The sequence below is a fragment of the Hemitrygon akajei genome, chromosome 22, assembly GCF_048418815.1.
Source record: "Hemitrygon akajei chromosome 22, sHemAka1.3, whole genome shotgun sequence".
In the NCBI taxonomy this organism is placed as follows: domain Eukaryota; kingdom Metazoa; phylum Chordata; class Chondrichthyes; order Myliobatiformes; family Dasyatidae; genus Hemitrygon; species Hemitrygon akajei.
Window position 1 is genome coordinate 9,651,142 of NC_133145.1, and position 67,030 is coordinate 9,718,171.

Sequence of the window (67,030 nt, forward strand, 5' to 3'; positions counted from 1 at the left end):
AATCATCAAATATTCCCGTTTAGGACTGAGATCCACAGTCACAGCCATGGGTACTTCAGTAAGCAGTACTGTATTGTTTTAAGATGTTTAAAAAAATCTACTGATGCTCAAAATCAACCAACATTTGAGGCAGACTCGGGTTGCAAGTGCAGTAACCCTTTTAGGAAGCGGAAGTGGGGATATCACAAATACAATTGAATTGCTGAGGGTTAAGCCTCTGCTCCCAACTATACTGCTGGCGAATATATAGTCTGGAAAATAAAACTGAAGCCCTCAGAGCAAGATTGCTGTATCGGAGAGACATCAGGGACTGCTGTGTACTTTGATTCGTGGAAACGTGGTTATCCCCTGCCATGGTGCACAAACATAGGGGTTCTGACTCAGTCCTGCTCACCCAGCCTGGAACACTTAGTGGACCAGCTTGAAGAAGTCTCTGAACAACCACCACCAACATATCACCTGCGGAACCAAAGGAGCCAATACACTTGACCACTTTAAAATGAAAGAGAGTATTGGTAGTTCGGGAGCACACACCAGTCTTTATTGAGGGATCAGCAATAGAAACGGTGAGCAATTTCAAGTTCCTGGGTGTCAACATCTCTAAGGATCTATTCTGGGCCCAACATATTGTGGCAGTTACAAATAAGGCATGACAGCAGCTTAGGAGTTTGAGAATTGGTATGTCAGCAAAGACACCAGCAAATTTCTACAGAGGTACCACAGAGGGCATTGTAACTGGTTATATCACTATCTGGTACAGAGGGGCCACTGCACAGGATCGGAAAAAGCTGCAGAAATGTGTAAACTCTGCCAGCTCCATCATGGGCACTAGCAGTCCCAGCAGCCAGGACACCTTCAGTAGGCAATGCCTCAAAAAGGTGGTATGCATCATTAAGGACCCTTATCACCCAGGACTTCTCCTCTTCTCAATGCTACCTTCAAGGAGGTACAGGAGCCTGAAGACACACAAGGGCAGCTTCTTCCCCTCGACCATCAGATTTCTGAATGGACAATGAATCCATAAACACTACTTCAGCATTTTTCCTCCCTTTATGCACTACTTATTTAATTTAATTTTCTTTTTTATATGTATTTATTACAATTTACAGTTTTATTATTATGCATTGCAATGTACTGCTTTGGCAAAACAACAAGTTTCATGACATATGCCAGTGAGATTAAACCTGATTCTGTTTCTGTTTAATCAGGACTTCAAAGGTTATGGGAAGAAGGCAGGAGAATGGGATTAAGAGGGATAATAAATCATGCATGATGAAATGGCGAGTGGACTTGATCAGATGAATGGCCTAATTTTGCTCTTATGTCTTAAGTTATATTTCCCTCATTCCCTGTATGGTTGTGTGCCTTATTAAAAGCCTCTTAAATGCACTATCATTATATACTTCACTACCACCATCTCTGGTAGCATCTATCATTCACTATATTAAAAAAGGGCTTGCTCCCACACTTCTCCTTTAAACTTTCACCCTCTTAACCTAAAACAACATTTCTACTCTGGGGAAAATATATTATGATTGTTTAACTTAACTATGGCTTTCATACTTTTATAAAGTTCTATCATGTATCCCCCCCCGGTCTTTGATGCTCCCCAGAAAGCAATTTAAGTTTTTCCAATCTTTGCTTATAGCTCATATTCTCTACTCCAGGTAGCAACCTGGTAAACCTCTTCTACACCCTATCCAATGCCTTCACATCCTTCTGATAATGAGGTGACCAGAATTTGCAGTACTGCAAATGCAGCCTAACCAAAGTTTTGTATTACTGCAACATGAATTTCTGACTGTCATACTCAATGCCCCAAGTGATGATGCATTGCATACCTCTTCTTTATCACTCTGTTCACTTGTGTTACCACTTTCAGGGAGCTTTGGACTTGGACTTCAAGATCCCTGTGTCAATCAGTACTGCTATGGGTCCTGCAATCAAGAATTCTTGTTCTTCGCAGACATCCACAGAAACAGAAGTGTCCCAAAGAATAACAGTGAAAACGTTAGAATCCCGAAGCCACCCCTACTCCCTCTCCCATGCACAAGCAGCTGCAAAGCAATGACCCTCCACTACTTACTTAAGCAAAAAAATGCATCAATACCCTTCATCCACCAAACAATAGCAAAACCCCCAAGAAAGACAACGATCTGCAGCACAACAAAACCTAATCATTCACCTGACAACTTGATGTACTACAGGCTCTCTCTCTCCCCCTAATAAACAGACAGACAGGTGTCACCCTTTCACAATGAGAGGGGAGAACAAGAAAGGCAAACATCTTTCTGATTACACTGTAAAAGTCTGCCGCGTCACTTTTTCCCCAAATTCTTTGACATGAGAGTTAGCAACAAACTCTCCCCCACTAATGAGAGAAAGACAGAGAGTGCGTGATTCGCCAAGTACAGAGCCCCCGACAGTTGAACCTCTGTTCCCAATGTTCTATTTTCTCCTGCGACACTTCGGTCAGTGGCACCAGCATGGAATCAGCTCATCCTCGAGCCGCAAAACCTTGGAACTCTGAAGGCGCATTTGTCTTCTAGGCTGCATCCTTGCGATATCAAAAAATGGCAGGACGGTGAGCTCCAGGACTGGATCCCATCACTGCAAAGAACCAAAAAAGTTTGAGTGTAGTGCTAGGTCAGGGTCTTTGACAGAACACCATCCATCTTGAAAAGGAAAAAGTGAGACATTATAGGTAGAAATAGAGCAGTTTCCGCAGATGAGCTCGAAGGGGTCATTGTCGGGCACCATCGTAGCTCCGACAAAGGTATATTTGAACTCCCAAATTGCAATAGCTCACATATGTCTGGATTAAAATTAATCTACCATTTTCTGCTTGTATCTGTAACTGATATGTATATCCTGATCTATACTCAGTGGCCTCTTTATTAGGTACATCTGTAGACCTGTTTGTTAACATAACTATCGAATCAGCCAATCATGTGGCAGCAACCCAATGCAGAAAAGTATCTAGACATGGTCAAGAGATTCATTTGCTCTTCAGACCAGATATCAGAATGGGGAAGAAATTATCACCAGCATCAGGTGATATCACCAGCATGTGAAATTTGTTAACTTAGCAGCAGCAGTTCAATATAATACATAATCTAGCAGAGAGAAAAAAAAACAAGTAAGTCAATTACAGTATACATAAATTGAATAGATAAAAAACATGCAAAAAAACAGAAATACTGTATATTAAAAAAATGAGGTAGTGTCCAAGGATACAATGTCCATTTAGGAATCAGATGGCGGAGGGGAAGAAGCTGTTCCTGAATCACTGAGTGTGTACCTTCAGGCTTCTGTACCTCCTACCTGATGGTAACAGTGAGAAAAGGATGCTGGGTCCTTAATAATGGATGCTGCCTTTCTGAGTCACCGCTCCCTAAAGATGCGCTGGGTACTTTGTAGTCTAGTGCCCAAGATGGAGCTGACTAGATTTACAACCCTCTGCAGCTTCTTTCAGTTCTGTGCAGTAGCCTCCCCCCCCAGGGTACAACTATAGATATTTTTGAATGTATTTGTTGATGTGCCAAATCTCTTCAAACTCCTAATGAAGTATAGCCACTGTCTTGCCTTCTTTATAACTATCGATATATTGGGACGAGGTTAGATCCTCAGAGATCTTAACACCCAGGAATTTGAAACTGCTCACTCTCTCTACTTCTATGAGGATTGGTATGTGTTCCTTCGTCTTACCCTCCCTGAAGTCCACAATCAGCTCTTTCATTTTACTGACGTTGAGTGCCAGGTCGTTGCTGTGGCACCACTTCACTAGTTGGCATATCTCACTCCTGTACACCCTCTCATCACACCTGAGATTCTACCAACAATGGTTGTATTGTCAGCAAATTTATAGATGGTATTTGAGCTATGTCTAGCCACACAGTCATGTGCATATAGAGAGTAGAGCAACGGGCTAAGCACACACCCCTGAGGTGCGCCAATGTTGATCGTCAGCGAGGAGGATATATTATCACCAATCCACACAGATTTTGCTCTTCCAGTTAGGAAGTTGAGGACCCAATTACAGAGGGAGGTACAGAGGCCCAGGTTCTGCAACTTCTCAATCAGGATTGTGGAAATGATGGTATTAAATGCTGAGCTATAGTCGATGAACAGCATCCTGGCATAGGTGTTTGTGTTGTCCAGGTGGTCAGTCTAAAGCTGTGTGTAGAGCCATTGAGATTGCATCTGCCATTGACCTATTGTGGCGATGGACAAATTGCAATGGGTCCAGGTCCTTGCTGAGGCAAGAGTTCGGTCTAGTCATGACCAACCTCTGAAAGTATTTCATCATTGTCGATGTGAGTGCTACCGGGTAATAGTCATTAAGGCAGCCCACATTATTCTTCTTAGGCACTGGTATAATTGTTGCCTTTTTGAAGCAAGTGGGAACTTCTGTCAGTAGCAGTGAGAGGTTGAAAATGTCTTTGAATACTCCCGCCAGTTAGTTGGCACCGGTTTTCAGAGCCTTACCAGGTACTCCATCGGGACCACCCACCTTACGAGGGTTCACTCTCTTTAAATTAGACAGCCTAACTTCAGCCTCTGAGATGGAGATCATAGGGTCATCAGGTGCAGCAGGGATCTTCACAGTTGTAGTTGTGTTCTCCCTTTCAAAGTGGGCATAGAAGGCGTTGAGTTCATCTGGTAGTGAAGCATCGCTGCCATTCATGCTATTGGATTTCCCTTTGTAGAAAGTAACATCTTGCAGACCCCACCAGAGTTCGCTGTTATCCGATGTCACCTCCAACCTCATTCCAAACTGTCTCTTCGCCCTTGAAATAGCCCTCCACAAATCATACCTGATTTTCTGGTACAGGCCTGGGTTGCCAGACTTGAATGCCACAGATCTAGCCTTCAGCAGACAATATACCTCCTGGTTCATCCATGGCTTTTGGTTTGGGAATGTACAGTAAGTCTTTGTAGGCACACACTCATCCACACAGGTTTTAATGAAGTCGGTAACAACTGCAGCATACTCATCCAAGTTTGAAGATGAATCCCTGGATACAGTCCAATCCACCAGTTCAAAGCAGTCCTGTGGGCACTCCTGTGTTTTCCTTGTCCATACCTTCTTGGTCCTCACTACTGGTACTGCAGTCTTCAGTCTCTGCCTATACTCAATGAGTAGAAGTACAGCCAGGTGATCAGACTTCCCGGAGTGAGGGCGTTCTTGATGGTGGTGTAGCAATGGTCCAGTGTGTTCTTTCCTCTGGTATTGCAAGTATCATCTGTTGATGGTAGTTGCTCAGTAATTTTTTTCAGATTGGCTGGTTATGATCTCCCAAAATGATGGTGAAGGCATTAGGGTGCGCTGTTTTAATGCATATTAGTAGTAGAACAAAAGGAGTAAATCAGATTGAAAGACATTTCAGCTGTAGTTATTAAAATTCAATGTCAAAAAAGCTTTTTGCTGGTATAGTTAATTGGAGTATGCAGACTATTTGGAGATTTGAAGCTTTGTGAGGCATTTAATTGGCAAATCCTGACAATGAATGACAAATGATTTTTTAAGTATCCAAGACCTGCTGAAAAGGATTGCAATAGTGCACATTTGCTTTGAAGGTTGCAGTCCTCATGAATTTCGATTTTCTTTTTAATTATAGTGTTCCAGTGAGGCAATGCTCATGTTAAGCAGATATTCTACTTATAATAAACATAGGAACAAGAGTACGCATTTCTTCAAAAGCCATCTGTCTTTTCAGTTGATCGTTATTCACCTGTCTACGTAATGTGAAATCAGGCCGCAGCAATAATATTTATATCTGATGAAATAGATTTGTTCTCACCTTTTTGCTTACTGGTTTACACATACAGTGAAGGACAGATGAGAATCTAAATAGTCCTGATAAGCACCATTTTGATTTATTCTTCACACAATTCTATCTATGGGAATTTGTCAACATCACATAATTCTGGTGAATTAGTGATTATTTTTCATAGGGAAAATGCAATGTATACTACCACATAGAACAGGCCTTTTGGCTCATAATGCCTGAACTGACCATGATGCCATTTTAAACTTGATCCCATCTGCCTGCACGTGGTCTATTTCTCCGACCGTTGTCTGTTCATGTACTTGGTCAAATGCCTCTTAAATATTGCTATCGTATCTGCTTCCACCATCTCACCTGGCTGTATGTTCCACTGTGTATAAAAACTTGCCTCATAAATCTCCTTTAAATTTACTCTCTCTGACCTTAAATCTATGAACTCTAGCAATGACAATGTTGTGACAATGAACCGGAACATGGTTGAAATTATTAGCATTTTGTGTCCCCATTTTGTGTTTTTCAACAGGGCAACAGCAGCAAAGACTAGAACAAATTTTGCAGAAACTTGAACATATTCGTAATCCATTCTGAATTTGTTCTACCCCTATGCAGCAGCATTAGCCTTTCATGATGATAACAACCATCACAACCAATATTTGTGCAATAATAAAAATTCAAAACTCTGCTTGCTCTGCACTGTATTGTATATAGCAGTGCTTTGAAGCATGATTTTAGTGGGAAGGGTCACTGTGTTTGTGATTGCTATCTTGAAATAACTGAGGTAAATAAAAGTCTTCAATATTTGCACCACAAAAAACTCTTAGTTCTTATTATCTTTTCATTGAAATCAAGCAGTCTGAAGACTCAGGGCTCATCTTGATACAACTGTGACATTTTCAAGCAGATAGCCTCACTTTCATGCCTGTCTCTAGACTGAAATTAATGGAGGATCAAAGAACTACAGAACTAATTTTAAATGTAAAACTTTGTAGTTTGGGGTCCAGGTTGCTTTTGTGACATGATTGCAGTGTGCAAAAGGCAAGGCACCACTTCCACCTACAGTAAATTTCTTTCCCATTCTGATATTTAGTCTGAACAACCACTGCACCTTGTGATCATATACTGAATTGCTGCCACATAATTGTCTGATTAGATACTGTACTGACATTAAGGAGCAGGTGTACATGTGTACTTTCAGCCCAACACTCAAAGTTTTAACCACCACCCTGTTTCTGCACAGAGCAATGTACATGTTCCATAGGCATTAATAAAGAAAATGCAAATCTGTCTTTGGTTACATGAGCTAAAACTGTAAAAGGGCATAAGGCCATGATTTACTCCCCTCTAGATTAGGTTCCATGACTTAAATGGAAATGAATATGCAAGAACAAAGTATCACCAATGTCCGATGTTCCTGCACAGTGATTAAAAACAAATTATTCCCCCCTGTAGGAAAAATAAATTGGGACCTGACTGTGACTCAGATCTCCAAGCCTTTAACATTCAGGAGTGGAAAAAAGGCAGATATTAAGGTATACTACATGGTAACATGTTTGGGTTGTGTATTCTAGTATTGAAAGAGGATAATTTATGATGTCACTGTTGTTTCAATTCCGGGAAATAGTTCTCAGACTAGGTACACCCTTCACTCCCAGATAGCTAGCAGTTTGCACGATACTATTATAGCTCAGGGAGTCGGGAGTTTAATCCCAATATCCTCTGAAAGGAGTCTGTATATCCCCCTTGTGGAATGTGTGTGTTTCCTCCAAGTGCTCTGATTTTCTCCCACAGTCCAAAGACAAACCAGTTAGTGGGTTAATTGGTCATTGTAAATTGCCCTATGATTAGGCTAGGGTTGAGTTGGTGGGTTGGTGGGCAGCACAGTTCAAAGGGCTGGAACCCTTTCATGCTGTATCTCTGTATAAATAAAATAAAGAAAAATATATCAGAGAAAATAAACAATAAGTAGAGCTAATATCACAGATGGACGACTGCCGCAGAAGGAGAAATCAAATTAGCTTAAGTTGTAGAATTCAATATTGTGTCCAGAAGACTGCAACAAGCCCAAACAGAAGATGTTGTGCATCTTCTGAAGCCTGCAGTCTATCCAAGATGGCAGTGTGCCCAGTCATAGCGGCCTCTCCGGGTCTAACAAATCTGCAATTGTTTGTCTTATACGTCCTTCTTATGATCACAAAACCTGCTGGACATTAACGATACAAAAAACTGTGTGTCTATATCACTAACAAATCTGATAGCAGGAGAGTTGCATAATCTCAGGTTATTGTGGGGACCAAGCCTTTCAACAATGGAGTTTCCTGCTATAGCCGCCCAAGAGATGAGCGAGAAGACAGAAACACTGTAAGCAAGCTGGAATCCATGCTAGATTGAAGGCAAAATACTGTAGACCAGCTCTCCCATCAATACTCCCCATTGGCCCCCCATTCCTGATGAAGGGTCTCCGCCCGAAACGTTGGCTACTCTTTTCTCACGGATGCTGCCTGACCTGCTGAGTTCTTCCAGCGTTGTGTTCATATTCTTTGATCCACAGCATCTGCAGTTGTATTTTTGTGCTCCCATCAATACTGCTTTCCAGTGTTTGATCCTGGGGAAAAAAATGGATTACCTACATCTGTGACAGACCCAGTGCAAGATGAGGGACTGCTACATGCTTATCCTTACAGAAACGTAGCTCTATGACACCACTCCAAACACAGCCACCCAGCTAGAGGAACTTATTTCATGCTGATAAAAATGTCATGACCTCCTGTAGAGACCTTCAGAGGAGGGTTGTGTCTCTACACTAACAAGAACTGATGTGTGAATCAGTTGTGCGATGTGTGATGTAGTAGCACCCACTGTTCATCATTGGTAGAGTTCTTCAAGGTGAAGTGCAGGCTTTACTTCTTACCAAGGGAGCTCACTACCATTGTGATTATGGCTATATTTACCCCCATTGTGCTCATGCTGGGGAAGCTCTGAGTGAACTCTACAACATCTGCAAACCACACACCTCAATGATTTCTTTATTGTTGCTGGGGACTTCAATTATGCAAATTTAAAGAACAGTCCTACATAAATTTTATCAACATGTGGACTTTACTATTAGAGAGAGAACACATAAACTTGGTTTACATTAATATTCATAAGGATTACAAGGCTGCCTCTTCCTCCCTCACCTTGGGTACCCTGATCACTTATCTGTTATGCTAATCCCTGTATAGACCACTGCTAAAATGTGTCAAACCAATTCACTAGTAAATCAGGGTCTGGCCAGTAGGAGTAATGGACTGGAACACATTCAGTGAAGTAGCTACAGACCTCAGTAAAGGTTTGACAAGTTCCCACATTGGTGATGGGTTCATACAATCCAGGACTATTTGGCAAATTAGATCCAAAATTGGTTGAGTGACAGGAGGAAAAGAAATAGTGCAAGCTTCTTTTTGTGACTGGAAGCCTGTGACCAACAGTGTACTTGAATTGAAGAGTAACAAAAGTTGGTGGTGGTGCCGATGATGAGGAAGGTAGCCTTTAGCTGTACAACAATATTTATCAGTTGGTAAAATGAGCAGAAAAATGGCACTTACAATTTAATCCCATAAAATGTGAGGTAATTCACTTGAGTGGACTAACAGGCCTTGGTATATATATATATATATATATATATATATATATATATATGTACACACACACACTGAATGATAGTACTCCAAGGAAGTAGTGAAGAGCAGAGTAGCATAGTTGTACATGAACAAGGATCCCTGAAGGTAGCAGCACTGGGATACTTGTGCTCCTTAGCCATGGCATAGAAATCATAAGAGCAGGAAGGTTATAGAACGACTATACAAATCATTTGTTAAACCATATCTAGAGTACTTGATGCACTATCAATAACTCCAAAAGACTGGAAGTAGAGTAAATACTGAAAGGATTTTATTAGCAGTAAAATGGACCACGTCCATGCTGGGTGTCTGCCCTGGACAGTGGGAGGAGCAGTGACACAATCGCCTTTATCCAGGGGTCTGTGGGAGGAGCCACAGGAGCAGTCAGCAGAGGGGCATGTCCAGACAGATATACATGGTTTCCCACGGTACTGTTGCATTTCTCGTTGTCACACTACAGGAAAAACCTGAGGGGGTGCAGATAAGATTTACCAGGTTTTTTCCTGGAAAGTTAGGTGTCTGAAATGTGCTGCTACAAGTGTTGCTGGAAGCAGATACAACAACAACATTTAAGAGGCATTTAAACAAGTACTTGAACAAGTTATATTGTTCAATATTCTGTAAGGTTTATGATTGTTTCAGAATGTCATGAAATATATACATAAACTATCTTCAAAATGTCACATTTTCCAAGGAAGGTCTTAAATATGTGTTGCTTTAAAGTTGAAATTGCTTTCTTTTCATCTATTAGAATAACTGCTGAAAACCCATGTATATAAATTCAAGGCCACTTATTTTAGGCAAGAAGATAAGTCCTTAGGTCCAGTTAACACTGAGCCTCACTTCCGAAGATGGTACAAGCTGTGAAAAGCAACAGGCAGTTTGTCTGTGAAGCATAATCAGGCCTTGGTGTGTCTATTATCATATGCAAAGTACTAAGACTATTTCAAGAATTAGTACCATATACTTATTTATTCTGTAGTTCTTAAATTGTATGATGCAAATGCTTTCCATCAGCTATAACAGAGATTACTAGACAGTAGTATTTACAAAAACACTAACGTCCATAAAGTCAAAGTCCACAGCTTCAGAGTCAGGAAAAAACATAGGAGCACTTTGGCAGCAATACAATGGTTTGTATTTATGAGGAGGACAATGTATGTATGTATTCAATGCCTCAAAGCTCCTTCAATCCTTTCTTTAACAATCCAGCCTTTCTGTTTTACAGCCTGGCAAATACTTTGAAGGTCAATCAAACTAGGATGTGCATGAATCACAAGGCTCTTGAATTTTCAGTTAACAAGGCGCAATGTAGAGATGAATACTAAGCTTTGCTTGCACTCCAGATCACCAGAAAGTCCATTAAAATAAGAAACTCATCACAGAGATTATGGAAGCTTAATCTTTAATAACTTTAATATGCATTGTACAGTATGCAATGAAGACAAAGAGAATTGTGGGAATTTTAATATAAAATTTAGTAAGTAATGAATTCAGCAATGTTTTATGTACAATCAGTACAAATGATCAGGTTTCATTTGTACTGATTTTACAAAGGCTCTTCACCTGCTGATCATAACATGGGGTAGATATCAACTTTTTGTCACTCAAATCAAATAGGTACTACAGTATAAAAGTATGAAGAGAATATAGAGAAGGGCTATAGTTGACTTCATCTCTGGAAAGGAAATTGGGCAGGTGCAGAAGTGCCAGTTGGGGAACACTTTGGAAACAGTGACAACAGTTCTGCAAGTTTCAAGATACACTTGAAAAGGGACAGGAAATGTCCTCAAACTGAGATCATAAATTAGGAGAAAGTCTGATTTCAAGACAGCAAAAGAGAACCTGACAATAGTTGACAGGGATCAGGTGGTGATAAATCAGCATGTAGAAGGGAGACTGAAAATCTAGCTGACTGGTGCCATAACAACAACCTCTTACTCGATGTCAGCAAGACCAAAGAACTGGTTATTGACTTCAGTAAGAGGAATCCAGGGGTCCATAAGCCTGTCCTCATCTGAGGATCAGAGGTGGAAGGATCAGCAACTTTAAATACCTTTGTACAAACAAGCTGGAAGAACTCAGCAGGTCGGGCAGCATCCGTGGAAAGGAGCAGTCAACGATTCAGGCCTAGCCCCATTGTCAGGACTAAAGAAGGTGGGGGGAGGGCGGAATGTGCCAGGCGAAAAACCAATCAGAGGAAAGATCAAGGGGTGGGGGAGGGGAAGCAGGGAGGGATAGGTAGGAGAGGTGAAGAAGGAATTTAAGGGGAAAGCACTATGGGTAGTAGAAGAAGGCAGAATCATGAGAGAGGTGATAGGCAGCTAGAAGAGGAGGCAGAGTGAAAGTGGGATGGGGGAAGGGAGAGGGAGGGAATTACCAGAAGTTGGAGAATTCCATGTTCATACCAAAGGGCTGGAGGCTACCCAGATTACCCAGAGGTGTTGCTCCTCCAACCTGAGTTTGGCCTCATCATGGCAGTAAGAGGAGGGAATGCGAAGCAGAGTTGAAGTGAGTGGCAACCGGGAGATCCTGTCTGCTGTGGCGGACGGAATGGAGGTGCTCGACGAAGCGGTCCCCCAATCTGCGTCGGGTCTCGCCGATGTAGAGGAGGCCGCACCGGGAGTACCGGATGCAATAGATTACCCCAACAGACTCACAAGTGAAGTGTTGCCTCGCCTGGAAGGACTGTTTGGGGCCCTGAATGGTGGTAAGAGAGGAGGTGTAGGGACAGGTGTAGCACTTACGCTTGCAGGGAAAAGTGCCAGGTGGGAGATCTGTGGGGAGGGACGTGTGGACCAGGCAGTCGCAGAGGGCACGATCCCTGTGAAAAACAGAGAGGGAAAGATGTCCTTAGTGGTGGGGTCCTGTTGAAGGTGGCGGAAGTTGTGGAGGATAATATGCTGGATCCGGAGGCTGGTGGGGTGGTAGGTGAGGACAAGGGGAACATGGTCCCTGTTGTGGTGATGGGAGGATCGGGTGAGGGCCAAAGTGCAGGAAATGGAGGAGATGCGGGTGAGGGCATCATTGATGACGGCAGAAGGGAAACCACGATTCTAAAAGAAAGAGGACATTTGGGATGTCCTGGAATGGAAAGCCTCATCCTTGGAGCAGATGCGTCGGAGACGGAGGAACTGGGAATAGGGAATAGCATTTTTACATTTGGCAGGGTGGGAAGAGGTATAATCAAGGTAGTTATGGGAGTCAGTGGGTTTATAGAAGATGTCAGTGGACAGTCTGTCTCCAGACATGGAGACTGAGAGATCGAGAAAGTGGAGAGAAGTGTCCGAGATGGACCAAGTGAATTTGAGGGCTGGGTGAAAGTTAGAGGCAAAGTCGATGAAATTGATGAGCTCAGCATGGGTGCAGGAAGCAGCACCAATGTAGTCGTCAATGTATCGAAGGAAAAGTTGGAGAGCAGTACTAGTACAGATTTGGAGCATCGTCTGTTCCACATAACCCACGAAGAGGCAGGCATAGCTGGGGCACATGCGAGTGCCCATAGCTACACCCTTGGTTGAAGAAAGTGGGAAGAGCCAAAAGAGAAATTATTAAGTGTGAGTACCAGTTCTTCCAACCTGAGGAGTGTGGTGGTGTTGTGGAACTGGTGAGGTCTATTGTCCAGAAAGTAACGGAGGGCTTTGAGGCCTTCTTGATGGGGAATTGAAGTGTATAAGGATTGGACATCCATTGTGAAAATGAAGCAGTCGGGACCGGGGAACTGGAAGTTATTGAAGAGGTGGAAGGCATGGGATGTATCCCAGATGTAGGTAGGGAGGGACTGAACTATGGGTGACAAAATGGAGTCCAGGTAGGCAGATACAAGTTCGGTGGGGCAGGAGCAGGCCGAAACTATGGGTCTGCCGGGACAGTCAGGCTTATGGATCTTGGGGAGGAGGTAAAACTGAGCAGTGCAGGGTGTGGGAATTATGAGTTTTTTGGCTGAGGATGGAAGGTCTCCGGAGTTGATAAGGGCAGTGATGGTACGGGAGAGAATGGTTTGATGTTTTTTGGTGAGGTCCTGTTCCAGGGGTAAGTAAGAGGAGGTATCAGAGAGCTGCCGTTTGGCCTCAGTGAGGTAGAGGTCCATCCGCCAGATTTGTGTTTAAATTCCTTTGTGTTATTTCGGAGAACCTATCCTGGGCAATTATGAAGAAAGCACAGCATGCCTCTACTTCCTTAGGAGTTTGTGAAGACTCAGCATGGCATCTAAAACTCTGACAAACGTCTATAGATGTGTGGTCGATAGTATAGTTACTGGCTGCGTCACAGCCTGGTATGGAGACACCAAAGCCCTTAAACAGAAAATCCTACAAAATGTAGTGGACATGACCCAATCCATCATGGGTAAAGCCCTCCCCACCACTGGGCACATCTACACGAGGTATCACAGGAAAGCAGCATCCATCATCAGGAACCCCATCACACAGGTTACGATCTCTTTTTACTGCTGCCATCAGGACTCACACCATAAGGTTCAGAAACAGTTATTACACCTAAGTCATCAGGCTCTTGAACCAAATGGAATAAACTTCACTCAACCTCACGTATTCCATCATTGAAGTGTTCCCACAACCAATGGACTCACTTTCAAGGACTCTTCATCTCACATTCTTGATATTTATTGCTTATATTTTATTATTATTTCTTTCCTTTTGTATTTGCACAGTTTGTTGACATTTTGCAGACTGGTTGAACACCTGAATTGGTGTGGTCTTTCAATGATTCTATCACGGTTATTATTTTATTATGGATTTATTGAGAACATGAGATGAAGAGTCTTAGGTTTCTATATGGTAACATTTATGTACTTTGATAATAAATTTACTTTGAACTTTGAAATATCCATGGCAGTTAAGGTTATAGAGAATCTCAAGTCTTTATATAAATATATTAGCAACAGGCCAGCAAAGGAAATAGTATAACTCCCTCGCGACCAAAGGGGTAATCCACGTGCAGAGCCATGGGCCATGGATGAAGTCTTAAACATTTCTCATCTGTACTCAACACGAGAAGGATATGGAAGCCAGTGGATTCAAAGAGGGATATGTTTGTTGGAACATGCAGGCAGTAAGAAATTGGAGGTGTTGTACATCTTGGAAAGTACAAGGGTAGGTAAATCCCCAGGATTGTATGAGATCTATCCCAGAATGCTGTAGAAAACAAGGAAGAAGATAGCCTGGGCCTGATGGAGATTTTCACATCCTCATTAGCCACAGCTGAATTACCAGAAGACTTTAAAATAGTTGTTGTTCCTTTATATATGAAGAGCAACAGGGATAAACCAGATAACTACAGAATGACAAGCCTTATGTCTGTGGTAGTGAAATGATTGGGAACATCAAAAGGGACATGAGCTATGAACTTTAAGAAAGCATGGATTGATTAGGAATCATTGACATTGCTTTTAGAGGTGGAAATCCTTTTTCACTAATAGAATTATGTTTTTTAAGGAAGCAACAAAGAGAATTGATGAATACAGGATGAAATACGTTTTCTATGTGAACTTCAGTAAAACATTTAACAACGGTTCCCATGGTAGACTGGTCCAGAAGGTTAGGGCACATGGAATTTATGATGAACCAAATCCAAAATATAGTGAACACAGATCAGGTGGAAAGCTGAGCAAAGTGGTGGCAGATGGAATTTAATTCAGAGTGTGAGACAATGCACTTTGAGAGGTCAAATTCTGATAAGACATATACAGTTAAAAGCAGGGACCTCAATGGGGTTGACGTACAGCAGGATCACTGGGTGCAAGTCCATAAATCCTGATAGTGAAGTCCATAGATGGATGGAATAATGAAAAAGGCATTTGGTATGCTTGTCTTCGGAGGCCAAGGTGATGAATTAAGATCACGTTGCAATTGTAGAAAACATTGGTCAGACCACAGTAGGAGAGTATTAAGTGCAGAAAGGATAGGGTAGCAATCAGAATAAGAATCAGCTTTATTATCACTTACACATGTTGTGAAATTTGTTTTGTGGCAAAAATACAAAAATGAGTATTTCACGTCAGTCTTCACTGTGGAAATGAACTAAATGTGTATTTAGCGTCAATCTTCACTGCAGAAGACACTAATGGTATGCCTGATGTTGTAGTGTGTGAAAGAAGTGGATGCTGAAAAACCTAAAGGTACACAAGTCACCTAGACCAGAGGAACTGCACCTAAGGGTTCTGAAAGAGGTAGCGTTAGAGATTGTGGTGGCATTAGAAAAGACCTTTCAAAAATCATTGGACTCTGGCATGATGCCAGAGGACTGAAAAATTGCCGATGTTACTCCACTCTTTAAGAAAGGAGGAAGGCAGCAGAAAGAAAATTATAGACCAGTTAGCCTGATCTCAGTGGCTTGTTAAGGATGAGGTGATGGAGTACTTGGTGACACAGGGCAAGGTAGTACAAAGTCAACATGGTTTCCTTCAGGGAAAATCCTGCCTAACAAACCTGTTGGAATTCTTTGAGGAGATTACAAGTAGGATAGATTAAGGAATGCAGTGGATGTATATTTGGACTTTCAGAAGACCTTTGACAAGGTGCCACACATGAGGCTGCTTACCAAGTTAAGAGCCTATTGTCTTACAGGGAAATTACTGACATTGGTAGAGCATTGGTTGATTGGTAGGAGGCAGTGAGTAGGAATAAAAGGATCCTGGTTGGCTGCCAGTGACTAGTGCTGTTTCACAGAGGTCGGTTTTGGGACCACTTCTTTTTATGCTGTATATTAATTGTTACGTATTCAGACAACAATAAATATATATGAGTTAGGCAAGGGTTTTTATAACAAATAACACGTTTATTAAACACTGAAAACAAACCCCCCAAAAGTAAACAAACACTAGTGTAACCGGAAAACAGCTGCTGTGCGGCAGATTCACAGTTCTTAAAGTGATGCAGCTCTAACAGTTCTTAAAGCGGTATTGAAAAAAAACAGTTCTTTAAAGCGGTATGCCGAAACTTCAAAAGCTCACAGTCCATTTAAAAGGAGAGACTTTTTAAGGCGATTTAAATTCTCTTCCACGTCGTTGTCCTTCGATCCCCGGTGTCGAACTTTCCCACGAAGAATTTTATGAAATATAACGGCTTAAAGGCACTGACCTTCCTTCCACACTATTCTCAAATCCTTTCTGGTCAAACCCAGGGATTAACAGCAAGAATAGTCAATGGAATCCTTCTGAATGAGGATCAAATAAGGTCGAAACCCATCCACCGTCGAAAATCGATTCTCCTCGATCTTTAACTTCCGAACTCCGATATTCACTCTCCACTAGCAGTATTGTAAGAAACTGCTGGCAATGACCTTTTAAACTTTAGGCATTATATAAAACTTCATTTCTCAACTAAACTGCGTCATAACATTAAATCACGCAGTGACATGAAGTCAGCTTGGCAAACCCAGCCACGAACTGCCCCACCCCACAGGGTGGGTCTTCCTTTTATAACCTGTAAAAAAAACCTGTCACATGACCTCTACTGGTGGGAAAATGACGTCACTCCACCATCACAAGACCATTACCTCAAGTCCAGTATAGCTTCAACCCCAGTCACGTGACAAAGGTACCACTGTCACGTGTCATGGGTACGTAACACCTCCCTCCAAAAAAAAACATTTTTGGTCTGACAAGAACAAAAATTTTAACAATTACTTACAAGAAAAACAAAGGTATAAATTATATAACATACACAATATACAATACAGTAAGAGTGTTACAATAAAAAAAAACACTCCAAAAAAAAATTACATTGTACATTCAACATCGAGATAGACAATCAGCAACCACATTATCTTTACCTTTAATATGAGTTATCACAATATTGTACTCTTGTAACATCAAACTCCAATTTAATAATCTTCTGTTTTTGTTTTTCATCTTACTCAGAAAAACTAACGGATTATGATCAGTGTAAACAATAAGTGGTTTTTGAGTTGTACCAACATATACCTCAAAATATTCCAAAGCTAAAACAAGAGATAACAATTCTTTCTCTATTGTTGAATAGTTTCTTTGATGCTTATTAAATTTCTTAGAAAAGTAAGCTACTGGATGATCAACCTCATCACCCTCATTCCTTTGCATTAATACTGCTCCCGCAGCCTCATCACTAGCATCTACAGCTAATGAAAAAGGTTTTTCAAAGTCAGGTGCCTTAAGCACAGGTTGTTGACATATCATTGTTTTCAATTTTTCAAATGCTTCCTGACAAGGCACTGTCCACACAAACTTCACATCCTTCTGCAGAAGGTTAGTTAATGGAAGGGCGACATTAGCAAAATTCTTACAAAATTTTCGATAATATCCTACCATTCCCAAAAATCTTCTGAGAGTTTTTTTCCCCGTCAGAGTGGGAATCTCTAAAATTGCCTGAACTTTTGCCTGAACAGGAGCTACCTTACCTTGACCTACAACATAACCAAGGTAAGTCACAGTGGCATGTCCAAATTCACTCTTAGCTAAATTAATAGTCAAGTTAGCTTTTGAAAGCCTTTCAAACAATTTCTCCACCGCAATTATGTGTGCTTCCCAAGTATCATTTCCTGTCACTAAATCATCAATGTAAGCATCAGTATCTTTCAATCCCTGAATCACAGAGTTAATCATCCTCTGGAAAGTACCTGGGGCATTCTTCATCCCAAATGGAAGATCATTATACTCATATAACCCAGATGGAGTTACAAATGCAGAAATCTCTCTACCTCTGTCCGTTAATGGAACACACCAATACCCTTTCAATAAATCAATCTTTGTAAGGAACTTTGCTTTTCCAACCTTATCTACACAATCATCTACTCTAGGAATTGGATAGGCATCTGTTTTCGTTACAGCATTCACCTTCCTATAGTCCATACAAAACCTAATACTACCATCAGGTTTTGGCACCATAACACATGGCGAACTCCAATTCGAGTTAGAATGTCTAATAATATCATTCTCTAACATGTATTCAATTTCTTTCTCAGCAAGTTCACATTTTTCCATGTTCATCCTATATGGATGTTGTTTAATAGGTTTGGCATCTCCAACATCTACATCATGTGAAGCTATAGTAGTCCTTCTCGGAACATCTGGAAACAAATCCTTATATTTAAAAATCAATTCCTTCATCTGTTGTTTCTGCTCTAGCTGTAAATGTGCTAATTTCTCATCCATATTTTCCAGAATGGTCGAATTAGATAACCTAACAGAAACAATGTTAGATTTAGAATGAAAGTCAGATGAATCATCTATCATGTTCCCAGTTAAATCAAACTCATTCTCACTAACCACAACAGTCACAGTATCAGATTGTTTCTCAAAATATGGTTTAATCATATTTACGTGGCAAAGTTGTGTTGACCTTCTACGATCTGGAGTTTTTATTACGTAATCCACATCATTGATTCTAGACACAATTTCATAAGGACCATGAAATCTAGCTTGTAAAGGATTTGTCTGCACTGGGAAAAGAACCAACACCTTATCTCCAGGCTTAAACATCCTCATCCTAGCTTCTTTATCATACCAAGTTTTCATTTTCTACTGAGCCAACTTTAAATTTTCCTTGACTAAACTACAAGCTTTATGTAACCTGTCCTTAAATTTCAAAACATAGTCCAACAAATTAGTATGCACTTCCTTACTAATCCACTGTTCTTTCAATAAAGCTAAAGGTCCTCTAACTCTATGCCCAAACACAAGTTCAAATGGACTAAAACCTAAAGATTTCTGTACCGATTCCCTTACTGCAAATAAAAGTAAGTTTATACTCTCATCCCAGTCACTTTCATTTTCCACACAATATGTCCTAATCATATTCTTGAGGGTAGAATGAAACCTCTCCAAGGCACCTTGTGATTCTGGATGGTATGCAGATGAAGTGATTTGCTTAGCTCCCAATTTATAAACTATCTGTTGAAACAATCCAGACATAAAATTACTGCCTTGATCAGTTTGTATTTCCTTAGGCAATCCAAAATAAGTAAAGAATTTTATAAGAGCCTTCGTCACAGTTTTAGCTTTTATATTCCTAAGTGGTACTGCCTCTGGAAACCTAGATGAAGTACACATGATAGTCAACAAATACTGATAACCAGTTTTTGTCTTTGGTAATGGACCAACACAATCTACAATAACTTTAGAAAACGGTTCACCATATGCTGGAATAGGTTGTAATGGAGCTACTGGTGTAACCTGATTTGGTTTACCCACAATTTGACAAGTATGGCACGTTTTACAAAACATCGCCACATCTTTTCTTAGACCAGGCCAGTAAAAATGTTTTAAAATCTTGTCCACAGTTTTCCTTACCCCTTGATGTCCACCTAAAGGCACACTATGAGCTAAAGTCAAAATCTCATTTCGATAAACTTTAGGAACAACTACCTGATAAACAACATTCCATTCCTCACTTGCAGGAATTGTAGGCGACCTCCACTTCCTCATCAACACTCCTTTTTCCAAATAATATCCTACTGACACCTTCTCAATTTCACTACCTAGTAAAGCTTGTTCCCTTAATTTTATAATCTCAGGATCTCTATTCTGCTCTGCTATCATCTCCTTCCGAGACAGAGATAAATCTTCATAGTCAGACTTACTCCCAGAATCTTGTTCAAACAATGAAGGTAAGAAAGTCTCTGACACATCCTCAAAACTCGAATCCCGAGTTGAACAGTCATGAGTAACAACCTCATTCTGCACATCAATATTTTTAGCCATAGCTCTAGTCACAACACAGGAAGAATCTGTGTTAGAATTCATCTCTGGTTTCTCTGACTCCATTGTCAAATGCACTTCAGGAAAAACTTGTCCACCTGCCAAGTCATTACCTAACAATAAAGAAATACCCTTCACAGGTAAGCTATGCTGTAATCCTACTTTAACAAATCCTGTAACTAACCCTGATTTTAAATTTACTTTATGTAAATGTACAGGCATAAAATCACTTCCAACACCTCTTATGTAATTCACCTCACCAGTATCACTCTCTTCATTAAACTTCAACACACTATCTAACATCAGTGATTGAGAAGCTCCAGTATCCCTAAGGATTTTTATTGGCACCAGAGTAGATCCTTCTTTCAAGGATACAAACCCTTCAGTTATAAAATGATCATATCCCTTTCTAACTTGGTCAGACTCTAACAAATCCTCATTTGTGTTTACCAAACCCTGTAACTTTACAGGTGCTTCAGTATGTTGCACACAAGCATCTGGAACTGCTTCTTTCTCTTTCTTTTTCAATTTGAAACAGTTAGCTATTACATGGCCAGGCTTCTTACAATAGTTACAAATAAGACCAAACTGTCTTTCCTTCACAGGTTTTCCTTCCTCCTTACCTTTCTCATTAACCTCTGATTTAATTTCTGATTTACCTTGAGTCTCCATATTATTTTTCCTCTTAAAAATTCTGTCCTGAGGAAATTTATTCTTATGGATTAAAACATACTCATCAGCTAATCTAGCACAGTCCTGCAATTTATCAGTATCCCTCTCATTTAAGTAGGTCCTTACTTCAACAGGAATGTTTCTTTTAAATTCCTCCATCAAAATTAGCTCTTTCAATGTATCATAGTCCTCATTTACATTTTTAGAAGAAACCCATCTCTCAAAACACATAGCTTTTTCATAGGCAAATTCCACATAAGTCTTTTCCACAGACTTTTTCAAACTTCTGAATCTTTCCCTATATGCTTCTGGGACTAATTCGTATGCTTTGAGAATATTCGTTTTCACAATATCATAATCTAATGCTTGCGCAGCAGTTAAAGCTGTGTAAACCTGCTGTGCTTTGCCTTTAATTACACTCTGTAACAACACTGACCATTTATCTTTCGGCCAGTCTGACATCCGAGCAATAGTTTCAAAATGTTGAAAATATCTTTCCACTTCTGTTTCACTAAATGGAGGGACCAATTTAATTTCTTGACTAGCAACAAACGGTTTTTTAGAATCAGAAGACTGATTCCCAGACCTTAATTTCGCCATTGCATATTCAAAATCTCTCTGCTTCTGTTCAGCTTCCAATTTACACCTCTCTAACATCATTTGTTCGATTTGCAACTGCATCTCCAGATTACTTATTGGAAACGATTCTAAAATCGATTCATCAAAATCACCCGAAGCCACAAAATGTGATGCGATTTTTCTCTGTATTACAGCTTTTGATGTAGTCTTCAAAATACCTTTAAGTTGCAATCTACGAGCTATCTCAGATACATCAGTTTTTTTCGCCTTCGCTAACAAATCCGCGGCTGGCGAATCCAGAAACTCATCAATATTCATCGTTGCCGAATACCACTCACAAGCCAATCAAACAAAAGAATCGAGCAGTCCCCGTTACCAAAACACCGATTCAAAAGTTAACAAGCATTTAAACTCAAACGATCCAATCCGGACGCAGCCCCCATATTTATGTTACGTATTCAGGCAACAATAAATATATATCAGTTAGGCAAGGGTTTTTATAACAAATAACACGTTTATCAAACACTGAAAACAAACCCCCCAAAAGTAAACAAACACTAGCGTAACTGGAAAACAGCTGCTGTGCGGCAGATTCACAGTTCTTAATAGCGTTGCAGTTCAAACAGTTCTTAAAGCGGTATTGAAAAAAAACAGTTCTTTAAAGTGGTATGCCGAAAGTTCAAAAGCTCACAGTCCATTTAAAAGGAGAGACTTTTTAAGGCGATTTAAATTCTCTTCCACGTCGTTGTCCTTCGATCCCCGGCGTCGAACTTTCCCACGAAGAATTTTATGAAATATAACGGCTTAAAGGCACTGACCTTCCTTCCACACTATTCTCAAATCCTTTCTGGTCAAACCCAGGGATTAACAGCAAGAATAGTCAACGGAATCCTTCTGAATGAGGATCAAATAAGGTCGAAACCCATCCACCGTCGAAAATCGATTCTCCTCGATCTTTAACTTCCGAACTCCGATATTCACTCTCCACTAGCAGTATTGTAAGAAACTGCTGGCAATGACCTTTTAAACTTTAGGCATTATATAAAACTTCATTTCTCAACTAAACTGCGTCATAACATTAAATCATGCAGTGACATGAAGTCAGCTTGGCAAACCCAGCCACGAACTGCCCCACCCCACAGGGTGGGTCTTCCTTTTATAACCTGTAAAAAAAACCTGTCACATGACCTCTACTGGCGGGAAAATGACGTCACTCCACCATCACAAGACCATTACCTCAAGTCCAGTATAGCTTCAACCCTAGTCACGTGACAAGGGTACCACTGTCACGTGTCACGGGTACGTAACATAATGATTTAGATGATGGAATAAAAGGTTTGGTTGCCAAGTTTGCAGGTGATACAGATTGGTGGAGGGGCAGGCAGTGCTGAGGAAACAGGTAGGATGCAGAAGGACTTAGGCAGATTAGGAGAAAGGGCAAGAAAGTGGCAAATGAAATACAATGTTGGAAGATGCATGGTCCTGCATTTTTGGTAGTAGGAATAAATGTGCAGACTATTTTCTAAATGGGGAGAATATCCAGGAATCTGGGGGGATGTCACGTGATGACGTACGATCGAGACGTGGAAATCCATCTCTCCCGTAAAAAAACAGTAAAATAATGTTTAAGTTAAGAAAAGTTAGTAAATACTTTTTAAAAATTACTTATAAACTACTCAGGATTGTCTTAAGATATGTCTCCTAAACAGAAGCAGAAGAAAACTACTACTTTGAAGACAACACAAGTTGGAAAAGAATCAAGGCCGGCCGCCATGAAAGAGCCTCGGGCTCAAGTGCATTTTACCTCCGGCGATACAGAACAGGAATCTGCGGCAACATCAACCGTTTCCAAAAAAAAGAGCAACAGGAATTGTGCATGCGTGAAGGAAGGGGCTTGCGCAAACACGAGCAACCCAAACTACAAATCCCAGCTATGATCGGAACTGAAAGTGAAAGTGAATATGAGGTGAAATCAAATTCTCTGGATAAATCAGAGGAAGATGAAGAGACAAACAAAGAAGAGCAACAGGAAGAGGTTGGAGGTGATATTGGAGACATACAAAAATCTTTGGTGCAAATAATGCATGAATTAAAAGCATTAAAAGTAATAAAAAATATTAAAAATATGAAGATCATGTTTGATAAAATGATGAAAAGACAGGACAAAATGGACAAGAAAATTAAAAACTTGGAAGAAACAATGGGAGACACCATTGATAGAGTGAATAAAATGGAAGATAATATTTCTGCCTGGACATCAGAAAGAACACGGTTGGAAAAAGTGGATGTACTTGAAAATTTTAGCAGACGAAAAAATATTAAGATTGTTGGACTTAAAGAAGGTATAGAGGGAGAGGATCCAATAAATTTTTTTCAAAAATGGATTCCGGAAATTTTGTAAATGGAAGAAGGAACCCAGTTAATTGAAATTGAAAGGGCTCACAGAGCCTTAAGATCAAGATCTCAAGTTGATCAAAACCCACGATCAATCTTGATAAAATGCTTAAGATATCAAGATAAAGAAAAGATCCTGAAGGCGGCTGCCCAACATGCCAGAAAGAGAAATGGGCCATTGATGATAGAAGGGATGACAGTTCTTTTCTATCCTGATATAAGTTATGACCTTTTGAAGAGAAAGAAGGAACTTAACCTAGCGAAAAAAGTTTTATGGGAAAAGGGGTATAAATTAATATTGCGCTATCCGGCAACCCTGATAATTTTTTTGGACGACGGAAAAAGAAGATCTTTTACTGATTATCGGGATGCGGAAGAATTTGCACAAGAACTCCCAAATATTTGCTAACCACAGCCAAAGATTTAAAAGTGAAACGGATTAAAGATGAAGACAGGGACAGTGAATGGAGTTGATGGATGTTTAAGGACAGAAGAATATTTAAATATATTCTTAATTATATGATATAGGGGGAGAAAGGTAAACATTTGAGAAATATTAATCGAGAGTAGTGATATTATTTTTTCTTCTCTTATATATACCTTTTTATGTTACGGGGGAGCTGGGGGAACTTCGGATTAATTGCTACGGGATTCACGTGTGTAATCATGGCAATTGCCATGACCCATACAATGGAGGGGGGTAGTGTGTTTTTTTTTATTCACAACATTAGTAGGGGGGTATTTTGTTATTTTTTTCTTTACAATCTGTTTTTCCTTAATCTTTCTTTCTTTGCCTGTACAATCGGGGGGGGGGGGGGGAGACACATAGCAACATGGAGAATTTTTAAAAAAGATTCCCCAAGGTACTACGAAAGTTGAAAAGTTAGGTATTACTATAGACTGTTAAAAATAATGACTAATTCACTGAATTTTTAAAGTTTTAATGTTAATGGGTTTAATGGACTGGTGAAAAGAAAAAGAATTTTAACATACATTAAGAAAATTAAAATAGATGTAGCTTTTAGCTGCATTCCACTTGAAAAAATTACTTATAATTTAAGAGATAAATATGAAATATTTTTGAAAATTTGGAGCCCTTATTTACAAAAGATAGGATTAAATATATAGGTGCTCCAAAGATAAAATTATTGGTTATTTGGGGAAAGAAATAAATATATATACTAAAGCTATTATGAACTCCATGGAGCATGTGGGGATCTTCCGATATCCAGGCATTCTTTCTTTCTTTCTTTTTTTTCTCCTCTTTCTACAGGGATATGTTGGGGGGAGGGGTTAAGGGGAGGGGGGAAGGGTTGATCATTTTTTCCCCTTCTGTAACCATTTGAAAATTCAATTAAAAAAAATTTATTAAAAAAAAAGAAAATCCAGGAATCTGAGATGCAGAGGGAATTGTGAATCCTTTTGCAGAACACCCTAAAGGTTAACTTACAGGTTGAGTTGGTGGTGAGGAAGGCAAATGCCATGTTAGCATTCATTTCAAGAGATCTAGAATACAAGAGCAAGGATGTGATGCTGAGTCTTTATAAGGCACTGGTGAGGCCTCACCTTGAGTATTGTGAGCAGCTTTGGGCACCTCTTCTTAGAAACGATGTGCTGGAGTTGGAGAGGGTCCAGAGGAGATTCACAAGGATGATTCCAAGAGTGAAAGGGTTATCATACGAGGAACATTTGATGGCTCTGGGTCTGTACTCGCTGGAATTCAGAACGATGAGGCATATCTCACTGAAACCTTTCGAATGCTGAAAGGCCTAGACAGAGTAGATGTGGAAAGTATGTTTCCCATGGTGGGAGAGACTAGGACATGAGGGCACAGCCTCAGGATAGAGGGGCACCCTATCAAAACAGAGATGCGAAGAAATTTCTTTAGCCAAAGGGTGGTGAATTTGTGGAATTTGTTGCCACATGTAGCTGTGGAGGCCAGGTCACTGGGTTTATTTAAGTCAGAGATTGATAGCTTCTTAATTGGACATGGCGTCAAAGGTTACGGGGAGAAGCGTGGGAACAGGGTTTGAGGAGGTGACAAAAAAAGGATCAGCATGACTGAATGGCGGAGCAGATTCGATGGGCCAGATGGCCTGATTCTGCTCCTGTGTCTTATGTTCTTAAGGTCAAAACAAAAATTACTATAAGTTACAACACAAAATAAATTGTGCAAAAGAAGAACACTGAAATAGTGTTCATGGACTGTTCAGACATCCGATGGTGGATGGGAAGGTGGTGTTCCAATATCATTGGGTATGTACCTTCAGGCTCCTGTAACTCCTTCCTAATACTAATGGAAAGAAGGCATGATGCTAATGGCGAGGGTCCTTAATGATGGATGCAGTCTTTTTCCTTTGTACTACCTCAATGCACTTATATAATGAAATAATCTGTACAGATTAGGCCAGGAGTGAGGCTGAGGAAGGGAAATAAGGATCAGCCATGATTGAATGGTGGAGCAGACTCCATGGGCCAAATGGCCTAATTCTGCTCCTATGTCTTATGGTCTTAAAACCAGGCATTACTTCTGGTGCTCTCTCTCAATACAGGAGCCCCTCAGGGCTGCGTACTGAGTCCCCTCCTTTACTCCCTGTTTACCTATGACTGTATCGCCACCCACAGCTTCAATCTGCTAATTAAATTTGCCAACAACAATACATTGATTGGCCTTATCTCAAACAACAACGAGGTGGCCTACAGGGAAGAAGTCATCTCTCTGACACAGTGGTGTCAGGAAAACAATCGCTCCCTCAAAGTTGCAAAAACAAAGGAGCTGGTTGTGGATTACAGGGCTAACCCCTATTGACATCAATTAATCTGGGGTTGAGCTTTAAGTTCTTTGGCATTCACATGACCGAGGACCTCACGTGGTCTGTACAGCTGTGTGGTGAAAAGGCACAACAGCACCTCTTTCACCTCAGATGGTTGAGGAAAATTGGTATGGGCCCCCAAATCCTAATAACTTTCTACAGGGACACAATTGAGAGCATCCAAACTTCAAACGTAGGACTCTGCAGACAGTAGTGCGGACAGCCCAGGGCATCTGTAGTTGCGAACTTCTCCTGATTCAGGACACTTACAAGGACAGGTGTGTAACAAGGGCTCGTAGGATCATTGAAAACCCAAGCCATCCCAACCATAATGTATTATAGCTGCTACCATCTAGGAAACAGTACCACAGCATAAAAGCCAGGACCAACAGGCTCCAGGACAGCTTCTTCCACCAGGCCATCAGACTGATGAACTCACACAGATTTGAGTGTACTTTATATTACATTGACTGTTCCATTTATTATAAATTACTATGATTGCACATTGCACATTTAAATGGAGACGTAATGCAAAGATTTTTACTCCTCGTGTATGTGAAGGATGTAAGAAATAAAGTCAATTCAATTCACACAAGATGCCCGAACTGCTGAGAGTTTCTTTCATACTTCTGCAAGTAGTGGGTATATAGAACAAGCTGCCAGATGGTGGAGGCAGCTACACTGACATTTAAAAGACATTTGTACAGGGACGTGGACAGGAAAGGTTCAGAGGGTTTTAGGACCAACTCAGGCAAATAATCAGCATTGGAAGGAGGAACATCACAAATCTAAGATTTGCTGATGACATTGATGGATTTGCAGGAAAAGAGGATGAACTGGCCAACCTGGTCAGCTATCTTATCAGAGCCTCCAAAGTTTGGAATGGAAATAAGTGCCGAGAAAACCAAGCTCATGGCAAAAGCCAACGGTGCCATCACAACAGACATCTCAGTCCATGGTCAGAAACTTGACACAGTGCAGCAGTTCAAATACCTGGGGGCAATCATCAGTGATGAAGGATCAAGACCAGAAGTCCTGGCAAGAACTGCAGAGACAATGACTGCACTATCCAAACTCAAGACAATATGGAGGGACAGCAACATCACCATGAAGTACAAGATCAGACTCCTGCGTGCATTGGTATTCTCCATCTTCCTGTACACATGTGAGACATGGACCCTACAGCAGAACTACAGAGGAAGATACAGGAATTGGAAATGAGATGCTATCGCAACATCTTGGGCATCTCATACTTGGACCGAATCACAAGCGAGCAGGTCCTCAAGACCATCCAGCACCACAGTGGCCCTCCTGAAGACCTTCTCACAACGGTGAAGAAAAGAAAGCTGAGATGGTATGGCCACGTAACAAGATCCAGTGCCCTTGCAAAGACCGTTCTACAAGGAACTGTAGAAGGGAAAAGGAGAGGCAGACAGAGGAAAAGATGGACGGACATTAAAGAATGTACAGGGAAAACATTTGCAGTGTCCCAGGCTCTGGCACACAACCGTGACAGATGGAACAGACTAGTGCAAAGCTTGTCATGACGGCACCCAGACAACTCCACCAGGAGTTAAGCAGACATTCCACCTCTCCTGGAAGTCTCCTGCATATTGATAGCAGCTCCCTGATGCCCACAAATTATATGTAATATAGCGGGAGAGGGAGAGGGAATAAGTTTTTGCAGGGTGGGATGTCTGAGTTAAGGGTGCAAGGCAAGGCATCTTGGCTAGCATGTACGAGTAGGGCTGAAGTCAAGTCAAGTCACTTTTTATTGTCATTTTTATTGCTGGTACAGTACACACTAAAAACCAGACAACTTGCTACATGAAACAGTACAAAAACTACACTGAACTACGTAAAAATAGACAAAAAAAAAAACGACACTAGACTACAGACCTACCCAGGACTGCATAAAGTGCACAAACAGTGCAGGCATTACAATAAATATTAAACAAGACAATAGGCGCAGTAAGTTGGTGTCAGTCTAGGCCAGGCATGGGCAAACTACGGCCCGGGGGCCATATGCGGCCCGTTAAGCTTTTTAATCCAGCCCACAGAACTTGATGAAATTATATTAATAAACCTTGTTAACGTTTTTTTCCCCGCAATTCTGGCGTTTTCGCCACAACAAAACTAAATCCAGACTTTGATGCGCTGGCTAAAAAGGGAGACCAACAACACTGTTCCCACTGAAATTAAAAGTAAGTTTCTTCGTTGTGTTATGTAAAAAATGCATTTGAAAATACTTTTTTCAATAAGCCTTACATGTTACATGTCATTTCTGTTAAGTGATGGACGTGAGTAGTGCGCAGGTGCACGTACGTTCTCAAAATAAAAAATGCGCTCCAGATCAAATAACGCGCTCCGCATACTGGCGCGCTGTCACTGTTCTGTCCTTGTGCTGGTCGTTGTTGAGTTTTGGCACAGGGGACAATTGAATAAGAAGGAGCAGGACAAGTAGACCTGCATCTCCTACCGTTTTTGAAATAAAGACAGTCAGGAGGAGAGTGATGATGATAATATCTTGAAGGATAACAGAATTTTCAGTGCTTTAAAATAATAACTGTTACTATTAAAAAAAGCTGTATTTTATTCATTTAATTTTCAGTGTTTTAAAAGTCATTTCAATAAATAGCTAAATACCATGGGACTTCAAAGACAGATATTTTGTTGTAATGCATTTGTTCATTTTCAATTGAAATTAAAGCACATGTTTCTACATATCCCATGATATTTTATTTTCTCTTATGAGGTGTATTACCAAAACACTCCGTCCATCTGCTCCTGGTCCTGTCAAATTTTAGAACCCTTTGTGGCCCACAAGTCAAAAAGTTTGCCCACCCCTGGTCTAGGCTCTGGGTATTGAGGAGTCTGATGGCTTGTGGGAAGAAACTGTTACATAGTCTGGTCATGAGAGCCTGAATGCTTCTGAGTCTTTTCCCAGATGGCAGGAGGGAGAAGAGATTGTATGAGGGGTGCATGGGGTCCTTCATAATGCTGTTTGCTTTGCGGATGCAGCGTGTAGTGTAAATGTCCGTGATGGCGGGAAGAGAGACCCCGATGATCTTCTCAGCTGACCTCACAATCCGCTGCAGGGTCTTGTGATCCGAGATGGTGCAATTTCTGAACCAGGCAGTGATGCAGCTGCTCAGGATGCTCTCAGTACAATGTGATGAGGAGGTGGGAGATGGGACTTTCCTCAGCCTTCGCAGGGACTGTTTCCGTCTTGTATGACTCTAGGAATCTGTAAGTTGTCCGAAAACATCTCCTAAAGCTTGAGGATATAGGTCGTGCCCTGGGATTCATCTAAACTCACCAATTCCTTGATACTTAGTTCTTTTATTTCCGCAACCTTGCGAGAGATAAGTATATTTGCAAGGGTTAATATGCATCATTCCTGAAGAGATACGTAAAGAAAAGCACTTTGTATTGCTCACATTTTCATTTCCAAATGGAGAATCCAAAGAAAAGCATATCATATAAAACCGCGCTCTCAGACCGTCATCAGGACGGCGCATGCGTACCCAAGGGCTTTACTCGGCGTGGCGCGCGTGCGCGCCGGCGGGAGTGTTGCGCGTGCGCAGTGCCGGGCCGAGTGCCGAATGCGAGGCGTCGGACGTCGGGATGCGGCTGAACAAGGATGTTGTGCTGCGGGGTCAGCTGGCCGTGCTCGTGCCCTACAACGCGCGGCACGTCCCCAGGTGGGAAAGGGACAATTAACGCGCGCTTAGGTGTCAATGCGTGCTCGTGGCCTGCAGAGTCAGTTTGCGTTCATGGCCTTAGGCGTGCACGTTCTCGCCTGGTAGGGTTAGGGGGTCGTGATCTGCACAATTATTGGGGTTAGTACGTGCTCACTGTGACCCTCGGGGTCGTGAGGGCGGTGCACACTCATGGCTTATGTTAGAGCCCAAGAAAGCAGGAGCACGAGCAGGAATAGGGCACTGTCATTCAGTATGATCACGTCTGATATACCCCAAGCTGCGATTCCTCTTCCTCAGTTTCCTAATCACCTTCGACCTCTTTAACAGAAAGACATAATAATAATAATAATAATAAATAAGCAATAAATATCAAGAACATGAGTTGAAGAGTCCTTGAAAGTAGTGGGGCCATTTTAATGATGGGGCAAGTGAACCTGATGGTTGAGGGATAATAACTGTTCCTGAACTTCGTGGTGTGAGTCCTGAGAAAGAGTATCTAATTCTTGTGGCAGCCGTGAACACTACCTCATTTTTAACACTACTGACATTTTAAAAATTTCTATTTTTGCACAACTTATTTTACTATTTACTATAATTCACCGTTTTTTTCTATTTTTATACTGCTGCTGCCAAGTCAACAAAGTTCATGACATTCGCTAGTGATACTAAGCCTGATTCTAATTTGGTCCTGGGTGGTGGGGTGGGTTGGGGGTCCCTGATGATAGATATCGCTTTCCTGTGACGCTTCGTGACTGAAGACCAAAGAATGATCCTTGAGGCACTCCACTAATTGCTTCTTTCCAGTTCTTACCTAGAGTTCAAATATCCCAGGGTATTTCATACTCTGTTAATCATTGAGAAGTTTGATGGTTGTCATTCCTAAACCAACCTGCACAGCCTTAACCCTACTTCAGCATGGAGCACAACAACCACTTCTTGCACTATATTGTTCCTAATTGTGTTTTGCACAGTCTTCTTTTACTATCTTGAACAATTTATGTTCTGTCTGTTGTCTGACTCAATGTGCTTGTAATACTGGTGTAAACAAATTTTTCATTGTACCTGTACCTCACTGTACTTATGCACACGACCATGAACTCGACTTGACTCAGATTGATGTTGTTCTTTGCCATGACACCTCACTCGGTACCTGACAGCTTTTACAATTATTGGGTGATTTCCTGTGATTATTTCACCTGAACAACAAGGATGATATGAACAATCCTAAGGTTTCCTTCCACAGAAGTGCTACTTGCCCATAAGATTAAAATAACTAGGTACCCTCTACTTGGGCCTACTGCATACTAGTATAACTGTGAAAACAAGGGTGAACTTGGTGAAGAAAGTGTCAGAACATACCGAAGGAGCACTGACAGAATACTCTGTATTGTAACATTGGTCCCTGTTTATTCAGCTGCAGATTAGTGTTTATCTCATGTTCTGCAGCCACCATAAGAAATACATCAATGTTCAGTTTAATTTAGACAAGGACATTTAGGTGCACCTCAACAAAGGAACTTGCAGAGACTCACTAGACTGGTTACAAGAACAATGAGTTTTCCGTATGAGGCTTTTCCATATAGACTTTGGGACTGTATTCTGAAGAGTTTTGGAGGATGAGGAGAAATTTTATCGAAAAACTAGAGTTTGACAGACTAGATTAAGAAATTCATGAAGTTGTACACCATGGAAACAGATCCTTTGGCCTAACTAGTCAATGCCAGCCAAGATGCCTATTCAGACTAATCCCATTTGACTGTATTTGAGCCTTATCACTCTAAATCTTTACTATCCATGTACCTGTATTTGAAATATTGTTAATTGGATCTGACAGTTAAGGTGGCAACTGCTATGATGTCAGCTGCCCATTCACAGTGAGTACCAGACTGATGTATAGTTATCACACAAGGCAAGTGCAAATTTATTCCATTTAATTATTTAAAATGGTTTTCTATTTCAATCATGTTGTTTGTTAGAATTACTGTTCTGTGGGAAAAATTTTTTCAAGAATCTTTGAATGACTTGAAAATTGGAATGTAAGGTAGACATTCAATTTGTTCATTGTAAGCTTGGAGATATAGCACAAATGAAGACACATCTTGTCAAATCCACCACAACAGCTTTTTAAAACCATACTGGCAAAAGTGTCTGGTTTGAGCACCTGGACATCATCCATTTGGAAGGGACTGTGAATCAGGCCCAATGCTGAAAACAAAGGTACTGTAGGTGCCCCAGTTCCTTCACACATCCTAAAAACTTGCAGCGTGGTAAGTTACTTGGCCATTGTAAATTGCCCCTGATGTATAGAGGTCTGGTAGATTTGGGGATATTTTGATGAGAATGGGAGATAAACGAAAAGTAGCTTAATGTAGGATATGTGTAGAAATGGGTGGCTGATAGTTGTCACGGATGCAGTGAACCAAGGGTTTGTTACATTCTCTGTGCTATTAACTGTAAAATAACTCATCACTGATCTTGCAACAGAGATTTCTGGCTTCGGCCCCTTTTGGAGATGGTGGATATTGTGGCCACCTTCTCCTCAAATGGAAGATGATAGATAACCCAAAGTACAATGGAAGGACCCATCACATTAATCTGCTCAAATAGATCTTTAGCATGGCATGCCACTTTGACATCGTAGGAAGCTGTGGACTCAAATGAGAGTGTGAGGCTTTTTGTGCCATATGAAAGATGATCAATATTCATGCCACACAGACATTTAGATTGTGGGATGAGCTGGGTTGTTTTAATTTGGCCATTATGGACTTGTCGGGCCAAACAGACTCCTTCCATTCAGTGACTGTTATGTGGTTCTTTATTTGCTTGCAGAGACCACAAAACTTAATGAGATGCAAGACCCTTTGTCCAACTGTCTCTCTCTTCCACCTTCCACTCTTCCCAAATTTGGAATAGCAGCAACAGTATCAGGTGCTGCATTTTGTGTTGGTTTTGGTGCAGGTTTTTGTGTTGTATATTCTCATCTTCAAACTCTGCAATAAAAACTGGTGTAATTTTTCAGCTAGAACCAAGTACTCAGAATTTCTGCAGAGATGCTTGGTGACCATGACTTTGGAAAATAGCTCTTCATATCAGAAAATTTGGCTAAATCTTGGTTAGAGTTGTAATTGGACAATAACCTTGACTTTAATTGTATAAATTGCGTGCTGGCAAATTCGTCTGGTCTTACTTTCCTCTTGTGTATTTCTATGACTTTGGGGGAGAGTTGTTAAATAAGCTGCTGATTCCCTGTTGCATATTGCATTATTGCACATAGTAGATTGGGAGGAGAGAGTTTTATTCAAGTGCACCAAATATTTTTTCACTGTTATTTGTAATTGATTACACACATGGCTTTCTATTTATGATTTACAGTACATTTAATTGGTTGCAGATATCACCAGTGGATGAAATCAGAAGAGTTACTGAAACTCACAGCTTCAGAGTCTCTTACCCTGGAACAGGAGTATCAGATGCAGAGAAGCTGGCAGGAGGATGATGATAGTAAGGATTTGCTAATTTGTTGGTTTCTTGGATTGGCTTCATTCAGTCATTTGATTTTTATTTTACTGATATTTGTGCAGAACACTACTAAATTTGTTCTGGTTCATCAGTCTGAGGAGTAATGATGCTGAAGAACTGGTATGTTTCTCTTTCATAAACTTCTCCATACTTGTACATGATAGCTGCTGCCAAGGCCCACATTTCTATGAGCCACTTCCTTGAGTCATTACAATCCTTGTGTGGTTACTCTTATTTCTCTGGATGTTAAGGGAATTGAGGGACATGAGAATAAGTTGAGTTAGACGATCAACCATGATTTGAACAGGTTTGAAGGCTGAATGGCTTACTCCTGCTCTTATTTCCTACATTCCTAGTTTAGGTAGATGCAGCATTCTAACCCAACAATGATAAAGGAATATAAGTCTTTTAACAGAAGTTGAAAGGAGTGGTGTTACTGTGCATGCACTGCAGCTAGCTTTCTAGGCAGTAGATGTCATGGGATTGGGAAGTGCTGTCAATATCCTATGAAGGATCTAAAGTCCTAATCCACCAGGCTGAGTCTAAGAATGTGGTGCTTGGGATGTTAGTCATGCAAGCTGCTTTGTCATGGTTAATGTGGAGCTTTTGGAGAATCATTGGAACTGCACTCATCCAGTCAAGTGGAGAATATTCCATTGTGCTCCAGACTTGGGGCTTGTAATTATAAAAATGCTGTGGGGAATCAGATGGTCCCTTTCCTCAGGATATCCTGTCAGTGATTTGCCTGCTGTAGAAGTTATTCACCTGCCTTACCAGGTAACGTATCTGGTCAGTGATGACCTCCAAGATGGTGATGCATTCAATGCTTGTCCCTTGAATGTCAAAGGGAAATTATTAGATTTTTGCGTGGCACTTTACATAAGTGGAATTAATAAAGCAGCTATACATGGTTTGGCCCAGGGTAAGTATTAGGCACGTCAGGTCAGTTTCAAACAATACGCTCTTTTTGTCCCAAACCAGGAAGATTCAGTATTTTCTCATTGCGATGTTTTCCTGATTGCTACATGTCCCAACTTGGATCAGTTTTTAAGTGAAGAGTTTGATAGATACCCTAAGGAAGTCCCATACATCACTTTGGGGTTGATTAGAATTTTGGCTGCAGAGATGAGAGCCAGGTCTATAATTCAATGCACAAGCCGTCCTTAATTGGTCAGTGCAGATGAAATGACCCAGGGTAAAATATGTATTTTAAGAAATATATCAATCATTTGTGTCAAATATTGTTTCCACCTATTTTCATCATGTTAACCGTGGGCTACCACCTGCATTAGGTCTTACCTAGAAATTTGCAGTTTTCATAGAGTGAAGTGCAAATGCATATGTAAGACTCTGGTTTAATTGTTGCTTGGGTTTTTCTTTTCCGTGCATGTAGTGCCTCGGGTGGCAGCTTTGCCATTCCTTTAGCATTTTTGTCTGTTTTTACAAAGCCAAGTTGCTAGCTGGATGCCCAACCCAGCATGAATGGAAAGCATGCAAGGAGCTGGCTGGATTCAAAAACCGGGACCACTCACCTCGAAGTCCGGTGCAGATGCCACTATATCACCGACTGGCCAACCCCAGTTTAAGACCACGCTTTATTTTATTACTACAGTTATGCTCCTGGGCATTTTATTTTCTGCAGATTTCTTCAAAATGCAAATCTATATAAAAAGGACAGGGAGGGAGGCAAAAGATGTGGGGGCTTGGCACTGTTAATCAGAGATAGTGTCATGGCCATAGAAAAGGAGGAAGACATGGAGGTATTGTCTAGGTAGTCTCTGTGAGTGGAAGTTAGGAACAGAAAGGGGTCAATAACTCTACTGGGTGTTTTTTATAGACCACCCAATAGTAACAGGGACATTGAAGAGCAGATACGGAGACAGATTCTAGAAAGGTGTAAGAATAACAGGGTTGTTGTGGTGGGAGATTTTAATTTCCCAAATATTGATTGGCATTTCCCTAAAGTGAGGGATTTAGATGGGATGGAGTTTGTTAAGTGTGTTCAGGAAGGTTTCTTGACACAATATGTAGATAAGCTGACAAGAGAAGAGGCTGTACTTGATCTGGTATTGGGAAATGAACCTGCTCAGGTGTCAGATCTCTCAGTGGGAGAGCATTTTGGAGATAGTGATCATGACTCTATCTCCTTTACCATAGCATTGGAGAGGGATAGAAACAGGCTAGTTAGACGGGCTAGTGTTTAATTGGAGTAAGGGGAAATATGAGGCTATCAGGCAGGAACTTGGAAGCATAAATTGGAAACAGATGTTCTCAAGGAAAAATACGGAAGAAATGTGGCAAATGTTCAGGGGATATTTGTGTGGAGTTCTGCAAAGGTACATTCCAATGAGACGGAAAGGATGGTAGGGTACAAGAACTGTGGCTCTTGTAAATCTAGTCAAGAAGAAAAGAAGAGCTCACAAAAGACACAAAAACCTAGGTAATGATAGAGAGCTAGCAATTATGGTTAGCAGGAAGGAGCTCAAAAAAGTAATTCGGAGAGCCAGAAAGGGCCATGAGAAGGCCTTGGCTGACAAGATTAAGGAAAACCCAAAGGCATTCTACAAGAATGTGAAGAGCAAGAGGATAAGACGTGAGAGAATAGGATCAATCAAGTGTGACAGTGGAAAAGTGTGTATGGGACTAGAGGAGATAGCAGAGGTACTTAATGTGTACTTTGCTTCAGTATTCACAACAGAAAAGGATCTTGGCAATTGTAGGGATGACTTACAGAGGACTGAAAAGCTTGAGCATGTAGACGTTAAGAAAGAGAATGTGCAGGAGCTTTAGGAAAATGTCAATTTGGATGAGTCATCGGGACCAGACGAGATGTACCCAGGCTACTGTGAGAGGCGATGGAGGAAATTGCAGAGCCTCTGATGATGATCTTTGTATCATCAATGGGGACGGGAGAGGTTCCAGAGGATTGCAGAGTTGCAGATGTTTTTCCATTGTTTGAGAAAGGGAGTAGAGATAGCCCAGGAAATTATAGACCAGTGAGTCTTACTTCAGTGGTTGGTAAGTTGATGGAAAAGACCCTGAGAGGCAGGTTTTATAAACATCTCGAGAGGCATAATATGATTAGGAATAGTCAGCATGGCTTTGACAAAGGCAGGTTATACCTTAGGGGCCTGATTGAATTTTTTGAGGATGTGACTAAACACATTGATGATGGTAGAGCAGTAGGTGTAGCTTATATGGATTTCAGCAAGGAATTTGATTAGGTACCCATGCAAGGCTTATTGAGAAAGTAAGGAGGCATGGGATCCAAGGGGACATTGCTTTGTGGATCCAGAACTGGCTTTCCCACAGAAGGCAAAGAGTGGTTGTACATGGGTCATGTTCTGCATGGAGGTCAGTCTCCAGTGGTGTACCTCAGGGATTTGTTCTGGGACCCTTACTCTTAGTGATTTTTATAAAAGACCTGGATGAAGAAGTAGAGCAATGGGTTCATAAATTTTCTGATGGCACAAAGGTTGGAGGTGTTGTGGGTAGTGTGGAGTGCTGTCAGAGGTTACAGCAGGACAGTGATAGGGTGCAAAAATCGGCTGAGAAGTGGCAGATGGAGTTCACCTCATATAAGTGTGAGGTGGTTCATTTTGGTAGGTCAAATATGATGACAGAATATAGTATTAATGGTAAGACTCTTGGCAGTGTGGAGGACCAGAGGGATCTTGGGGTCTGAGTCCATAGGACACTCAAGGCTGCTGCGCAGGTTAAGAAAGCATACGGTGCATTGGGATTGAGTTTAGGAGCTGAGAGGTAATGTTGCAGCTATATCATGAGCTATATATGTTGCAGCCTGGTCAGACTTCACTTGTAGCACTGTGCTCAGTTCTGGTCACCTCACTACAGAGAGGATCTGGAAGCCATATAAAGGGTGCAGAGGAGATTTACAGGGATGTTGCCTGGATTGGGGAGCATGCCTTATGAGAATAGGTTGAGTGAACTTGGCCTTTTCTCCTTGGAGCAATGGAGGATGAGAGGTGACTTGATAGAGGTGTATAAGATGATGGGAGGCATTGATTGTGTGGATAGTCAGAGGCTTTTTCCCAGGGCTGAAATGGCTAGGACCAGAGTTTTAAGGTGCTTGGAAGTAGGTAAGTTTTTTACGCAGAGAGTGGTGAGTGCGTGGAATGGGCTGCTAGTGATGGTGGTGGAGGCGGATACGATAGGGTCTTTTAAGAGACTCCTGGATAAGTACCTGGAGCTCAGAAAAATAGAGGGCTATGGGTAACCCTAGGTAATTTCTCAGGTAACGTCCTGTTCGGCACAGCTTTGCGAGCCGAAGGGCCTGTATTGTGCTGTAGTTTTTTCTATGTTTTCAAATTATATTATACAATCGAGAATTTCATTTTTGCTGTTAAATTAAAAGTTCAGGTTAGTCTTCTTGTAATTAGCCAAGAGGATTTGTCTTGTTAACAATTTGGCCAATTTGATGCCCAGGAAAAGAATAGGTAGCCAATTTTTTTTGAGAGAAAGTGCAGGAGAAAGGCAGAGGGAAGGCATGGAGAATGAACATAGTGAAGGAACATGGTAAAACGCTTACAGAGCCAAATTTGGATAGACAAATACCAAAGTGACGACTATGGTCTCATAGAGAATGTGCAGACCTTTCAGTTAGCCAACTAGCACACGACACTGGAGAAAGTCCCATGCCTTTTTCCTTGTTGCATAGGTATTTTGTTTCTTATTTGGACTGGGTGTTTTTTTTTTCAGCACAGAACAGCACAGCGAAAACAAAGTGAAGAAAACTGGATTGATTATGCAACAATGAGCTCCAACGACTATGTGCATGATATAGACTGATATATAAGTGATGGGTCCTTTTGAAATATTAAGTTAATACAATTTCAATCTTAAATTTGTACAGGTCTGAGCTAAATTATTGCTTCCTGACGAACAGTAAGTATGCATGAACAAGAGAAAATCTGCAGATGCTGGAAATCAGAGCAACACACACAAAATGCTGGAAGAACTCAACAGGCCAGGCAGCATTAATGGAAAAAAAAACACAGTCGACATTTTGGGCCAAAACCCTTCAGTGGGACTGGAGAAAAAAAGCTGACGAGTAGATTTGAAAGGTGGGGAGAAGGGAGAGAGAAACACCTGGTGATAGGTGAATCTTGGCGGGGGAGGGATAAAGCAAAGAACTGGGAGGTTTGAATCTGGGGATCTTTCATCCACCGCCACCAACCTTATAGTTCCCGCACCCCACACCTCCGTTTCTACCTCCTACCCATTTCAGCTTGTTCCTGCCCCACTGAACTCATATCTGCATACCTCAACTCTGTTTTATCCCTCCTGGTTCAGTCCCTTCCCACCTACATCCATGACACCTCACACACTCTTGATTTTTTTCAATGATTTCAAGTTACCTGGCCCGCATCATCTTATTTTCACTATGGATGTCCAGTCCCTTTCCATATCCATCCCACACGAGGAAGGCCTCAAAGCTCTCCGCTTCTTTCTGGACACCAGACCCAACCAGTTCCCTTCCACCACCACTCTCCTCCACCTAGCAGAACTTGTCCTCACTCTAAAATATTTCTCCTTTGGCCCCTCCCACTTCCTTCAAACAAAAAGGGTAGCCATAGGTTACAGCTACGCCTGTGTGCTTGTTGGCTATGTGGAACAGTCTTATGTTCCAAGCCTGCACTGGTGACCCTCTCACACTTTTCCTATGCTACATCAACAATTGCATTGGTGCTGTTTCCTGTACCTGTGCTGAACTCGTCAGTTTAATCCACTTTGCCTCCAACTTCCACCCTGCCTGGTCCATTCACCTGGTCCACTTTCCTTTCTCAATCTTACTGTCTCAATCTCCGGAGACAGCTTATCCACTGATGTCTATAAAAAAAACAGAGTCTCACAGCTACCTGGACTATGCCTTGTTCCACCCTGCTACTTGTAAAAACGCCATCGCCTTCTCTCAATTCCTCTGTCTCCACCGCATCTGCTCTGAGGATGAGGCCTTTCATTCTAGATCGAAGGAGATGTCCTCCTTTTTCAAAGAGACTTCCTTTCCTCCACCATCAATGCTGCCCTCAACTACAACTCTTCCATTTCACGCACATCTGCTCTTATCCCCATCCTCCCACCACCCTACTAGGATAGGGTTCCTCTTGTGCTCACCCCGCTAGCTTCCGCATCCGGCATGTAATTCTCCAAAACTTCTACCACCTCTAACTGGATCCCACCACCAGACACATCTTCCCCTCGTCCCCCCAACTTCCTGCTTTCTGCAGGGATCGCTCCCTACGAGACTCCCTTGTCCATTCATCCTTCCTCACTGATCTCCTTCCTGGCACTTATCCTTGCAAGCACTTGCCCCTACACCTCATTCCTCACTGCCATTCAGGGCCCCAAACAGTCCTTCCAGTTGAGATCCCCTGTGGATCTGTTGGGTCATATACTGTGTTCGGTCCTCCCGGTATGACTTCTTGTATATCACTTCGTCAAGCATCTACACTGCGTCTGCCAGAACAAGTGGGATTCCCAGTGGCCACCTATTTTAATTCCACTTCCCACTCCCATTCCGATATGTCCATCCACGGCCTCCTCCTCTGTTGTGATAAGGCAACACTTAGGTTGGAGGAACAACACCTTATGTTCCGTTTGGGTAGTCTCCAACCTGATGGCACGAACATTGATTTCTCAAACTTCCAGTAATGCCTGCTCCCTCTTCACCATTTCCTATATATCCTTCACCTTCATCATATCCTACACCTTTTCACTCTCATGTTATCTCCTTGCCCGCCCATCGCCTCCCTCTGGTGCTCCTCCCCCGCCTCCTTTTCTTTCTTCCATTGCCTTCTGTCCCTTTCACCAATCAACTTCCCAGCTCTTTGCTTCATCCCTCCCCACCCCCTAAGTTTCACCTATCACCTGGTGTTTCTATCTTCCTTCCCCCACGTTTCAAATCTACTCCTCAGCTTTTTTCCTCCTGTCCTGCAAAAGGGTTTTAGCCCAAAATGTCGACTGTGTTTTTTTCCATAGATGCTGCCTGGCCTGTGTTTTTCAGTAAATTTGCATCAGTGTCTATTGGGATTCATACAGGTACATAGAACATAGAATAATACAGCACAGTACATGCCCTTTGGTCCACAATGTTGTGCTGACCCTCAAACACTGCCTCCCATATAGCCCCCCCCACCTTAAATTCCTCCAAATACCTGTCTAGTAGTCTCTTAAATTTCACTAGTGCATCTGCCTCCACCACTGACTCAGGCAGTGCATTCCACGCACCAACCACTCTCCTGAGTAAAAAACCTTCCTCTAATATCCCCCTTGAACTTCCCTCCCCTTACCTTAAAGCCATGTCCTCTTGTATTGAGCACTGGTGCCCTGGGGAAGAGGCGCTGGCTGTCCAATCTTATCTATTCCTCTTAATATCTTGTATACCTCTATCATGTCTCCTTATCCTCCTTCTCTCCAGAGGGTAAAGCCCTAGCTCCCTTAATCTCTGATCATTGTGCATACTCTCTAAACTAGGCAGCATCCTGGTAAATCTCCTCTGTACCCTTTCCAATGCTTCCACATCCTTCCTATAGTGAGGCGACCAGAACTGGACACAGTATTCCAAGTGTGGCCTAAGCAGAGTTTTATAGAGCTGCATCATTACCTCGTGACTCTTAAACTCTATCCCTCGAAAGCTAACAACCCATAAGCTTTCTTAACTGTGAGGCAACTTTCAGGGATCTGTGGACATGTACACCCAGATCCCTCTGCTCCTCCACACTACCAAGTATCCTGCCACTTACTGTGTACTTTGCCTTGGAGTTTGTCCTTCCAAAGTGTACCACCTCACACTTCTCTGGGTTGAACTCCATCTGCCACTTCTCAGCCCACTTCTGCATCCTATCAATGTCTCTCTCTGCAATCTTTGACAATCCTCTACACTATCTACAACACCACCAACCTTTGTGTCATCTGCAAACTTGCCAACCCACCCTTCTACCCCACGTCCAGGTCGTTAATAAAAATCACGAAAAGTAGAGGTCTCAGAACACCACTAGTCACAACCCTCCAATCTGAATGTACTCCCTCCACCACGACCCTCTGCTTTCTGCAGGCAAGCCAATTCTGAATCCATCTGGCCAAACTTCCCTGGATCCCATGCCTTCTGACTTTCTGAATAAGCCTGCCACGTGGAACCTTGTCAAAAGCCTTACTAAAATCCATGTAGATCACATCCACTGCACTACCCTCATCTATATGCCTGGTCACCTCCTCAAAGAACTCTATCAAGCTTGTTAGACACAATCTACCCTTCACAAAGCCATGCTGACTGTCCCTGATCAGACCATGATTCTCTAAATGCCCATAGATCCTATCTCTAAGAATCTTTTCCAGCAGCTTTCCCACCAGGTAATTGTCTTAGTTTCCCTTAGAAGAAAAAAATCTAACTTTTATGTTTTGTGGTTACCCAAATTATATCCGTTCTAGGCCGGTTTATTTATTGGAAATGGCCCTTTCATTGTTATTCCACATGCATGGTAGTTATGTTGCTGTTAGTTTGTACTCACAGTAATAGCTAACTCATTACAAGCTTATGGTGAAAGGGTTGCACATAGGTTAATACCTGCTGCCTATTTTGTGCAATTCAGTACTTACTGATTTTAAGTCTGCTCTTCAAGCACTTATTGCTTCACTTTAATATAAATTTATCTCCAATCTGGTACAGTAAACTAATTTTATAAGCCTGAATGAACAATGTAATATGGTTACGGCTATATCTGAGGTATCTGAACTAACGTTCTTCATTTGTTTCTAACAGAATGTACCTTCATAGTATTAGACAAGTTGAGGTGGATGAGTGGTTTATACACAGAAGAAGACTGTATGGTGGGAGATGTGAATCTGTTCCTAACGGATCCTGAAGATCCCACCATGGCAGAAATTGAAATCATGATTGCAGGTTGGCTATCAGTTAAAGCAATGCCACTAAGGTTTCAGTAAAATAGGGAATAATAAAATTTGTACATAATCTACTGTGACTATTGATTTTACTGATATTTCCACTTCACGTTGTCTCCATTATGTACTGAACGTTGCTGAAAGTGGGAGCTGAAAATTAGAGGAAGGCTGGCAATTCTTTGAGTTATTTTCTTTAACCAACCAGATGGATGGGCTGAGGAAATATAAATTAGAGAAGGTGATTTGCATGCCAAATAAGGTACTCAAGAGGAAAGAGAATAAAACAAAGTTTACACTTGAGAGAGTGAGAGAAGATTAAATTAATTTTACTTCATGCATTGACCATGAGAAAATGAGACAGCAGTTACTGTTATTACTTTTCAACACTGCAGTTTCATTCACAATAATTAACAATTAGCCGATAGTGAGTAGAACCTCTGACAGCTAATCCATTTCAATTAATTTAATTGTCGTCCATGAGAGTTCCATCTTTACTGCAAGGGAAAAGGGTGTCAATGAATCTGCCAATAACTTTTGATGATGTGATTAATAAGGTTGAATAGTTAGAAGTGTTTTCTTAGAAGAAAAGAAGCTGTTGTGTGAGGATAAGCTGAATCCTCACTCGGGAGTTTATAAATGTTGGATAAGTCTTAATTGGTAGAGATTGTTGGCAGATGTATGCGTATCTGATATGACAGTCTATAAGATTTGAAATTGCATCCAGTAATCTTGACATCTCAAAATGCTGCATATTTCTTCCTACTCCCCTTTTGAAGTTCTTCAAAGCAGTTTGAGAAATGGAGTCAATGTTCTTCTTTGTTTCCATGGTCAAATCCAGTTGTAGAACAATGGTCAAAGGAACATCTACCTTCAGCCATCAAGCATCTTTTTTAGGGAGTGCAGACTAGCTTTATAAAGTACAGAGTAACTAACTAAATCATGCTGAATCATTCTCAAACAGACAGTAGCAAACTAGCTTACATCATATTCAAACATCTCTTTCTGAATTCAGCCTTAATAGTGTCCACATGATCTGCAGCAAACGATTCTGGATGGTCTCTTCCTTGGGGTGAGGCTAGGCTTGGGGTGGGAGGAGAGTGCAGAGGGCTGTATCAGGAGAGCAGCTAGTGGACTAAGTGGCAATAGGATAATGTATTTGAAACTTTCCTGGGTACAGTTCTTGTCATGTTCATTTGCACTTCGGTTGCCCTGAGAGAAATGTGGCAGTTTGAAGTTTGTGCTTTACAGTCTGTGTCACATATATTAGTTTTCTTGGTATACTGTGTTTTAAACATGGCATTTGAAACAGTGTACTATATTCTTTGTGTTACACATTGTGATTCTGGTTATTTGGGACACATCAGGACCAATACATTTTGCTCCAATTAAGCAGCTGTCCCTACTAGTCAAAGTTTCATGGAAATAGTTAAAAAGGTATAAAAAAGACAAAGTACTGTTTTACTGAGTAACAAATGAAATACAGAATAAATTAGAACACTACCAATACTGATACAGTGCTATAAAACTGTATTATTTCCTAATAGTTATTGATGGAGGAATTAATCCAGAATACACTGGCATGTTCTTTTGATTGACTGTAAATAAACAAAGTCACCAGATAATGGACTGCCTTCATACAATGCTTTTCATGATTGCATCCTCCAAATCTTTATTTTCATTGAACATTCAAAAAGATTGTCGATAACTTCAAATTCTTCATAGTAGTGTAATTACTTCGTTTTCATTCCCAGCCATTTCTGGCATCTCTGAGCCTGAATGCTTGAAACTACAGCAAGCAAAACAGCTCTGAATTGTCCTATTTCTCACCAACCATAAGTGACAAAAATCACTGCTTTTTGAACAGAAAACACACACAACCGACGCTATTTAAAAACTGTTCACTCTAAGCATAGTGTAATGTCTAACAGCCTCAAATTTGTATGCAATTGACGCTAGTTAGAAACTGTTCGGCAAGTCTGTTCCAATTAAATGGCACAGTGACCCAAATAAATGTAGGGAATCCTGGCTGTTCTCCTGATTCGTTTTTGTTCTGTAGGAGCATTCCAAACAAGCAGCTGTGCTGATTAACTGATGACCCAGTGATCCACTGCACTATGTTTTTCTATTTTAGAACCTAATTTCAGAGGAAAAGGCTTTGGCAAAGAAGTGACACTGATGATGATGTATTATGGTAAGAAATTGAACTCAGCAGTTTTGTGCCCAGACAAAATACCTGATCCTGCTACTACTTTAAAAATAAATGAACTGTTTTTCAGTGGAAGTAAATATAAATGTTGGAAGATAAGACTGATAAATTGGTGAAATAGTGAAGAGGTTGGTAAACTCTGAGATGTTCTTAGCAAGAAATCTGTATCCTCAGAACAATAGATGGCAAGAGGAATTATCTTTTGATAAGCTGGAAAATGCATTCATTGCAAAGCTTTTTCTTCTCTTTAGTAGCTATTAATGGTAACCCTGCATGCCCTGTGTGTCACTGCAGCACACTTTAAGTCAACTGTTGTAATAAGCCAACAGGTATACTTTCAATCCTTTCAGCTCCACCTATCCAGGAGTCTCTTAAAAGACCCTATCGTATCCGCCTCCACCACCGTCACCAGCAGCCCATTCCATGCACTCACCACCCTCTGCGTAAAAACTTGCCCCAACATCTCCTCTGTACCTACTTCCAAGCACCTTAAAACTGTGCCTTCTCATGCTAGCCATTTCAGTCCTGGGAAAAAGCCTCTGACTATCCACATGATCAATGCCTCTCATCATCTTATACACCTCTATCAGGTCACCTCTCATCCTCAGCCACTCCAAGGAGAACAGGCCGAGTTCACTCAACCTATTCTCATAAGGCATGCTCCCCAATCCAGGCAACCCTTAATGAACCCTTTGCAACCATCTAATTCTCTGCACCAATGACTCACAAACTTGGGCTATATATTTTTCTTTGTGACTTTTTTTCTGAAATTGCACCCATGTGTGCTTTTTATGTTAAGTGCTGTGTACCTTTGCTGTTGTACCTTGGCCCTGGAGGAAAGCTGTTTCTGTTTAGCTAAATTCACAATAATTGAACTTGAATTTGACATAGAATTACTTTTACTTCCTTTCCAGGTGTGACCAAACTGGGGATAAGAAAATTCCAAGCCAAAATCAATCTGGAAAATATAATCAGCATTGCCATGTTTCAGAACATGCACTTTGAAAAGGTACTAGACATTTCCTGTGGTATCACAGCACACCAAAAGTCCATGTGATGGGGTACACATTCTCCTTTCTCCAGTAGGATCTGTGTAAAAATATTCAATGCCAAATAGCTCTCTAACATTTCAGTTCAGTTGCATAAATCACTATAACATGGAGTTTTCCAACTCATTATGTTTCCTGGCAAAGCATAAACCTTTCCTGAAATATAGACAAGAACCCCACACTTGCCCTGGCTCAGCACACTTATCTTGGCAATAGACCATTTTATGTGGTGAGTCTTGTGGATGAGCATTGACAGGTTATTAGATCATAACACCCACAAGTTTTGAGATAGCTAAGGGAAAGGGTAAGTCTGAGCTAAGCGGAAAAAGCTAAGTTAAGGGAAAATGAATTACAACAGTATTAGGCAGGAGCTGGGGAATTTGGGTAGGAACAGCTATATTGAGGAAGTCCACATCTAATATGGGAGCTATTTTAAGGCCAGTTGGTCAGAGCTCAAGACCATCATATTCCCTTGTGGAAGAAAGAGACGGATGGCAAGGTGAGGAAACCTGAGATGGTGAAAGATGTTATAAATTTGGTCAGAAAGATAAAGGAAACACATAAGGTTTTGGAAGCTGAAATTGGACAGGGTGTTGAATATAAAGAAAGTAGGAAGAAACATGAAAAGAAAGAGGAGGGTCAAAGAGTCCATGAAATGTCCTTGGCAAATAGGGTTAATTTATGCATTAAAAACAAATGGATAGGGTGGTAAAGAAGGCATATGGAATATTTGTTTTCATTGGTCAGGGCACTCACTGAGTATAAAATTTAGGAAATCATTGCAACTGTTTAAATTTTTGATAAGGCCACATTTGGAGTATTGTGTGCAGTTCTAGTTACTTGATTACAGAAGGAATATCGTGACTTTGGAAAGTGGGCATGGTAGTGTGGTGGCATTCTGCTATGACATTGCCAGTGACCCAGTTCGTTTCCATACTGTCCATAATGCTATTACATTGCCAGTGACCCGGTTAGTTTCCATACTGTTCATAATTCTATTACATTGCCAGTGAACCGGTTCGTTTCCATACTGTCCATAATGCTATTACATTGCCAGTGACCTAGTTCATTTCCATACTGTTCATAATTCTATTACATTGCCAGTGAACCGGTTCGTTTCCATACTGTCCATAATGCTATTACATTGCCAGTGACCTAGTTCATTTCCATACTGTTCATAATTCTATTACATTGCCAGTGACCCGGTTTGTTTCCATACTGTCCATAGTGCTATTACATTGCCAGTGACCCGGTTTGTTTCCATACTGTCCATAGTGCTATTACATTGCCAGTGACCAGGTTTGTTTCCATACCGTTCATAATGCTATTACAGTGCCAGTGACCCGGTTCGTTTCCATACTGTCCATAATGCTATTATAGTGCCAGTGACCCGGTTCGTTTCCATACTGTCCATAATGCTATTATAGTGCCAGTGACCCGGTTCGTTTCCATACTGTCCATAGTGCTATTATAGTGCCAGTGACCCGGTTCATTTCCATACTGTTCATAATGCTATTACATTGCCAGTGACCCGGTTCGTTTCCATACTGTTCATAATGCTATTACATTGCCAGTGACCCGGTTCGTTTCCATAATGTCCATAATGCTATTATAGTGCCTGTGACCCGGTTCGTTTCCATACTGTCCATAATGCTATTATAGTGCCAGTGACCCGGTTCGTTTCCATACTGTCCATAATGCTATTACATTGCCAGTGACCCGGTTCGTTTCCATACTGTCCATAATGCTATTACATTGCCAGTGACCCGGTTCGTTTCCATACTGTCCATAATGCTATTACATTGCCAGTGACCCGGTTCATTTCCATACTGTCCATAATGCTATTATAGTGCCAGTGACCCGGTTTGTTTCCATACTGTCCATAATGCTATTATAGTGCCAGCGACCCGGTTTGTTTCCATACTGTCCATAATGCTATTACATTGCCAGTGACCAGGTTTGTTTCCATACCGTTCATAATGCTATTACAGTGCCAGTGACCCGGTTCGTTTCCATACTGTCCATAATGCTATTATAGTGCCAGTGACCCGGTTCGTTTCCATACTGTCCATAGTGCTATTATAGTGCCAGTGACCCGGTTCATTTCCATACTGTCCATAGTGCTATTATAGTGCCAGCGACCCGGTTTGTTTCCATACTGTCCATAATGCTATTATAGTGCCAGTGACCCGGTTCGTTTCCATACTGTCCATAGTGCTATTATAGTGCCAGTGACCCGGTTTGTTTCCATACTGTCCATAATGCTATTATAGTGCCAGTGACCCGGTTCGTTTCCATACTGTCCATAGTGCTATTATAGTGCCAGTGACCCGGTTTGTTTCCATACTGTCCATAATGCTATTATAGTGCCAGTGACCCGGTTCGTTTCCATACTGTCCATAGTGCTATTATAGAGCCAGTGACCCGGTTTGTTTCCATACTGTCCATAATGCTATTATAGTGCCAGCGACCCGGTTCGTTTCCATTCTGTTCATAATGCTACTATAGTGCCAGCGACCCGGTTTGTTTCCATACTGTCCATAATGCTATTATAGTGCCAGCGACCCGGTTTGTTTCCATACTGTCCATAATGCTATTATAGTGCCAGTGACCCGGTTTGTTTCCATACTGTTCATAATGCTATTAAATTGCCAGCGACCCGGTTCGTTTCCATACTGTCCATAATGCTACTATAGTGCCAGCAACCCGGTTCGTTTCCATACTGTCTGTAATGCTATTACAGTGCCAGTGACCCGGTTTGTTAACATACTGTCTGTAATGCTATTACAGTGCCAGTGACCCGGTTTGTTAACATACTGTCTGTAATGCTATTACAGTGCCAGCGACTCGGTTCATTTCTGTACTGTCTATAAGGTGTTTCCTCCGAGTGCTCCTGTTTTCTCTGTTACGTACCCCATAACAGGTTAAAAGGACCAGCAGAAATGGAACACACCTGGAGTCTGGTTTTGTTATAAACAAAACACTATTTATTAATGTCTACGTAATATAGTAATAAAACCAGATAAGTCAAACAGGTTAGCAGAGTTTATGCATATGTAAGTGTGTAAATATAAAACCCTAAACTTCAAGCTCAGGTAGTAAATGATACAGTCTTACGATGGTATAGAAAATGATGTCAGTTTAGTTCGTGATACTGAGTTGAGTAGATTGAGGAGAGAGGTGATTTGTTTCCCAAGTAATCCAATGCTGTTGATTCTTCTACGTCATCCTCTGAAGTTCTGTTGAAGTCACCGACCGTGACCGCACAAAAGGGACTGTCTTCACGTGGTAAAGCTATCAACCCAGGCAAGGGTTAAACACACTGCTAGCTTCCCACCGATCACCCCATTTCCATACTGCGAGCAAAACCCACCCTTTCGTGGGCATCCAGTGTCTATTTCATCAGTGTCTCCTGTGTGTCTGTCTGGAAAGCCAGTTGACCTTGTATCTATCCAAACATGCTGAACACCAGCTGCTCATCATGTAGCTCCGGCCTGCTGTAACCATGGCAACTCCCGGGCTGTTCAGTGCTCTCTCTCTGAAACATCATACACACACACTCTCTCTCTTTTTAAAGGAACAGTCCATATTGATTAAACCTTAAGATCTCGTCACACCTCCCACATCCAAAGGTGTACAGGTCAGTAGGTTAATTGGTCACATGGGTGTAGTGGGCTTATTGAGCCAAAATGGCCTGTTATTGTGCTGTATCTCTAAATACTTACTAAATTTACCAGGGTGTTACCTGAATAAGAGAGTACCAGCTTTTTAAGAGAAGTTAGATAAATTTGGATCATTTTCTCTGAAGCATCAGAGGCTGAGGAGTCACCTGATTGAGTTTATAAAATTATAAGAGACATAGATAGAGTGTCAGTGTCTTATTCTCAGAGTGTGAATGTCAAATGCTAGCAGACATAGATTTAAGGTGAGAGAAGGAAAACTTAAAGGAGATTTGCAAGGTGAGTACATAATGTAGAGGGTTGGTGTAGGTTGCAACAGGGCATTGACAGGATGCAGAGCTGGGTGAAAAGTGGCAGCTGAAGTTCAATCTGGACATACTTCCGGCTTCAATTCTTCAAGGGTAACCTGCCTTGCTTCGACCCATTATTGCCGAATCCCTGTTGAACCAAAGCCCACCTACTCCATCTCCCTCTACTCTGGCACCCACCCTGTAAAGCTATTTCCTTTTAAACTTCGTGCCGGTTTAACTCACTGACGTCCACGCGCTTAAAAGACCCCATCGTGTCCACCTCATCCACTGTCACTGGCAGCCCTTTGCACGCAGTCACCACTCTCCGCGTAAAACACCTACCCTTGACATCTCCTTATACCAACTTCCAAGCACCTTAAAACTGTGCCCTCTCGTGCTAGCCATTTCAGCCTGGGAAAAAGCCTCTGACTATCGACATGATCAATGCTTCTCATCATCTTATACACCTCTATCAGGTCACCTCTCATCCTCCGTCACTCCAAGGAAAAAAGGCCGAGTTCACTCAACCTACTCTCATAAGGTATGCTCCCCAGTCCAGGCAACATCCTTGTAAATCTCCTTTTCACCCTTTCTATAGTTTTCCATCTGCTGTAAGTCATCCCTACTATTGCCAAGATCCTTTTCCGTAGTGAATACTGAAGCAAAGTACTTGTTAAGCACCTCTGCTATCTCCTCTGGTTCCATACGCACTTTTCCACTGTCACACTTGATTGGTCCCATTCTCCCACGTCTTATCCTATTGCTCTTCACATACTTGTAGAATACCTTGGAGTTTTCCTTAATCCAGGCCTTCCTTAATCCAAGGCCTTCTCATGGCTCCTTCTGGCTCTCCTAATTTCTTTCTTAAGCTGCTTCCTGCTAGCCTTACAATCTTCGAGATCTCTATCATTACCTAGTTTTTTTAACCTTTCATAAGCTCTTCTTTTCTTCTTGACTAGGAGATTATGAGACCAACAGGAAGGAGTTTAAGAATGAAATTAGGAGAGCCAGAAGGGGCCATGCGAAGGCCTTGGCTTGCAGGATTAAGGAAAACCCCAAGGCATTCTACAAGTATGTGAAGGGCAAAAGGATAGGACATGAGAGAATAGGACCAATCAAGTGTGACAGTGGAAAAGTGTGTATGGAACCGGAGGAGACAGCAGAGATACATAATGAATACTTTGCTTCACTATTCACTATGGGAAAGGATCTTGGCAATTGTAGGGATGACTTACAGCTGAATGAAAAGATTGAGATTAAGAAAGAGGATGTGTTGGAACTTTTAGAAAGCATCAAGTTGGCTAAATCACCGGGGCTACTGTGGGAGGTGAGGGAGGAGATTGTTGAGTCTCTGGTAATGATCTTTGCATCATCAATGGGGACGGGACAGGTTCCAGGGGATTGGAGGGTTGTGAATGTTGTTCCCTTATTCAAGAAAGGGAGTAAAGATAGCCCAGGAAATTATAGACCAGCGAATCTTACTTCAGGTGTTGATAAGTTGATGGAAAAAAACCTGAGAGGCAGGACTTATGAACATTTGGAGAGGCATAAAATGATTAGGAATAGTCAGCATTGCTTTGTAAATGGCATGTCGTGCCTTATGAGCCTGATTGAATTTTTTGAGGATGTGACTAAACACATTGATGAAGGAAGAGCAGTAGATGTAGTGTATATGGATTTCAGCAAGGCATTTGATAGGTACCCCATGCAAGGCTTATTGAGAAAGTAAGGAGGCATGGGATCCAAAGGGACATAGCTTTGTGGACCCAGAATTGGCTTGCTCACAGAAGGCAAAGAGTGGTTGTAGACGAGTCATATTCTGCATGGAGGTCGGTGACCAGTGGTGTGCCTCAGGGATCTATTCTGGGACCCCTTCTCTTTGTGATCTTTATAAATGACCTGGATGAGGAAGTGGAAGGATGGGTTAGTAAATTTGCTGATGACACAAAGGTTGGAGGTGTTGTGGATAGTGTGAAGGGCTGTCAGAGGTTACAGCAGGACATTGATAGGATGCAAAACTGGCTGAGAAGTGGCAGATAGAGTTCAACCCAGATAAGTGTGAGGTGGGTCATTTTGGTAGTTCAAATATGATGGCTGAATGGTAAGACTCTTGGCAGTGTGGAGAATCAGAGGGATCTTGGAGTCTGAGTCCATAGAATACTCAAAAGCTGCTGCACTGGTTGACTCTGTGATTAAGAAAGCATACGGTGCATTGGCCTTCATCAACCGTGGGATTGAGTTCAAGAACCAAGAGGTAATGTTACAGCTATATAGGACCCTGGTTAGGCCCCACTTGGAATATTGTGCTCAGTTCTGGTCACCTCGCTACAGGAAGGCTGTGGAAACTATAGAAAGGGTGCAGAGGAGATTTACAAGGATGTTGCCTGGATTGGGGAGCATGCCTTATGAGAATAGGTTGAGTGAATTCAGCCTTTTCTCCTTGGAGCAGCGGAGGATGAGAGGTGACCTGATAGGGGTGTATAAGATGATGAGAAGCTTTGATCATGTGGATAGTCAGAGGCTGTTTCCCAGGGATGAAATGGCTTGCATGAGAGGGCACAGTTTTAAGATGCTTGGAAGTAGGTACAGAGGAGATAACACAAAGTACACTGCAGATGCTGTGGTCAAATCAACATGTACAAACAAGCTGGAGGAACTCAGCAGGTTGGGCAGCATCCGTGGAAACGAGCAGTCCTGACGAAGGGTCTCAGCCGGAAACGTTGACTGCTTGTTTCCACTGATGCGGCCTGACCTGCTGAGTTCCTCCAGCTTGTTTGTACGTGTTGGTACAGAGGAGATGTCAGAGGTAAGTTTTTTACACAGAGAATGGTGGGTGCGTGGAATGGGCTGCCGGCAGTGGATGTAGAGGCGGATACAATAGGGTCTTTTAAGACACTCCTGGATGGCTAGCTGGAGTTTAGAAAAACAGAGCAGCTAGGTAACTTCTAAGTAAGTAGGTACATGTTCGGCACAGCATTGTGGACTGATGGGGCTGTATTGTGCTGTAGGTTTTCTATGTGTCTACCTCATTATAGGAAGGATGTTGAAGCCTTAGAGAGGGTGTAGAGGAGATTTAGCTGACCAGAAGGTTTTCCTTTTGAAGGTAGGGCTCTTCTCTTTGGAGGAAAAGAGAGGTGACTTGATAGAGGTGTACAAGATAGTAGGAGGCATAGATTGAGTGGATAGCCAGAGACAGTTTTTGCAGGGCAGAAATGATTAATACAAGGGGACATATTATTAAGGTGATTGGAGGAAAGTATACGAGGGATGTCAAAGTTGTTCTTAACACAGAGAGTGGTGGGTATGTGGAACACCCTGCCAGGGTGGTGGTAGAGTTAGATATTATAGGTGCATTTAAGAAATTCTTAGATGGGCATATGGATGATAGAAAAATGGAGGTTTATGTAGCAGAGAAGGGTTAGATTGATCTTAGAATAGGTTAAAAGGTTGACACAACATCGTAAGCCGAAGGACCTGTACTATTCTATTTAATGGCCTCTATTGTGCTGTAATGTGATTGTCTAGTTTTACATGAATTGGTAACTGCATGAAATGTGCTGCCAAGGAAGGTGGTGGAAGCAGATACAATAACAACATTGAGGGATTAAGACAGGCTGTGGATGGAGGGACAGGAACATATGAAGGCAGATGAAATTGTCATTACAGGTTTCCTCCGCTATCCGAAGGTAGAGCGTTCCTATGAAATCATTTGTAAGCCAAAATGTCGTAAAGCAAAGAAGCAATTACCATTAATTTATATGGGAAAAATTTTTGAGCCTTCCCAGACCCAGAATATAACCTACCAAATCATACCAAATAACATGAACATATAGCAAAAGCTGGAATGATATGATAAATATACAGCCTATATAAAGTAGAAATATTGTATGTACGGTGTAGTTTCAGGAGAAGACAGCAAGGGAGAAAAAAAATCAGCACGTACACGCATGTGCACACAAGTGCCTGCACAAGGCTTCACAGTCATGGTAGCCTTTCGCGGGGTAAACACACATATAAAGCAGGCGTCTTTTTTGTAAAAGCGAAAATCCTCTTTGGTTAGCGAAAACAGGTACTAATGTAGGTCTTTCGTAACAGTGAGCTGTCGTTAAGCGAAAGTTCGAAAAATGGGGTGAGCCAGAAGGCCTCTAGAAGGCATTCTCTACCCACAGGGTAGAGATCAAGACCAGAAACAGTGCCTAATTATTGTTGCCTTAGATCAAAGCATCAGACATTATACATCAACTCCACCACCACCTAATTTGATTTGGACTTAGCGATATGATGGATCCTCTAATTCAGCCTGTAACGAATCCCACTGATCATGTAGCAGTACATTACACTGTATCTAACCCACGCTTTAGAGTCCAGAAATTCAATGTTTCCTTTCAGAACTGCATAGAGAACAATTTAGTGAAACTTTGTTATTAAAGTTTGTTATTAAACTTTGTTATTAAAGTCTGACAGGACTTTGTTGTTTGACAGGAAATCCTCCATTAACACAGCAATTAATGAAGCTGTTTTGAATGATTGGCACTGAGTGACACTTTTCTGTGCCACTTACACTGTGTTGTGTGGGTTCCAACAAGTATCTTTCTTTTTTATTTATAGGTTTCAGTCAGTGAAGTCTTCCAGGAAGTGACACTTTGGTTGGTAGTGGATGACTGCAGGAAAAAGTGGCTTCTTGAACAAATGAATCAGGTGAAGGAGGAGAGGTATAGTGAAACAAAACAGCGGCTGGAAGGAGTGCAAGAGAAAATCCAGTAGTCCTTGTTGAGTAACGAGGACTGAAGACTTAACATTGAGAACTGATAATTTTAAAAGTTCAGCGATGCTTTTTCAAGAGAATATTCCTTCTAAACCAAAAGGTTTAAATATGGCTGGAGGAAATGCAGGGGTGCAAATTAGGTTCTGTGTGCCCTGTATTTTAATATCTATTCATCACAAGGCCCTGCACACTGCTCTAGATGAGGAAAGTCAAGTGATGTCAATAGGGCTATAAGAAAGAGCATCTTTTACTACAGTGACTATCACGGACTTCTTCCCCAGCAAGAGTCACCAGGGCATCAAAGTGCATGGCTCGGGAAGTCGTAGCTTTGATGTCCAGGTTGCAAAATGATGCAGGAGCAGTAAGAGGAAGATTTATAAGGTTTCCACCTCCCCTAATCTCTGTTCCTGTTCTACCCCTGATGGAATCCTGATTAAATTATCATATGACCTGCTGGCTGTGGTATTAGAAGACTGCCAGTGCCTGTGAATCTACTGGCAAATCAGCACCTACATCCCGGTGATGTACTGTCTTGGTTGAATCAGTAGTAGAGCATCAAGTGATAGCACTACAGAATGGACATTCCACCTGCTTTGTTTGTGAAGGCTTTAGCAGTAGGTGTGAGCCTGTGTAATCCATGAGCTCCTACAGCGTGCCTGCAGGAGTGGATAATGCAATGCCAGACTGTTTAATGGTTGTAAGCACCCCACATTCCACCCCATGTTGTATTGGATTTGTATTCCTGGATAATAAATAGATCTATTTTCTAATTCAGTGAAAGTTTCAGAAATCAGCCAGTGAATCAGCTAACAGCATGATGAGCAGCATATGGGTTAACAGGAGATTAGAATATAAACAAGTGTAAGGTGTTTCTTCCAGGGCGCCACAGTAGCACAGCAGTTAGTGCGACACTAATACATCTTGGAGCATCAGAGTTGAGAGTTCTATTCTGGCGCATTCTGTAAGGAATTTGTACTCTGCATTCTCCCTGTGACCATGTGGGTGTTCTGGTTTCCTCCCACAGTCCAAAGGCATAGAAGTTAGTAGGCTAATTGGTCAATTTAATTTTTCCTGTGATTAGGTCAGTGTTAAAAAGTTGGGTTGCTGGGTGGCATACATCGCTGGATCAGATGGGGCTGTTGCACACTGTATCTCCAAATAAAATAAAACAAAATAAAAAATAAGTATATATTGTACCTGTGTATTTTGTCTATCATTGTGTCTGCCCCATTCATTAACTCATGGCTTGGCTTTGCAAACGAAGATTTAGGAATGGGGCTGCCCACGTCTGCTGCAGGCTCGCTGGTGGCTGACGAGGCCGATATGGGACAGGCAGGCCCAGCCACAGTGGCTGCAAGGGAAGATCTGTTCTGGGTTTGGTACTGCTGTGTCACGGTTCTTCCTCCTTTTCCTTTTGTCCTCAAGGCCAGCCCTGCGTGCATTCTCAAAGGAGGAGACAGACTGGTGAATGGTGTATCGCCAGGCCTCGCGGTGGGAGGCTGCAGTAGACCACTGGCGATGGTCGATGTGACAGGCACCAAGGGACTTCTTCAGAGAGTCCTTGTACCTCTTCTTCGGTAGCCCCTTGTCACGGTGGCCAGCGGAGAGTTCGCCATACAGCACAATCTTGGGCAGGCGATAGTCCTCCGTCCTGGAAACGTGCCCTGCCCAGCGCAGCTGCATCTTCAACAGCACGGCCTCGATGCTAGTGACCTCTACCTGTTCGAGAACTTCAATGTTGGTGACGAAGTTACTCCAGTGGATGTTAAGGATGGTGCGGAGGCAGCGCTGGTGAAAACACTCAAGGAGTCGTAGGTGGTGACGGTAGGTGATCCACGACTCGGAGCCGTACAGGAGGGTGGCTGTACACACTGATCTCTGTGCCTTTTTTCAGATGCTTGTTGTTCCAGACTCTTTTGTACAGCCTGCCAAATGCGCTGTTTGCCTTTGCCAGTCTGTTGTCAATCTCTTTGTCAATCTTGGCATCTGACGAGATGGTGCACCCCAGGTAGCTGAACTGGTGGTCTGTCTTCAGCTCTGACTTGATGATGGTAATGTGGGGAAGGTTGTAATCTTCCCGAGGTGCGTGCTGATGGAGAACTTCTGTCTTCTTCAAGCTGACTTCCAGTCTGAAGAGCTTGGCAGCCTCTGCAAAGCAGGATGTTATATGCTGCAGGGCTGTCACTGTGTGGGCAACAAGGGCAGCATCGTTGGCGAAGAGTAGCTCTCGGATGAGTTGCTCCATTGTCTTGGTGCAGGACTGTAGTCGCCTCAGGTTGAACAGGCTGCCATCGGTGCGGTATCGGATGTAGACACCGTCCTCGTCATCAAGGTCTTCTGTGGCTCTTTTGAGCATCATGCTGAAGAAGATGGTGAAGCGAGTTGGCGCGAGCATGCAGCCTTGCTTTACACTGATGCCTATTGGGAAGGGCTCTGAGAGATCGTCGTTGTGTCTGACTTGGCCATGCTGATCTTCATGTAGCTGGATGACCATGCTGAGGAACACTGGGGGGGCATCCCAGTCATTCCATGATTTGGCACACACCTTCCCTGCTCACAGTGTCGAACGCTCTGGTAAGGTCGACAAACATCACATACAATCCCTTGTTCTGTTCCTTACATTTCTCTTGGAGCTGCCTAAGAACAAATACCATGTTGGTGGTGCTCCTGTTGGCTCTGAAGCCACACTGGCTCTCTGGGAGGTGTTCTTCTGCAATGATGGGCACCAATCTGTTCAGGAGTACTCTTGCGAGGATTTTTCCTGCGATGGAGAGCAGAGTTATCCCCTGATAGTTGGAGCAGTTGGACTTTTCCCCCTTGTTCTTGTACAGGGTGATGATGACTGCATCACAGAGGTCCTGTGGTAGTTTGCCTTGTTCCCAGCAGCAGTCAAAGAACTCATGGAGTTTGGTGTGTAACACTGGGCCCCCATGCTTCCAAATCTCTGGTGGGATTCCATGAACTCCTGCTGCCTTGCCACTTTTCAGCTGCTCTATGGCCTTGACAGTCTCTTCTAGGGCTGGAATCTTGTCCAGTTCTGTTTTCTCTGGCTATTGTGGGATACGATGAATTGCTGGAGTCTTGGACCATGTGATTGGTGCTGCAGAGAGTCCGGAAATGTTCTGACCACCGGTTCAGGATGGACGCCTTGTCTGCAAAGAGTGCCTGGCCATCTGCACTGCGCCAGGGACTCTGGACCTGGTGCGAAGGGCCGTACACCGCTTTTAGGCTTCATAAAACCCTCTGTAGTCACCGGTGTCTACACAAAGCTGAGTTCTCTTTGCAAGGTTGGTCCACCACACGTTCTGAATCTCTCGAAACTTGCGCTGGAGGTTGCTGCATACAAGATGGAAGGCTGCTTTCTTACCAGGACAAGATGGCTGAGCAAGGTGTGCCTGATGGGCGGATCTCTTCTTCGCCAGCAGTTCTTGGATCTCCTGGTTGTTCTCGTCGAACCAGTACTTGTTCTTCTTTGTGGAAAACCCTAGGACTTCTTCAGAGGTCTGCAGGATGGTGGTTTTTAGGTGTTCCCTAAGCACTTCTGGAGAGGCATCTGTGGGGAAACTGGGATCCTCAAGTCTCAACTGAAGATTTGCCTGGAAGTCAGCTTTCACTTCAGGTTGCCAACCTGAAACTTCTTCCTTGGAGTGCCTCCTCTCTTTGACTTGGGTTTGAAATGGAGACTGAGTTTGCAACGGACAAGACGATGGTCCATATGACACTCTGCGCTGGGCATCACTCAGGTGAGTAAGACATCCCGAAGGTCTCTCTGGCACACCAAGATGTAGTCTATGAGGTGCCAATGCTTGGACCGAGGATGCATCCAAATTGTCTTCAGACTGTCTTTCTGCTGGAAAATGGTGGTGGTGGTGGTGAGTTGCTGCTCCGCGCGAAACTCTAACAGAAGGTGCCCGTTGTTGTTGCAGTTTCCAACAGCATGTTTGTTGTTGCAGTTTCCAACACCATGTTTCCAGGCTTCTGAATCTTGGCGTACTCTGGCATTGAAGTTGCCAAAAATAATGACCTTGTCATCTGCAGAGGCGTTCCGTACAAGGTTGTGCAGATCAGTATAAAACTTGTCATTAACTACTTGGAAGTGAATCCCCCAACTTTTACATAGGTTGAAATATAACACAAAGAACTGTTTATTTCCACACATCCATATCCTGTCCCTACTTGCTGAAGTTCTAGTCCACATGATTCTCTTTTTCTGATTACCTCAGTGGCAGCTTCCAGATTTGTTTGTTCTTCTGCTGCCCGTCTAACCGATCTCTTGTTCCTTTTAATGCACTAAGTTCAGAATCCACATCTACTTTGATTCACAAACATTTCAAGCATTTACAATATTGCTGCCACAAACAAAAGAGAAAATCAGCAGATGCCGGAAATCTAAGCAACACACGCAAAATGCTGGAAGAGCTCTGCAGGCCAGGCAGCATCTGTGGAAAAGAGTACAAAAAAATCGACATTTCAGGCCGAGGCCCTTCATCAGGACTGGAGAAAAAAGGATGAGGTCAGAGTAAGAAACTGGAGGGAGGAGGGGAAGAAGCACAAGTTTCTAGGTGGTAGGTGAAACTGGGACGGGGAGGGGCTGAAGTAAAGAACGGGGAAGCTGATTGGTGAAAGAGATACAGGACTGGAGAAGGGGGAATCTGATAGGAGAGGACAGGAGGTCATGGAAATAAGGAAAGGGAGAGGTGCACCAGAGTGATGTGATGGGTGGTTAAAGAGAAAGGCTGAGAGAAATAGATGGGGAATAACCATATAACAATTACAGCACAGAAACAGGCTATCTCTGCCTTTCTAGTCCGTGTCGAACACTTACTCTCACCTAATTCCACTGACCCACACTCAGTCCATAACCCTCCATTCCTTTCCTGTCCATATACCTATCCATTTTTACTTTAAATGACAATATCAAACCTGCCTCTACCACTTCTACTGGAAGCTCATTCCACACAGCTACCACTCTCTGAGTAAAAAAACTCCCCCCCCGTTACCCCTAAAGTTTTCCCCCCTCTCAACTCATGTCTTCTTGTTTGAATCTCCCCTACTCTCAATGGAAAAAGCCTATCCACGTCAACTCTATCTATCACCATCATAATTTTAAATACCTCTATCAAGTCCCCCCTCAACCTTCCACGCTCCAAAGAATAAAGACCTAACTTGTTCAACCTTTCTCTGTAACTTAGGAGCTGAAACCCAGGTAACATTCTAGTAAATCTCCTCTGTACTCTCTCTATTTTTTTGACATCTTTCCTATAATTCCGTGACCAGAACTGTACACAATACTCCAAATTTGGCATTACCAATGCCTTGTACAATTTTAACATTACATCCCATCTCCTATACTCAGTGCTCTGATTCATAAAGGCCAGCATACCAAAAGCTTTCTTCACCACCCTATCCACATGAGATTCCACCTTCAGGGAACTATGCACCAAACAGATCACTCTGTTCTACTGCATTCTTCAATGCCCTACCATTTACCATGTATGTCCTATTTTGAATAGTCCTACCAAAATGTAGCACCTCACCCTTATCAGCATTAAATTCCATCTGCCATCTTTCATCCCACTCTTCTAACTGGCCTAAATCCCTCTGCAAGCTTTGAAAACCTACTTCATTATCCACAACGCCACCTATCTTAGTATCATCTGCATACTTACTAATCCAATTTACCACCCCATCATCCAGATCATTAATGTATATGACAAACAACATTGGATCCAGTACATATCCCTAAGGCACACCACTAGTCACCGGCCTCCAACCTGACAAACGGTTATCCACCACTACTCTCTGGCCATACATTCTCCCATCCAGCCACTTTTGAATCCATTTTACTACTTCAATATTAATACCTAACGATTGAACCTTCCTAACTAACCTTCCATGTGGAACCTTGTCAAAGGCCTTACTGAAATCCATATAGACAACATCCACTGCTTTACCCTCGTCAACTTTCCTAGTAACCTCTTCAAAAAATTCAATAAGATTTGTCAAACATGACCTTCCACGCACAAATCCATGTTGACTGTTCCTAATCAGACCCTGTCTATCCAGATAATTATATATACCATCTCTAAGAATACTTTCCATTGTTACGAAAACCCCGTAACCAGGTAACTTACCAGCAAAGATAGATGGATCAGCTGAGTCTGATGCTACTATTTTCAAACGTTTTATTCAAAAAGGGCACAAACGTATGGTTAATACAAAACATTCAGATCGTCAAAACTCAATCTAAAACTCAATCTAATCTAATCATTCAAAACACAAGCTCGATCGTCGTCTAGGGGTGATGTAGATTTTATATCGTTCACTGGATATCTAAAAGTCTTTTAGATCACGGCAGTTTCACTTAGTTGCCGGCGGAAGTGTCGCGTTGGTGCACTTTTAGTTAGAAAGACAGAGAACATGAAGCATTTACCCGACAGGTTTTCCAACCTGTAGGAGGTAGTCGGAAGTCTCGTTGGGGGAATGGACTCTCATCTGTGGCTTCCCCTGTAGCTAGGCCGTCTTCCGTGGTGAAGTCGCCAATCCCAGGCAAGGGAAGGACGCACACGAACCCCACCACCGGCTGTAGCTATTAAAACGCTGTCGCAGGATTTCTAGCGTTTCTCCTTCGTGTGTTTCCTTGGTGCATCTGAGGGTCCTCCCCTCAGACCCGCCTTTATACTTCTTCACGGGATCGCAGGTGTCAATCAAGTTGCAGGTAATGCGATCTCTCTCTCAACCAGCCCACTTTGCCCGAGGGCTTTTCAGGTGGTCTCCATGAGACAATAGTCAAAGTCACTTTTATTCTGCTTCTTGGGAGAACGTGGTCTTTCGCACGTCTCTCTCTCTTGGGTCAGTTGACCCCCCTTAACTAGAGTTCTTGCGATTTTCACAAAGGAGGGGGCCAACGGCATAACACCATTAATTTACCCACCACTGACATCAAACTTATGTTTGATTGCTAGGTTTACTCTTAGAACCCTTTTTAAACAATGGAACAATATGAGAAATATGCCAATCCTCTGGCACCATCCCTGTTACTAATGACATTTGAAATATTTCTGTCAGATCCCCTGCTATTTCTACACTAACTTCCCTCTAGGTCCTAGGGATAATCCTGTCAGGATCCGGAGACTTATCCATTTTTATATTCCTTAAAAACGCCAGTACATCCTCTTCTTTAATCATCATAGTTTCCATAACTTCCCTACTTGTTTCCCTTACCTTACACAATTCAATATCCTTCTCCTTAGTGAATACCGATGAAAAGAAATTGTTCAAAATCTCCCCCATCTCTTTTGGCTCCACACATAGCTGTCCACTCCGATTCTCTAAGGGACCAATTTTATCCCTCACTATCCTTTTGCTATTAATATAACTGTAGAAACCCTTTGGATTTATTTTCACCTTACTTGTCAAAGCAAACTCGTATCTTTTAGCTTTTCTAATTTCTTTCTGAAGATTCTTCTTACATTCTGTATATTTTTCGAGCACCTCATTTACTCCATGCTGTCTATATTTATTGTAGATCTCTTTTTCCAAACCAAGTTTCCAATATCCCTTGAAAACCATGGCTTTCTCAAACTTTTAACCTTTCCTTTCAACCTAACAGGAACATAAAGTTTCTGTACCTTCAAAATTTCACCTTTAAATGACCTCAATGTCTCTATTTCATCCTTCCCATAAAACAAATTGTCCCAATCCACTCCTTCTAAATCCTTTCGCATCTCCTCAAAGTTAGCCTTTCTCCCATCTAAAATCTCAACCCTGGGTCCAGGCCTATCCTTTTCCATAATTATATTGAAACTAATGGCATTGTGATCACTGGACCCGAAGTGCTCCCCAATACATACGTCCGTCACTTGACCTATCTCGTTCCCTAACAGGAGATCCAACACTGCCCCTTCTCTAGTTGGTTCCTCTATATATTGCTGCAAAAAACTATCCTGCACACATTTTACACATCAAAACCTTTGACAAACTTGAATAGATGTGTAGTTGAGAGTTTATTGACTGGCTGCATCTCTATCTGATACGGAAACACAAATGCCTTTGAAATGAAAATCCCACAAAAGGTAGTGGATTTGGCCCAATATAGGTAAAGCCCTCCCAACCATTAAGCTCATGAATTGCTGTTGTAGGAAGGCAGTATCCATCATCAGAGATCCCCCACTACCCAGACCATGCTCTTTTCTCACTGCTGCCATGAGGTAGAAGGTACAAGAGCCTCAGGATTCACACCATCAGCCCTATTATATCTAACTTTTTTTTCGACCCTCTTTTATGGATCAAGCCTTTGTATTATGGAAAACAAAAGGTATAACATGTTTTCGTGATCTATTTTTAGATAATAGTTTTATGTCCTTTGAACAGCTATCTAATAAATATAATTTACCTAAAACTCATTTTTTTTAGATAATTGCAAGTTAGAAATTTCTTGAATAGTATGTTACAGTCTTTTCCGAAATTATGTCCAATGGACATTACGGAAAAATTTTTAGTTCTGAATCCTTGCCAGAAGGGTTTAGTAGCCACCATTTATAATATGATTGTGAAAATACAGCCAGAAGTATCAGAAAAAATTAAGAAGGAATGGGAAAAAGAGCTTTATTGTCTTTTACTGAGCAGTGGGAGAAAATTTTACAATTAGTCAATTCCTCTTCTATTTGTGCTAAACATGCCCTAATACAATTTAAGGTTGTACATAGGGCTCACATGTCCAAGGATAAACTTGCTCGATTTTACTCTCACGTTAATCCAACCTGTGACAGATGTCATTCTGAAGTCGCTTCATTGACCCACATGTTTTGGTCTTGCCCTTGTTTGCAAATTTATTGGAAAGATATTTTCGGTATTATTTCAACAGTTCTGAAGATCAAATTGCAACCGCATCCTATTACTGCAGTTTTCGGTTTACCAATGGTGGATAATATTTGTTTATCCCCCTCAGCTCGACGGATGATTGCATTTGTTACATTAATGGCTAGAAGATCTATCCTATTGAACTGGAAAGAAATTAATCCTCCAACTATATTTCAGTGGTTTTCTCAAACTATCTCTTGTTTGAGCTTAGAAAAAATTTAGAAGTGTTTTCTTTGATTCTTCAGGGGCTCCATCTTTGTAGCATATGGTCGCGTTTCTAGCGGCTCTCTCTCTTTTAATATATTTTATATCCCACTAACAGATCCCTTTTAGTTCTGATGACTTACTACTTCTACTGAAGGATTTATTATTTCTACTGAAGGATTTTACGACTTAATTACAATGGCCGAAAAAAGTCGTTCTGGTATTGAACTGAGAAGCGGCAAGACTTTCCCCGAAATGGAGCAAACGGAACAAACCAAGAAAACGGAGGAACCTGTTACACTAGCGGGAATATTTTCTTCAATACAAGACATGACGTCGGAATTCGGATCGCTTAATATTAAAATTGATAAGCTGACCGGTTCAAACGGGAAGCTCGAAAAAGCTATTTCTACGATTCAAGACTCGCTGAAAAACTTGGATTCTCAACTTCAAACACTTCAGCAGACTACAACCCGAATCGAGAGTGAGCATGATTTATTCAAGCGAACTATTAAAGATCAAGGAATGAAGATATCTTTGATGGAAAAGAAAATCAATGAAATTACCTCGGAACTATCTAAAACGAAGAAAAGAATGGTTGATTTAGATAGTAGAGGGCGTCGGAGGAATCTGTGTATTCTGGGACTGCCTGAAAATACTGAAGCTGGCGATCTGTTAAAATTCTTTTCAGATATGCTGTATTCACTTTTCAATGAGACCCTCGAAACTAGCCCCTTAATCGACAGAGCTCACAGAATTCCATTCTCTCGCCGTTCAGCCGAATTACGTCCTCGAGCAGTTGTACTTTCTTTGCATTATTACACGACTAAAGAAGCTATTCTTCGAGAAGCCAGAAAGAAACGGAAATTACTCTTTAATTCAACACACATTCGTATAGTTGAAGATTATCCCCCCGAAATCTTTGCCGAAAGAAAGAAATATCGAGAAGTTATGAGTGAAAAGTATAAATTAGATTTAAATCCCTCCCTTCGCTTTCCAGCAAAGCTGATAATTTTTCCTGAAAAATCTCAACCATTGAGAATCTACTCTCCTCACGAGGGATGGGAGTATATTAAAAACTTTAAAGTTAAGCCTACTGAATAAAATATTAAAGTTACATCGATTATTCAATAGGCAATTTTGAAGTATCTGCTGTATGAGTTGTTTATGGAGCTTTTGAGTTAAGTACATGTTATACCTTTTCACTCTCTGGTATGGGACGTGGTGGATTTAATTTTTTTTACCTTATTAATAATTAATACATATATAACTGTTTTGTAGGGAACCTTTATAGTATTGTACTTTAGTGGTCCGTTGTGTATTAATCTTTTTATTTTTTTTATTTGTTTCAATACTTATAGTTTTAGGTCTGTTATATACATATATTCATTTATTTTTCTTTCTTTTTCGAGAGAAAGAATATTCTTTGTAACATTTGCTCGGATTTATTCTTTCTTCTGAATGTGTTTAAGCTACTTTAGCTGATTCTAAAAGATGGGCGTTGTTGATTATGTTTTTATTAATGTTAGACACAACATTATAGTAGTTGAATTCTGTTTGTGCCTTTTATTATGGCTATTTTCCGTGGGATTTTTGCTTTTTTATATATATGGAGCTGCAAATTGGAGAACAGGGTCAAAGGTGATTAGTTAGCATGGGACCAGCCTATTGGTTCCTTCCTTTCTATCTATTGGGCGGGGGGGGGGGAGGGGTCTATTGGAGTAGGTTTTTTTCTTGATTGGGCAGTTCGTTTGATGGATTTCTCTTTCGTAAATGCGTCACTCCTTCTGGATGTACCCGCGATTTTTGGTTTAATCTGTACTTGCGTAACATTTCTTTTATATAATATTAAACTCAATTTTAAACATGGATGTTAATAAAATTAATATAATATCTTGGAATTGGAATAGTGTCAATCATCCCATTAAGCGTAAAAAGATTTTTAAGAAATTAAAAACACAATGCTGATGTTATTTTTGCGCAAGAAAATCATATACGAAAACAGGATGAGGACAGATTTTTTCGCTTTTGGAAAGGGCCTCAGTTTCACTCACTGTCGGATAGTAAAACAAGAGGCGTTTCTATATTTCTTAGTCCCCAAACCCCTTTTGTACACCTTAATACTACTACTGATTTGATTGGAAGATATTTAATTGTTACTGGTTTATTATGCGAGCAAAAGGTAGCTCTGGTGTGTGTATACGCACCTAATGTAGATAATTCTGATTTTTTAAAGAAACTTTTTTCAGAGTTACCGAATCTCAATGAATATAAACTGATCATGGGTGGAGACTTTAACTGTTGTTTAAATCCGGCGATTGACAGGTGAACGTCGCTTCCAAATAAAGCGGCAGCTTGTATTAACTCTTTTTATTAGAATATGGCCTTGTCGATATTTGGAGATATAAACACCCCAATGATAAAGATTTTTCTTTTTTTCACACGTCCATCCCAAATATTCCCGAATTGATTACTTTTTTTAGATACACGTCTGTTAAACTCAGTTGTTGAATGTGCGTATGACATCATTGCGCTCTCAGATCACGCGCCTTTAAAGTTAACCCTTAAGCTCCCGGATAGATTTTTGAAAATCTCAGTGGAGATTGAACCCCGTTTTGTTATAGGATCCAGCTTTTATTAATTTTATTAAGGAGCAAATTTCTATATTTTTTGAATTTAATACAACCGAAGGAATGTCAAATCTGGTTATATGGGACACCTTGAAATCTTTTCTTAGGGGATAGATGATCTCATATTCAGCAGCCTTGAGAAAGAAAACTAAAGCGGAATTGTCAGTGCTTATTAATAAAATTAAACAGATAGACAAAGCGTATTCAGTTAAACCTACTGAAGACCTATATAAAGAAAGGGTCAAACTTCAATCACAGTATGATTTACTTCTGACCTTTCCCATTGAACTGCAAATTTTTTAATCTAAAAGTTTATTTTATATACATGGGGAAAAATCTGCTAAACTTTTAGCGGGTCAGTTAAAGGCTGGGATGGTCAGAAGACAGATCTTAAAAATCCGCCGACCAGATAGAACAGAAACTTTAGATTCTTATGAAATTAATAAGATATTTATGGACTTTTATTCTAATCTTTATAAATCTGAATTCTCTGATAGTAATATCACTATGAATAGATTTTTGCAAAGGTTAAACATACCTCAAATTTCGATTCAAGATGCTGATATGTTAGATGCACCTATTAAACAAGAGGAGATAGCC

At 41.5% G+C, this 67,030-nt stretch overlaps 1 protein-coding gene across 2 annotated transcripts; it reads left to right on the forward strand.

Moving 5' to 3' along the window:
- The first annotated feature begins 30,173 nt into the window (after positions 1 to 30,173).
- Positions 30,174 to 55,930, forward strand: nat9 (N-acetyltransferase 9). Of its 2 annotated transcripts, XM_073026673.1 has the most exons (7): positions 30,174 to 30,306; positions 33,698 to 33,807; positions 42,605 to 42,745; positions 44,876 to 44,935; positions 45,865 to 45,959; positions 50,446 to 50,510; positions 54,578 to 55,930. In XM_073026673.1, the coding sequence occupies exons 1-7, from the start codon at positions 30,230 to 30,232 to the stop codon at positions 54,606 to 54,608; spliced, it is 579 nt and encodes a 192-aa protein (XP_072882774.1). In that variant the 5' UTR covers positions 30,174 to 30,229; the 3' UTR covers positions 54,609 to 55,930. The 2 variants fall into 2 exon arrangements, with proteins under 2 accessions (XP_072882774.1, XP_072882773.1); XM_073026672.1 differs by lacking the exon at positions 50,446 to 50,510.
- The last annotated feature ends 11,100 nt before the right edge of the window (positions 55,931 to 67,030 follow it).

Coding starts and splice junctions, on each gene's coding strand:
- nat9 (XM_073026672.1), top strand. CDS start 30,230: ATGCGGCTGAACAAGGATGTTGTGCTGCGGGGTCAGCTGGCCGTGCTC. Junction 30,307..33,697: donor AACGCGCGGCACGTCCCCAG/GTGGGAAAGGGA, acceptor AATTGGTTGCAG/ATATCACCAGTGGATGAAAT. Junction 44,936..45,864: donor ACTGATGATGATGTATTATG/GTAAGAAATTGA, acceptor CTTCCTTTCCAG/GTGTGACCAAACTGGGGATA.